Raw genomic sequence first — 72,089 nt, 5'->3', positions numbered from 1 at the left:
TATTAACCCAGCTACAGACCAATGACAACACATGGCCGGTACACTTCAACTCTACAGACCCAGCTACAGACCAATGACAACACATGGCCTGCAAAGAGAAACACAGTACAGACCAATGACAACACATGGCCTGTACACTTCAACTCTACAGACCCAGCTACAAACCAATGACAACACATGGCCTGTACACTTCAACTCTACAGACCCAGCTACAGACCAATGACAACACATGGCCTGTACACTTCAACTCTACAGACCCAGCTACAGACCAATGACAACACATGGCCTGCAAAGAGAAACACAGTACAGACCCAGCTACAGACCAATGACAACACATGGCCTGCAAAGATAAACACAGTACAGACCCAGCTACAGACCAATGACAACACATGGCCTGTACACTTCAACTCTACAGACCCAGCTACAGACCAATGACAACACATGGCCTGCAAAGAGAAACACAGTACAGACCCAGCTACAGACCAATGACAACACATGGCCTGTACACTTCAACTCTACAGACCCAGCACCAGACCAATGACAACACATGGCCTGCAAAGAAAAACACAGTACAGACCCAGCTACAGACCAATGACAACACATGGCCTGTACACTTCAACTCTACAGACCCAGCTACGGACCAATGACAACACATGGCCTACAAAGAGAAACACAGTACAGACCCAGCTACAGACCAATGACAACACATGGCCTGTACACTTCAACTCTACAGACCCAGCTACAGACCAATGACAACACATGGCCTGTACACGTCAACTCTACAGGCCCAGCTACAGACCAATGACAACACATGGCCTGTACACTTCAACTCTACAGACCCAGCTACAGACCAATGACAACACATGGCCTGCGAAGAGAAACACAGTACAGACCCAGCTACAGACCAATGACAACACATGGCCTGCAAAGAGAAACACAGTACAGACCCAGCTACAGACCAATGACAACACATGGCCTGCAAAGAGAAACACAGTACAGACCCAGCTACTGACCAATGACAACACATGGCCTGTACACTTCAACTCTACAGACCCAGATACAGACCAATGACAACACATGGCCTGTACACTTCAACTCTACAGACCCAGCTACAGACCAATGACAACACATGGCCTGTACACTTCAGCTCTACAGACCCAGCTACAGACCAATGACAACACATGGCCTGCAAAGAGAAACACAGTACAGACCCAGCTACAGACCAATGACAACACATGGCCTGTACACTTCAACTCTACAGACCCAGCTACAGACCAATGACAACACATGGCCTGTACACTTCAACTCTACAGACCCAGCTACAGACCAATGACAACACATGGCCTGCAAAGACAAACACAGTACAGACCCAGCTACAGACCAATGACAACACATGGCCTGTACACTTCAACTCTACAGACCCAGCTATGGACCCATGACAACACATGGCCTGCAAAGAGAAACACAGTACAGACCCAGATACAGACCAATGACAGCACATGGCCTGTACACTTCAACTCTACAGACCCAGCTACAGACCAATGACAACACATGGCCTGCAAAGAGAAACACAGTACAGACCCAGCTACAGACCAATGACAACACATGGCCTGCAAAGAGAAACACAGTACAGACACAGCTACAGACCAATGACAACACATGGCCTGCAAAGAGAAACACAGTACAGACCCAGCTACAGACCAATGACAACACATGGCCTGCAAAGAGAAACACAGTACAGACCCAGCTACAGACCAATGACAACACATGGCCTGTACACTTCAACTCTACAGACCCAGCTACAGACCAATGACAACACATGGCCTGCAAAGAGAAACACAGTACAGACCCAGCTACCGACCAATGACAACACATGGCCTGCAAAGAGAAACACAGTACAGACCCAGATACAGACCAATGACAACACATGGCTTGTACACTTCAACTCTACAGGCCCAGCTACAGACCAATGACAACACATGGCCTGCAAAGAGAAACACAGTACAGACCAAGCTACAGACCAATGACAACACATGGCCTGTACACTTCAACTTTACAGACCCAGCTACAGACCAATGACAACACATGGCCTGTACACTTCAACTCTACAGACCCAGCTACAGACCAATGACAGCACATGGCCTGTATACTTCAACTCTACAGACCCAGCTACAGACCAATGACAACACATGGCCTGCAAAGAGAAACACAGTACAGACCCAGCTACAGACCAATGACAACACATGGCCTGCAAAGAGAAACACAGTACAGACCCAGCTACAGACCAATGACAACACATGGCCTGCAAAGAGAGACACAGTACAGACCCAGCTACAGACCAATGACAACACATGGCCTGTATACTCCAACTCTACAGACCCAGCTACAGACCAATGACAATACATGGCCTGCAAAGAGAAACACAGTACAGACCCAGCTACAGACCAATGACAACACATGGCCTGCAAACAGAAACACAGTACAGACCCAGCTACAGACCAATGACAACACATGGCCTGTACACTTCAACTCTACAGACCCAGCTACAGACCAATGACAACACATGGCCTGCAAAGAGAAACACAGTACAGACCCAGCTACAGACCAATGCCAACACATGGCCTGTACACTTCAACTCTACAGACCCAGCTACAGACCAATGACAACACATGGCCTGCAAAGAGAAACACAGTACAGACCCAGCTACAGACCAATGACAACACATGGCCTGCAAACAGAAACACAGTACAGACCCAGCTACAGACCAATGACAACACATGGCCTGTACACTTCAACTCTACAGACCCAGCTACAGACCAATGACAACACCTGGCCTGTACACTTCAACTCTACAGACCCAGCTACAGACTAATGACAAGACATGGCCTCTACACTTCAACTCTATAGACCCGCCTACAGACCAATGACAACACCTGGCCTGTAAAGAGAAACACAGTACAGACCCAGCTACAGACCAATGACAACACATGGCCTGTACACTTCAACTCTACAGACCCAGCTACAGACCAATGACATGACATGGCCTGTACACTTCAACTCTACAGACCCAGATACAGACCAATGACAACACATGGCCTGCAAAGAGAAACACAGTACAGACCCAGCTACAGACCAATGACAACACATGGCCTGTACACTTCAACTCTACAGGCCCAGCTACAGACCAATGACAACACATGGCCTGCAAAGAGAAACACAGTACAGACCAAGATACAGACCAATGACAACACATGGCCTGTACACTTCAACTCTACAGACCCAGATACAGACCAATGACAACACATGGCCTGTACACTTCAAGTCTACAGACCCAGCTACAGACCAATGACAACACATGGCCTGCAAAGAGAAACACAGTACAGACCCAGCTACAGACCAATGACAACACATGGCCTGCAAAGAGAAACACAGTACAGACCCAGCTACAGACCAATGACAACACATTGCCTGTACACTTCAACTCTACAGACCCAGCTACAGACCAATGACAACACATGGCCTGCAAAGAGAAACACAGTACAGACCCAGCTACAGACCAATGACAACACATGGCCTGTACACTTCAACTCTACAGACTCAGCTACAGACCAATGACAACACATGGCCTGTACACTTCAACTCTACAGACCCAGCTACAGACCAATGACAACACATGGCCTGCACAGAGAAACACAGTACAGACCCAGCTACAGACCAATGACAACACATGGTATGTACACTTCAACTCTACAGACCCAGCTACAGACCAATGACAACACATGGCCTGCAAAGAGAAGCACAGTACAGACCCAGCTACAGACCAATGACAACACATGGCCTGTACACTTCAACTCTACAGACCCAGCTACAGACCAATGACAACACATGGCCTGCAAAGAGAAACACAGTACAGACCCAGCTACAGACCAATGACAACACATGGCCTGTACACTTCAACTCTACAGACCCAGCTACAGACCAATGACAACACATGGCCTGCAAAGAGAAACACAGTACAGACCCAGCTACATACCAATGACAACACATGGCCTGTACACTTCAACTCTACAGACCCAGCTATAGACCAATGACAACACATTGCCTGTACACTTCAACTCTACAGGCCCAGCTACAGACCAATGACAACACATGGCCTGTACACTTCAACTCTACAGACCCAGCTACAGACCAATGACAACACATGGCCTGCAAAGAGAAACACAGTACAGACCCAGCTACAGACCAATGACAACACATGGCCTGCAAAGAGAAACACAGTACAGACCTAGCTACAGACCAATGACAACACATGGCCTGTACACTTCAAAACTACAGACCCAGCTACAGACCAATGACAACACATGGCCTGCAAAGAGAAACACAGTACAGACCCAGCTAGAGACCAATGACAACACATGGCCTGTACACTTCAACTCTACAGACCCAGGTACAGACCAATGACAACACATGGCCTGCAAAGAGAAACACAGTATAGACCCAGCTACAGACCAATGACAACACATGGCCTGTACACTTCAACTCTACAGACCCAGCTACAGACCAATGACAACACTTGGCCTGCAAAGAGAAACACAGTACAGACCTAGCTACAGACCAATGAGAACACATGGCCTGTACACTTCAACTCTACAGACCCAGCTACAGACCAATGACAACACATGGCCTGCAAAGAGAAACACAGTACAGACCCAGCTACAGACCAATGACAACACATGGCCTGTACACTTCAACTCTACAGACCCAGCTACAGACCAATGACAACACATGGTCTGCAAAGAGAAACACAGTACAGACCCAGCTACAGACCAATGACAACACATGGTCTGCAAAGAGAAACACAGTACAGGCCCAGCTACAGACCAATGACAACACATGGCCTGCAAAGAGAAACACAGTACAGACCCAGCTACAGACCAATGACAACACATGGCCTGCAAAGAGAAACACAGTACAGACCCAGCTACAGACCAATGACAACACATGGCCTGCAAGGAGAAACACAGTACAGACCCAGCTACAGACCAATGACAACACATGGCCTGTACACTTCAACTCTACAGACCCAGCTACAGACCAATGACAACACATGGCCTGCAAAGAGAAACACAGTACAGACCCAGCTACAGACCAATGACAACACATGGCCTCTACACTTCAACTCTACAGACCCAGCTACAGACCAATGACAACACATGGCCTGTACACTTCAACTCTACAGACCCAGCTACAGACTAATGACAACACATGGCCTCTACACTTCAACTCTACAGACCCGCCTACAGACCAATGACAACACATGGCCTGCAAAGAGAAACACAGTACAGACCCAGCTACAGACCAATGACAACACATGGTCTGCAAAGAGAAACTCTGTACAGACCCAGCTACAGACCAATGACAACACATGGCCTGCAAAGAGAGACACAGTACAGACCAATGACAACACATGGCCTGTACACTTCAACTCTACAGACCCAGCTACAGACCAATGACATGACATGGCCTGTACACTTCAACTCTACAGACCCAGCTACAGACCAATGACAACACATGGCCTGCAAAGAGAAACACAGTACAGACCCAGCTACAGACCAATGACAACACATGGCCTGTACACTTCAACTCTACAGACCCAGCTACAGACCAATGACAACACATGGCCTGTACACTTCAACTCTACAGACCCAGCTACAGACTAATGACAACACATGGCCTCTACACTTCAACTCTACAGACCCAGCTACAGACCAATGACAACACATGGCCTGCAAAGAGAAACACAGTACAGACCCAGCTACAGACCAATGACAACACATGGCCTCTACACTTCAACTCTACAGACCCAGCTACAGACCAATGACAACACATGGCCTGTACATTTCAACTCTACAGACCCAGCTACAGACCAATGACAACACAAGGCCTGCAAAGAGAAACACAGTACAGACCCAGCTACAGACCAATGACAACACATGGCCTGTACACTTAAACTCTACAGACCCAGCTACAGACCAATGACAACACATGGCCTGCAAAGAGAAACACAGTACAGACCCAGCTACAGACCAATGACAACACATGGCCTGTACACTTCAACTCTACAGACCCAGCTACAGACCAATGACAACACAAGGCCTGCAAAGAGAAACAGAGTACAGACCCAGCTACTGACCAATGACAACACATGGCCTGCAAAGAGAAACACAGTACAGACCCAGCTACAGACCAATGACGACACATGGCCTGCAAAGAGAAACACAGTACAGACCCAGCTACAGACCAATGACAACACATGGCCTGTACACTTCAACTCTACAGACCCAGCTACAGACCAATGACAACGCATGGCCTGTACACTTCAACTCTACAGTCCCAGCTACAGACTAATGACAACACATGGCCTCTACACTTCAACTCTACAGACCCGCCTACAGACCAATGACAACACATGGCCTGCAAAGAGAAACACAGTACAGACCCAGCTACAGACCAATGACAACACATGGCCTGCAAAGAGAAACACAGTACAGACCAATGACAACACATGGCCTGTACACTTCAACTCTACAGACCCAGCTACAGACCAATGACATGACATGGCCTGTACACTTCAACTCTACAGACCCAGCTACAGACCAATGACAACACATGGCCTGCAAAGAGAAACACAGTACAGACCCAGCTACAGACAAATGACAACACATGGCCTGTACACTTCAACTCTACAGACCCAGCTACAGACTAATGACAACACAGGGCCTCTACACTTCAACTCTACAGACCCAGCTACAGACCAATGACAACACATGTCCTGCAAAGAGAAACACAGTACAGACCCAGCTACAGACCAATGACAACACATGGCCTGTACACTTCAACTCTACAGACCCAGCTACAGACCAATGACAACACATGGCCTGCAAAGAGAAACACATTACAGACCCAGCTACAGACCAATGACAACACATGGCCTGTACACTTCAACTCTACAGACCCAGCTACAGACCAATGACAACACAAGGCCTGCAAAGAGAAACAGAGTACAGACCCAGCTACTGACCAATGACAACACATGGCCTGCAAAGAGAAACACAGTACAGACCCAGCTACAGACCAATGACGACACATGGCCTGCAAAGAGAAACAGTACAGACCCCGCTACAGACCAATGACAACACATGGCCTGTACACTTCAACTCTACAGACCCAGCTACAGACCAATGACAACACATGGCCTGCAAAGTGAAACACAGTACAGACCCAGATACAGACCAATGACAACACATGGCCTGTACACTTCAACTCTACAGACCCAGCTACAGACCAATGACAACACATGGCCTGTAAACTTCAACTCTACAGACCCAGCTAATGACCAATGACATCACATGGCCTGTACACTTCAACTCTACAGACCCAGCTACAGACCAATGACAACACATGGCCTGCAAAGAGAAACACAGTACAGACCCAGCTACAGACCAATGACAACACATGGCCTGTACACTTCAACTCTACAGACCCAGCTACAGACCAATGACAACACATGGCCTGTACACTTCAACTCTACAGGCCCAGCTACAGACCAATGACAACACATGGCCTGTACACTTCAACTCTACAGACCCAGCTACAGACCAATGGCAACACATGGCCTGCAAAGAGAAACACAGTGCAGACCCAGCTACAGACCAATGACAACACATGGCCTGCTAAGAGAAACACAGTACAGACCCAGCTACAGACCAATGACAACACATGGCCTGTACACTTCAAAACTACAGACCCAGCTACAGACCAATGACAACACATGGCCTGCAAAGAGAAACACAGTACAGACCCAGCTAGAGACCAATGACAACACATGGCCTGTACACTTCAACTCTACAGACCCAGGTACAGACCAATTACAACACATGGCCTGCAAAGAGAAACACAGTATAGACCCAGCTACAGACCAATGACAACACATGGCCTGTACACTTCAACTCTACAGACCCAGCTACAGACCAATGACAACACATGGCCTGCAAAGAGAAACACAGTACAGACCCAGCTACAGACCAATGAGAACACATGGCCTGTACACTTCAACTCTACAGACCCAGCTACAGACCAATGACAACACATGGCCTGCAAAGAGAAACACAGTACAGACCCAGCTACAGACGAATGACAACACATGGCCTGTACACTTCAACTCTACAGACCCAGCTACAGACCAATGACAACACATGGTCTGCAAAGAGAAACACAGTACAGACCCAGCTACAGACCAATGACAACACATGGTCTGCAAAGAGAAACACAGTACAGACCCAGCTACAGACCAATGACAACACATTGCCTGCAAAGAGAAACACAGTACAGACCCAGCTACAGACCAATGACAACACATGGCCTGCAAAGAAAAACACAGTACAGACCCAGCTACAGACCAATGACAACACATGGCCTGCAAAGAGAAACACAGTACAGACCCAGCTACAGACCAATGACAAAACATGGCCTGTACACTTCAACTCTACAGACCCAGCTACAGACCAATGACAACACATGGCCTGCAAAGAGAAACACAGTACAGACCCAGCTAGAGACCAATGACAACACATGGCCTGTACACTTCAACTCTACAGACCCAGGTACAGACCAATGACAACACATGGCCTGCAAAGAGAAACACAGTATAGACCCAGCTACAGACCAATGACAACACATGGCCTGTACACTTCAACTCTACAGACCCAGCTACAGACCAATGACAACACATGGCCTGCAAAGAGAAACACAGTACAGACCCAGCTACAGACCAATGAGAACACATGGCCTGCAAAGAGAAACACAGTACAGACCCAGCTACAGACCAATGACAAAACATGGCCTGTACACTTCAACTCTACAGACCCAGCTACAGACCAATGACAACACATGGCCTGCAAAGAGAAACACAGTACAGACCCAGCTACAGACCAATGACAACACATGGCCTGTACACTTCAACTCTACAGACCCAGCTACAGACCAATGACAACACATGGTCTGCAAAGAGAAACACAGTACAGACCCAGCTACAGACCAATGACAACACATGGTCTGCAAAGAGAAACACAGTACAGGCCCAGCTACAGACCAATGACAACACATGGCCTGCAAAGAGAAACACAGTACAGACCCAGCTACAGACCAATGACAACACATGGCCTGCAAAGAGAAACACAGTACAGACCCAGCTACAGACCAATGACAACACATGGCCTGCAAAGAGAAACACAGTACAGACCCAGCTACAGACCAATGACAACACATGGCCTGTACACTTCAACTCTACAGACCCAGCTACAGAACAATGACAACACATGGCCTGCAAAGAGAAACACAGTACAGACCCAGCTACAGACCAATGACAACACATGGCCTGTACACTTCAACTCTACAGACCCAGCTACAGACCAATGACAACACATGGCCTGTACACTTCAACTCTACAGACCCAGCTACAGACTAATGACAACACATGGCCTCTACACTTCAACTCTACAGACCCGCCTACAGACCAATGACAACACATGGCCTGCAAAGAGAAACACAGTACAGACCCAGCTACAGACCAATGACAACACATGATCTGCAAAGAGAAACACAGTACAGACCCAGCTACAGACCAATGACAAAACATGGCCTGTACACTTCAACTCTACAGACCCAGCTACAGACCAATGACAACACATGGCCTGCAAAGAGAAACACAGTACAGACCCAGCTACAGACCAATGACAACACATGGCCTGTACACTTCAACTCTACAGACCCAGCTACAGACCAATGACAACACATGGTCTGCAAAGAGAAACACAGTACAGACCCAGCTACAGACCAATGACAACACATGGTCTGCAAAGAGAAACACAGTACAGGCCCAGCTACAGACCAATGACAACACATGGCCTGCAAAGAGAAACACAGTACAGACCCAGCTACAGACCAATGACAACACATGGCCTGCAAAGAGAAACACAGTACAGACCCAGCTACAGACCAATGACAACACATGGCCTGCAAAGAGAAACACAGTACAGACCCAGCTACAGACCAATGACAACACATGGCCTGTACACTTCAACTCTACAGACCCAGCTACAGAACAATGACAACACATGGCCTGCAAAGAGAAACACAGTACAGACCCAGCTACAGACCAATGACAACACATGGCCTGTACACTTCAACTCTACAGACCCAGCTACAGACCAATGACAACACATGGCCTGTACACTTCAACTCTACAGACCCAGCTACAGACTAATGACAACACATGGCCTCTACACGTCAACTCTACAGACCCGCCTACAGACCAATGACAACACATGGCCTGCAAAGAGAAACACAGTACAGACCCAGCTACAGACCAATGACAACACATGGTCTGCAAAGAGAAACACAGTACAGACCCAGCTACAGACCAATGACAACACATGGCCTGCAAAGAGAGACACAGTACAGACCAATGAGAACACATGGCCTGTACACTTCAACTCTACAGACCCAGCTACAGACCAATGACAACACATGGCCTGCAAAGAGAAACACAGTACAGACCCAGCTACAGACGAATGACAACACATGGCCTGTACACTTCAACTCTACAGACCCAGCTACAGACCAATGACAACACATGGTCTGCAAAGAGAAACACAGTACAGACCCAGCTACAGACCAATGACAACACATGGTCTGCAAAGAGAAACACAGTACAGACCCAGCTACAGACCAATGACAACACATTGCCTGCAAAGAGAAACACAGTACAGACCCAGCTACAGACCAATGACAACACATGGCCTGCAAAGAAAAACACAGTACAGACCCAGCTACAGACCAATGACAACACATGGCCTGCAAAGAGAAACACAGTACAGACCCAGCTACAGACCAATGACAAAACATGGCCTGTACACTTCAACTCTACAGACCCAGCTACAGACCAATGACAACACATGGCCTGCAAAGAGAAACACAGTACAGACCCAGCTAGAGACCAATGACAACACATGGCCTGTACACTTCAACTCTACAGACCCAGGTACAGACCAATGACAACACATGGCCTGCAAAGAGAAACACAGTATAGACCCAGCTACAGACCAATGACAACACATGGCCTGTACACTTCAACTCTACAGACCCAGCTACAGACCAATGACAACACATGGCCTGCAAAGAGAAACACAGTACAGACCCAGCTACAGACCAATGAGAACACATGGCCTGCAAAGAGAAACACAGTACAGACCCAGCTACAGACCAATGACAAAACATGGCCTGTACACTTCAACTCTACAGACCCAGCTACAGACCAATGACAACACATGGCCTGCAAAGAGAAACACAGTACAGACCCAGCTACAGACCAATGACAACACATGGCCTGTACACTTCAACTCTACAGACCCAGCTACAGACCAATGACAACACATGGTCTGCAAGGAGAAACACAGTACAGACCCAGCTACAGACCAATGACAACACATGGTCTGCAAAGAGAAACACAGTACAGGCCCAGCTACAGACCAATGACAACACATGGCCTGCAAAGAGAAACACAGTACAGACCCAGCTACAGACCAATGACAACACATGGCCTGCAAAGAGAAACACAGTACAGACCCAGCTACAGACCAATGACAACACATGGCCTGCAAAGAGAAACACAGTACAGACCCAGCTACAGACCAATGACAACACATGGCCTGTACACTTCAACTCTACAGACCCAGCTACAGAACAATGACAACACATGGCCTGCAAAGAGAAACACAGTACAGACCCAGCTACAGACCAATGACAACACATGGCCTGTACACTTCAACTCTACAGACCCAGCTACAGACCAATGACAACACATGGCCTGTACACTTCAACTCTACAGACCCAGCTACAGACTAATGACAACACATGGCCTCTACACTTCAACTCTACAGACCCGCCTACAGACCAATGACAACACATGGCCTGCAAAGAGAAACACAGTACAGACCCAGCTACAGACCAATGACAACACATGGTCTGCAAAGAGAAACACAGTACAGACCCAGCTACAGACCAATGACAAAACATGGCCTGTACACTTCAACTCTACAGACCCAGCTACAGACCAATGACAACACATGGCCTGCAAAGAGAAACACAGTACAGACCCAGCTACAGACCAATGACAACACATGGCCTGTACACTTCAACTCTACAGACCCAGCTACAGACCAATGACAACACATGGTCTGCAAAGAGAAACACAGTACAGACCCAGCTACAGACCAATGACAACACATGGTCTGCAAAGAGAAACACAGTACAGGCCCAGCTACAGACCAATGACAACACATGGCCTGCAAAGAGAAACACAGTACAGACCCAGCTACAGACCAATGACAACACATGGCCTGCAAAGAGAAACACAGTACAGACCCAGCTACAGACCAATGACAACACATGGCCTGCAAAGAGAAACACAGTACAGACCCAGCTACAGACCAATGACAACACATGGCCTGTACACTTCAACTCTACAGACCCAGCTACAGAACAATGACAACACATGGCCTGCAAAGAGAAACACAGTACAGACCCAGCTACAGACCAATGACAACACATGGCCTGTACACTTCAACTCTACAGACCCAGCTACAGACCAATGACAACACATGGCCTGTACACTTCAACTCTACAGACCCAGCTACAGACTAATGACAACACATGGCCTCTACACTTCAACTCTACAGACCCGCCTACAGACCAATGACAACACATGGCCTGCAAAGAGAAACACAGTACAGACCCAGCTACAGACCAATGACAACACATGGTCTGCAAAGAGAAACACAGTACAGACCCAGCTACAGACCAATGACAACACATGGCCTGCAAAGAGAGACACAGTACAGACCAATGACAACACATGGCCTGTACACTTCAACTCTACAGACCCAGCTACAGACCAATGACATGACATGGCCTGTACACTTCAACTCTACAGACCCAGCTACAGACCAATGACAACACATGGCCTGCAAAGAGAAACACAGTACAGACCCAGCTACAGACCAATGACAACACATGGCCTGTACACTTCAACTCTACAGACCCAGCTACAGACCAATGACAACACATGGCCTGTACACTTCAACTCTACAGACCCAGCTACAGACTAATGACAACACATGGCCTCTACACTTCAACTCTACAGACCCAGCTACAGACCAATGACAACACATGGCCTGCAAAGAGAAACACAGTACAGACCCAGCTACAGACCAATGACAACACATGGCCTGTACACTTCAACTCTACAGACCCAGCTACAGACCAATGACAACACATGGCCTGTACATTTCAACTCTACAGACCCAGCTACAGACCAATGACAACACAAGGCCTGCAAAGAGAAACACAGTACAGACCCAGCTACAGACCAATGACAACACATGGCCTGTACACTTAAACTCTACAGACCCAGCTACAGACCAATGACAACACATGGCCTGCAAAGAGAAACACAGTACAGACCCAGCTACAGACCAATGACAACACATGGCCTGTACACTTCAACTCTACAGACCCAGCTGCAGACCAATGACAACACAAGGCCTGCAAAGAGAAACAGAGTACAGACTCAGCTACTGACCAATGACAACACATGGCCTGCAAAGAGAAACACAGTACAGACCCAGCTACAGACCAATGACGACACATGGCCTGCAAAGAGAAACACAGTACAGACCCAGCTACAGACCAATGACAACACATGGCCTGTACACTTCAACTCTACAGACCCAGCTACAGACTAATGACAACACATGGCCTCTACACTTCAACTCTACAGACCCACCTACAGACCAATGACAACACATGGCCTGCAAAGAGAAACACAGTACAGACCCAGCTACAGACCAATGACAACACATGGCCTGGAAAGAGAAACACAGTACAGACCAATGACAACACATGGCCTGTACACTTCAACTCTACAGACCCAGCTACAGACCAATGACATGACATGGCCTGTACACTTCAACTCTACAGACCCAGCTACAGACCAATGACAACACATGGCCTGCAAAGAGAAACACAGTACAGACCCAGTTGCAGACAAATGACAACACATGGCCTCTACACTTCAACTCTACAGACCCAGCTACAGACCAATGACAACACATGGCCTGCAAAGAGAAACACAGTACAGACCCAGCTACAGACCAATGACAACACATGGCCTGTACACTTCAACTCTACAGACCCAGCTACAGACCAATGACAACACATGGCCTTCAAAGAGAAACACATTACAGACCCAGCTACAGACCAATGACAACACATGGCATCTACACTTCAACTCTACAGACCCAGCTACAGACCAATGACAACACAAGGCCTGCAAAGAGAAACAGAGTACAGACCCAGCTACTGACCAATGACAACACATGGCCTGCAAAGAGAAACACCGTACAGACCCAGCTACAGACCAATGACGACACATGGCCTGCAAAGAGAAACAGTACAGACCCCGCTACAGACCAATGACAACACATGGCCTGTACACTTCAACTCTACAGACCCAGCTACAGACCAATGACAACACATGGCCTGCAAAGTGAAACACAGTACAGACCCAGATACAGACCAATGACAACACATGGCCTGTACACTTCAACTCTACAGACCCAGCTACAGACCAATGACAACACATGTCCTGTAAACTTCAACTCTACAGACCCAGCTAATGACCAATGACATCACATGGCCTGTACACTTCAACTCTACAGACCCAGCTACAGACCAATGACAACACATGGCCTGCAAAGAGAAACACAGTACAGACCCAGCTACAGACCAATGACAACAAATGGCCTGTACACTTCAACTCTACAGACCCAGCTACAGACCAATGACAACACATGGCCTGTACACTTCAACTCTACAGACCCAGCTACAGACCAATGACAACACATGGCCTGTACACTTCAACTCTACAGGCCCAGCTACAGACCAATGACAACACATGGCCTGTACACTTCAACTCTACAGACCCAGCTACAGACCAATGACAACACATGGCCTGCAAAGAGAAACACAGTAAAGACCCAGCTACAGACTAATGACAACACATGGCCTGCAAAGAGAAACACAGTACAGACCCAGCTACAGACCAATGACAACACATGGCCTGTACACTTCAAAACTACAGACCCAGCTACAGACCAATGACAACACATGGCCTGCAAAGAGAAACACAGTACAGACCCAGCTAGAGACCAATGACAACACATGGCCTGTACACTTCAACTCTACAGACCCAGGTACAGACCAATGACAACACATGGCCTGCAAAGAGAAACACAGTATAGACCCAGCTACAGACCAATGACAACACATGGCCTGTACACTTCAACTCTACAGACCCAGCTACAGACCAATGACAACACATGGCCTGCAAAGAAAAACACAGTACAGACCCAGCTACAGACCAATGAGAACACATGGCCTGTACACTTCAACTCTACAGACCCAGCTACAGACCAATGACAACACATGGCCTGCAAAGAGAAACACAGTACAGACCCAGCTACAGACGAATGACAACACATGGCCTGTACACTTCAACTCTACAGACCCAGCTACAGACCAATGACAACACATGGTCTGCAAAGAGAAACACAGTACAGACCCAGCTACAGACCAATGACAACACATGGTCTGCAAAGAGAAACACAGTACAGACCCAGCTACAGACCAATGACAACACATGGCCTGCAAAGAGAAACACAGTACAGACCCAGCTACAGACCAATGACAACACATGGCCTGCAAAGAGAAACACAGTACAGACCCAGCTACAGACCAATGACAACACATGGCCTGCAAAGAGAAACACAGTACAGACCCAGCTACAGACCAATGACAACACATGGCCTGTACACTTCAACTCTACAGACCCAGCTACAGACCAATGACAACACATGGTCTGCAAAGAGAAACACAGTACAGACCCAGCTACAGACCAATGACAACACATGGTCTGCAAAGAGAAACACAGTACAGGCCCAGCTACAGACCAATGACAACACATGGCCTGCAAAGAGAAACACAGTACAGACCCAGCTACAGACCAATGACAACACATGGCCTGCAAAGAGAAACACAGTACAGACCCAGCTACAGACCAATGACAACACATGGCCTGCAAAGAGAAACACAGTACAGACCCAGCTACAGACCAATGACAACACATGGCCTGTACACTTCAACTCTACAGACCCAGCTACAGAACAATGACAACACATGGCCTGCAAAGAGAAACACAGTACAGACCCAGCTACAGACCAATGACAACACATGGCCTGTACACTTCAACTCTACAGACCCAGCTACAGACCAATGACAACACATGGCCTGTACACTTCAACTCTACAGACCCAGCTACAGACTAATGACAACACATGGCCTCTACACTTCAACTCTACAGACCCGCCTACAGACCAATGACAACACATGGCCTGCAAAGAGAAACACAGTACAGACCCAGCTACAGACCAATGACAACACATGGTCTGAAAAGAGAAACACAGTACAGACCCAGCTACAGACCAATGACAACACATGGCCTGCAAAGAGAGACACAGTACAGACCAATGACAACACATGGCCTGTACACTTCAACTCTACAGACCCAGCTACAGACCAATGACATGACATGGCCTGTACACTTCAACTCTACAGACCCAGCTACAGACCAATGACAACACATGGCCTGCAAAGAGAAATACAGTACAGACCCAGCTACAGACCAATGACAACACATGGCCTGTACACTTCAACTCTACAGACCCAGCTACAGACCAATGACAACACATGGCCTGTACACTTCAACTCTACAGACCCAGCTACAGACTAATGACAACACATGGCCTCTACACTTCAACTCTACAGACCCAGCTACAGACCAATGACAACACATGGCCTGCAAAGAGAAACACAGTACAGACCCAGCTACAGACCAATGACAACACATGGCCTGTACACTTCAACTCTACAGACCCAGCTACAGACCAATGACAACACATGGCCTGTACATTTCAACTCTACAGACCCAGCTACAGACCAATGACAACACAAGGCCTGCAAAGAGAAACACAGTACAGACCCAGCTACAGACCAATGACAACACATGGCCTGTACACTTAAACTCTACAGACCCAGCTACAGACCAATGACAACACATGGCCTGCAAAGAGAAACACAGTACAGACCCAGCTACAGACCAATGACAACACATGGCCTGTACACTTCAACTCTACAGACCCAGCTACAGACCAATGACAACACAAGGCCTGCAAAGAGAAACAGAGTACAGACCCAGCTACTGACCAATGACAACACATGGCCTGCAAAGAGAAACACCGTACAGACCCAGCTACAGGCCAATGACGACACATGGCCTGCAAAGAGAAACAGTACAGACCCCGCTACAGACCAATGACAACACATGGCCTGTACACTTCAACTCTACAGACCCAGCTACAGACCAATGACAACACATGGCCTGCAAAGTGAAACACAGTACAGACCCAGATACAGACCAATGACAACACATGGCCTGTACACTTCAACTCTACAGACCCAGCTACAGACCAATGACAACACATGTCCTGTAAACTTCAACTCTACAGACCCAGCTAATGACCAATGACATCACATGGCCTGTACACTTCAACTCTACAGACCCAGCTACAGACCAATGACAACACATGGCCTGCAAAGAGAAACACAGTACAGACCCAGCTACAGACCAATGACAACACATGGCCTGTACACTTCAACTCTACAGACCCAGCTACAGACCAATGACAACACATGGCCTGTACACTTCAACTCTACAGACCCAGCTACAGACCAATGACAACACATGGCCTGTACACTTCAACTCTACAGGCCCAGCTACAGACCAATGACAACACATGGCCTGTACACTTCAACTCTACAGACCCAGCTACAGACCAATGACAACACATGGCCTGCAAAGAGAAACACAGTAAAGACCCAGCTACAGACTAATGACAACACATGGCCTGCAAAGAGAAACACAGTACAGACCCAGCTACAGACCAATGACAACACATGGCCTGTACACTTCAAAACTACAGACCCAGCTACAGACCAATGACAACACATGGCCTGCAAAGAGAAACACAGTACAGACCCAGCTAGAGACCAATGACAACACATGGCCTGTACACTTCAACTCTACAGACCCAGGTACAGATCAATGACAACACATGGCCTGCAAAGAGAAACACAGTATAGACCCAGCTACAGACCAATGACAACACATGGCCTGTACACTTCAACTCTACAGACCCAGCTACAGACCAATGACAACACATGGCCTGCAAAGAAAAACACAGTACAGACCCAGCTACAGACCAATGAGAACACATGGCCTGTACACTTCAACTCTACAGACCCAGCTACAGACCAATGACAACACATGGCCTGCAAAGAGAAACACAGTACAGACCCAGCTACAGACGAATGACAACACATGGCCTGTACAGTTCAACTCTACAGACCCAGCTACAGACTAATGACAACACATGGCCTCTACACTTCAACTCTACAGACCCGCCTACAGACCAATGACAACACATGGCCTGCAAAGAGAAACACAGTACAGACCCAGCTACAGACCAATGACAACACATGGTCTGCAAAGAGAAACACAGTACAGACCCAGCTACAGACCAATGACAAAACATGGCCTGTACACTTCAACTCTACAGACCCAGCTACAGACCAATGACAACACATGGCCTGCAAAGAGAAACACAGTACAGACCCAGCTACAGACCAATGACAACACATGGCCTGTACACTTCAACTCTACAGACCCAGCTACAGACCAATGACAACACATGGTCTGCAAAGAGAAACACAGTACAGACCCAGCTACAGACCAATGACAACACATGGTCTGCAAAGAGAAACACAGTACAGGCCCAGCTACAGACCAATGACAACACATGGCCTGCAAAGAGAAACACAGTACAGACCCAGCTACAGACCAATGACAACACATGGCCTGCAAAGAGAAACACAGTACAGACCCAGCTACAGACCAATGACAACACATGGCCTGCAAAGAGAAACACAGTACAGACCCAGCTACAGACCAATGACAACACATGGCCTGTACACTTCAACTCTACAGACCCAGCTACAGAACAATGACAACACATGGCCTGCAAAGAGAAACACAGTACAGACCCAGCTACAGACCAATGACAACACATGGCCTGTACACTTCAACTCTACAGACCCAGCTACAGACCAATGACAACACATGGCCTGTACACTTCAACTCTACAGACCCAGCTACAGACTAATGACAACACATGGCCTCTACACGTCAACTCTACAGACCCGCCTACAGACCAATGACAACACATGGCCTGCAAAGAGAAACACAGTACAGACCCAGCTACAGACCAATGACAACACATGGTCTGCAAAGAGAAACACAGTACAGACCCAGCTACAGACCAATGACAACACATGGCCTGCAAAGAGAGACACAGTACAGACCAATGAGAACACATGGCCTGTACACTTCAACTCTACAGACCCAGCTACAGACCAATGACAACACATGGCCTGCAAAGAGAAACACAGTACAGACCCAGCTACAGACGAATGACAACACATGGCCTGTACACTTCAACTCTACAGACCCAGCTACAGACCAATGACAACACATGGTCTGCAAAGAGAAACACAGTACAGACCCAGCTACAGACCAATGACAACACATGGTCTGCAAAGAGAAACACAGTACAGACCCAGCTACAGACCAATGACAACACATTGCCTGCAAAGAGAAACACAGTACAGACCCAGCTACAGACCAATGACAACACATGGCCTGCAAAGAAAAACACAGTACAGACCCAGCTACAGACCAATGACAACACATGGCCTGCAAAGAGAAACACAGTACAGACCCAGCTACAGACCAATGACAAAACATGGCCTGTACACTTCAACTCTACAGACCCAGCTACAGACCAATGACAACACATGGCCTGCAAAGAGAAACACAGTACAGACCCAGCTAGAGACCAATGACAACACATGGCCTGTACACTTCAACTCTACAGACCCAGGTACAGACCAATGACAACACATGGCCTGCAAAGAGAAACACAGTATAGACCCAGCTACAGACCAATGACAACACATGGCCTGTACACTTCAACTCTACAGACCCAGCTACAGACCAATGACAACACATGGCCTGCAAAGAGAAACACAGTACAGACCCAGCTACAGACCAATGAGAACACATGGCCTGCAAAGAGAAACACAGTACAGACCCAGCTACAGACCAATGACAAAACATGGCCTGTACACTTCAACTCTACAGACCCAGCTACAGACCAATGACAACACATGGCCTGCAAAGAGAAACACAGTACAGACCCAGCTACAGACCAATGACAACACATGGCCTGTACACTTCAACTCTACAGACCCAGCTACAGACCAATGACAACACATGGTCTGCAAAGAGAAACACAGTACAGACCCAGCTACAGACCAATGACAACACATGGTCTGCAAAGAGAAACACAGTACAGGCCCAGCTACAGACCAATGACAACACATGGCCTGCAAAGAGAAACACAGTACAGACCCAGCTACAGACCAATGACAACACATGGCCTGCAAAGAGAAACACAGTACAGACCCAGCTACAGACCAATGACAACACATGGCCTGCAAAGAGAAACACAGTACAGACCCAGCTACAGACCAATGACAACACATGGCCTGTACACTTCAACTCTACAGACCCAGCTACAGAACAATGACAACACATGGCCTGCAAAGAGAAACACAGTACAGACCCAGCTACAGACCAATGACAACACATGGCCTGTACACTTCAACTCTACAGACCCAGCTACAGACCAATGACAACACATGGCCTGTACACTTCAACTCTACAGACCCAGCTACAGACTAATGACAACACATGGCCTCTACACTTCAACTCTACAGACCCGCCTACAGACCAATGACAACACATGGCCTGCAAAGAGAAACACAGTACAGACCCAGCTACAGACCAATGACAACACATGGTCTGCAAAGAGAAACACAGTACAGACCCAGCTACAGACCAATGACAAAACATGGCCTGTACACTTCAACTCTACAGACCCAGCTACAGACCAATGACAACACATGGCCTGCAAAGAGAAACACAGTACAGACCCAGCTACAGACCAATGACAACACATGGCCTGTACACTTCAACTCTACAGACCCAGCTACAGACCAATGACAACACATGGTCTGCAAAGAGAAACACAGTACAGACCCAGCTACAGACCAATGACAACACATGGTCTGCAAAGAGAAACACAGTACAGGCCCAGCTACAGACCAATGACAACACATGGCCTGCAAAGAGAAACACAGTACAGACCCAGCTACAGACCAATGACAACACATGGCCTGCAAAGAGAAACACAGTACAGACCCAGCTACAGACCAATGACAACACATGGCCTGCAAAGAGAAACACAGTACAGACCCAGCTACAGACCAATGACAACACATGGCCTGTACACTTCAACTCTACAGACCCAGCTACAGAACAATGACAACACATGGCCTGCAAAGAGAAACACAGTACAGACCCAGCTACAGACCAATGACAACACATGGCCTGTACACTTCAACTCTACAGACCCAGCTACAGACCAATGACAACACATGGCCTGTACACTTCAACTCTACAGACCCAGCTACAGACTAATGACAACACATGGCCTCTACACTTCAACTCTACAGACCCGCCTACAGACCAATGACAACACATGGCCTGCAAAGAGAAACACAGTACAGACCCAGCTACAGACCAATGACAACACATGGTCTGCAAAGAGAAACACAGTACAGACCCAGCTACAGACCAATGACAACACATGGCCTGCAAAGAGAGACACAGTACAGACCAATGACAACACATGGCCTGTACACTTCAACTCTACAGACCCAGCTACAGACCAATGACATGACATGGCCTGTACACTTCAACTCTACAGACCCAGCTACAGACCAATGACAACACATGGCCTGCAAAGAGAAACACAGTACAGACCCAGCTACAGACCAATGACAACACATGGCCTGTACACTTCAACTCTACAGACCCAGCTACAGACCAATGACAACACATGGCCTGTACACTTCAACTCTACAGACCCAGCTACAGACTAATGACAACACATGGCCTCTACACTTCAACTCTACAGACCCAGCTACAGACCAATGACAACACATGGCCTGCAAAGAGAAACACAGTACAGACCCAGCTACAGACCAATGACAACACATGGCCTGTACACTTCAACTCTACAGACCCAGCTACAGACCAATGACAACACATGGCCTGTACATTTCAACTCTACAGACCCAGCTACAGACCAATGACAACACAAGGCCTGCAAAGAGAAACACAGTACAGACCCAGCTACAGACCAATGACAACACATGGCCTGTACACTTAAACTCTACAGACCCAGCTACAGACCAATGACAACACATGGCCTGCAAAGAGAAACACAGTACAGACCCAGCTACAGACCAATGACAACACATGGCCTGTACACTTCAACTCTACAGACCCAGCTGCAGACCAATGACAACACAAGGCCTGCAAAGAGAAACAGAGTACAGACTCAGCTACTGACCAATGACAACACATGGCCTGCAAAGAGAAACACAGTACAGACCCAGCTACAGACCAATGACGACACATGGCCTGCAAAGAGAAACACAGTACAGACCCAGCTACAGACCAATGACAACACATGGCCTGTACACTTCAACTCTACAGACCCAGCTACAGACCAATGACAACACATGGCCTGCAAAGAAAAACACAGTACAGACCCAGCTACAGACCAATGACAACACATGGCCTGCAAAGAGAAACACAGTACAGACCCAGCTACAGACCAATGACAAAACATGGCCTGTACACTTCAACTCTACAGACCCAGCTACAGACCAATGACAACACATGGCCTGCAAAGAGAAACACAGTACAGACCCAGCTAGAGACCAATGACAACACATGGCCTGTACACTTCAACTCTACAGACCCAGGTACAGACCAATGACAACACATGGCCTGCAAAGAGAAACACAGTATAGACCCAGCTACAGACCAATGACAACACATGGCCTGTACACTTCAACTCTACAGACCCAGCTACAGACCAATGACAACACATGGCCTGCAAAGAGAAACACAGTACAGACCCAGCTACAGACCAATGAGAACACATGGCCTGCAAAGAGAAACACAGTACAGACCCAGCTACAGACCAATGACAAAACATGGCCTGTACACTTCAACTCTACAGACCCAGCTACAGACCAATGACAACACATGGCCTGCAAAGAGAAACACAGTACAGACCCAGCTACAGACCAATGACAACACATGGCCTGTACACTTCAACTCTACAGACCCAGCTACAGACCAATGACAACACATGGTCTGCAAAGAGAAACACAGTACAGACCCAGCTACAGACCAATGACAACACATGGTCTGCAAAGAGAAACACAGTACAGGCCCAGCTACAGACCAATGACAACACATGGCCTGCAAAGAGAAACACAGTACAGACCCAGCTACAGACCAATGACAACACATGGCCTGCAAAGAGAAACACAGTACAGACCCAGCTACAGACCAATGACAACACATGGCCTGCAAAGAGAAACACAGTACAGACCCAGCTACAGACCAATGACAACACATGGCCTGTACACTTCAACTCTACAGACCCAGCTACAGAACAATGACAACACATGGCCTGCAAAGAGAAACACAGTACAGACCCAGCTACAGACCAATGACAACACATGGCCTGTACACTTCAACTCTACAGACCCAGCTACAGACCAATGACAACACATGGCCTGTACACTTCAACTCTACAGACCCAGCTACAGACTAATGACAACACATGGCCTCTACACTTCAACTCTACAGACCCGCCTACAGACCAATGACAACACATGGCCTGCAAAGAGAAACACAGTACAGACCCAGCTACAGACCAATGACAACACATGGTCTGCAAAGAGAAACACAGTACAGACCCAGCTACAGACCAATGACAAAACATGGCCTGTACACTTCAACTCTACAGACCCAGCTACAGACCAATGACAACACATGGCCTGCAAAGAGAAACACAGTACAGACCCAGCTACAGACCAATGACAACACATGGCCTGTACACTTCAACTCTACAGACCCAGCTACAGACCAATGACAACACATGGTCTGCAAAGAGAAACACAGTACAGACCCAGCTACAGACCAATGACAACACATGGTCTGCAAAGAGAAACACAGTACAGGCCCAGCTACAGACCAATGACAACACATGGCCTGCAAAGAGAAACACAGTACAGACCCAGCTACAGACCAATGACAACACATGGCCTGCAAAGAGAAACACAGTACAGACCCAGCTACAGACCAATGACAACACATGGCCTGCAAAGAGAAACACAGTACAGACCCAGCTACAGACCAATGACAACACATGGCCTGTACACTTCAACTCTACAGACCCAGCTACAGAACAATGACAACACATGGCCTGCAAAGAGAAACACAGTACAGACCCAGCTACAGACCAATGACAACACATGGCCTGTACACTTCAACTCTACAGACCCAGCTACAGACCAATGACAACACATGGCCTGTACACTTCAACTCTACAGACCCAGCTACAGACTAATGACAACACATGGCCTCTACACTTCAACTCTACAGACCCGCCTACAGACCAATGACAACACATGGCCTGCAAAGAGAAACACAGTACAGACCCAGCTACAGACCAATGACAACACATGGTCTGCAAAGAGAAACACAGTACAGACCCAGCTACAGACCAATGACAACACATGGCCTGCAAAGAGAGACACAGTACAGACCAATGACAACACATGGCCTGTACACTTCAACTCTACAGACCCAGCTACAGACCAATGACATGACATGGCCTGTACACTTCAACTCTACAGACCCAGCTACAGACCAATGACAACACATGGCCTGCAAAGAGAAACACAGTACAGACCCAGCTACAGACCAATGACAACACATGGCCTGTACACTTCAACTCTACAGACCCAGCTACAGACCAATGACAACACATGGCCTGTACACTTCAACTCTACAGACCCAGCTACAGACTAATGACAACACATGGCCTCTACACTTCAACTCTACAGACCCAGCTACAGACCAATGACAACACATGGCCTGCAAAGAGAAACACAGTACAGACCCAGCTACAGACCAATGACAACACATGGCCTGTACACTTCAACTCTACAGACCCAGCTACAGACCAATGACAACACATGGCCTGTACATTTCAACTCTACAGACCCAGCTACAGACCAATGACAACACAAGGCCTGCAAAGAGAAACACAGTACAGACCCAGCTACAGACCAATGACAACACATGGCCTGTACACTTAAACTCTACAGACCCAGCTACAGACCAATGACAACACATGGCCTGCAAAGAGAAACACAGTACAGACCCAGCTACAGACCAATGACAACACATGGCCTGTACACTTCAACTCTACAGACCCAGCTGCAGACCAATGACAACACAAGGCCTGCAAAGAGAAACAGAGTACAGACTCAGCTACTGACCAATGACAACACATGGCCTGCAAAGAGAAACACAGTACAGACCCAGCTACAGACCAATGACGACACATGGCCTGCAAAGAGAAACACAGTACAGACCCAGCTACAGACCAATGACAACACATGGCCTGTACACTTCAACTCTACAGACCCAGCTACAGACTAATGACAACACATGGCCTCTACACTTCAACTCTACAGACCCGCCTACAGACCAATGACAACACATGGCCTGCAAAGAGAAACACAGTACAGACCCAGCTACAGACCAATGACAACACATGGCCTGGAAAGAGAAACACAGTACAGACCAATGACAACACATGGCCTGTACACTTCAACTCTACAGACCCAGCTACAGACCAATGACATGACATGGCCTGTACACTTCAACTCTACAGACCCAGCTACAGACCAATGACAACACATGGCCTGCAAAGAGAAACACAGTACAGACCCAGCTGCAGACAAATGACAACACATGGCCTCTACACTTCAACTCTACAGACCCAGCTACAGACCAATGACAACACATGGCCTGCAAAGAGAAACACAGTACAGACCCAGCTACAGACCAATGACAACACATGGCCTGTACACTTCAACTCTACAGACCCAGCTACAGACCAATGACAACACATGGCCTTCAAAGAGAAACACATTACAGACCCAGCTACAGACCAATGACAACACATGGCCTGTACACTTCAACTCTACAGACCCAGCTACAGACCAATGACAACACAAGGCCTGCAAAGAGAAACAGAGTACAGACCCAGCTACTGACCAATGACAACACATGGCCTGCAAAGAGAAACACCGTACAGACCCAGCTACAGACCAATGACGACACATGGCCTGCAAAGAGAAACAGTACAGACCCCGCTACAGACCAATGACAACACATGGCCTGTACACTTCAACTCTACAGACCCAGCTACAGACCAATGACAACACATGGCCTGCAAAGTGAAACACAGTACAGACCCAGATACAGACCAATGACGACACATGGCCTGTACACTTCAACTCTACAGACCCAGCTACAGACCAATGACAACACATGTCCTGTAAACTTCAACTCTACAGACCCAGCTAATGACCAATGACATCACATGGCCTGTACACTTCAACTCTACAGACCCAGCTACAGACCAATGACAACACATGGCCTGCAAAGAGAAACACAGTACAGACCCAGCTACAGACCAATGACAACACATGGCCTGTACACTTCAACTCTACAGACCCAGCTACAGACCAATGACAACACATGGCCTGTACACTTCAACTCTACAGACCCAGCTACAGACCAATGACAACACATGGCCTGTACACTTCAACTCTACAGGCCCAGCTACAGACCAATGACAACACATGGCCTGTACACTTCAACTCTACAGACCCAGCTACAGACCAATGACAACACATGGCCTGCAAAGAGAAACACAGTAAAGACCCAGCTACAGACTAATGACAACACATGGCCTGCAAAGAGAAACACAGTACAGACCCAGCTACAGACCAATGACAACACATGGCCTGTACACTTCAAAACTACAGACCCAGCTACAGACCAATGACAACACATGGCCTGCAAAGAGAAACACAGTACAGACCCAGCTAGAGACCAATGACAACACATGGCCTGTACACTTCAACTCTACAGACCCAGGTACAGACCAATGACAACACATGGCCTGCAAAGAGAAACACAGTATAGACCCAGCTACAGACCAATGACAACACATGGCCTGTACACTTCAACTCTACAGACCCAGCTACAGACCAATGACAACACATGGCCTGCAAAGAAAAACACAGTACAGACCCAGCTACAGACCAATGAGAACACATGGCCTGTACACTTCAACTCTACAGACCCAGCTACAGACCAATGACAACACATGGCCTGCAAAGAGAAACACAGTACAGACCCAGCTACAGACGAATGACAACACATGGCCTGTACACTTCAACTCTACAGACCCAGCTACAGACCAATGACAACACATGGTCTGCAAAGAGAAACACAGTACAGACCCAGCTACAGACCAATGACAACACATGGTCTGCAAAGAGAAACACAGTACAGACCCAGCTACAGACCAATGACAACACATGGCCTGCAAAGAGAAACACAGTACAGACCCAGCTACAGACCAATGACAACACATGGCCTGCAAAGAGAAACACAGTACAGACCCAGCTACAGACCAATGACAACACATGGCCTGCAAAGAGAAACACAGTACAGACCCAGCTACAGACCAATGACAACACATGGCCTGTACACTTCAACTCTACAGACCCAGCTACAGACCAATGACAACACATGGTCTGCAAAGAGAAACACAGTACAGACCCAGCTACAGACCAATGACAACACATGGTCTGCAAAGAGAAACACAGTACAGGCCCAGCTACAGACCAATGACAACACATGGCCTGCAAAGAGAAACACAGTACAGACCCAGCTACAGACCAATGACAACACATGGCCTGCAAAGAGAAACACAGTACAGACCCAGCTACAGACCAATGACAACACATGGCCTGCAAAGAGAAACACAGTACAGACCCAGCTACAGACCAATGACAACACATGGCCTGTACACTTCAACTCTACAGACCCAGCTACAGAACAATGACAACACATGGCCTGCAAAGAGAAACACAGTACAGACCCAGCTACAGACCAATGACAACACATGGCCTGTACACTTCAACTCTACAGACCCAGCTACAGACCAATGACAACACATGGCCTGTACACTTCAACTCTACAGACCCAGCTACAGACTAATGACAACACATGGCCTCTACACTTCAACTCTACAGACCCGCCTACAGACCAATGACAACACATGGCCTGCAAAGAGAAACACAGTACAGACCCAGCTACAGACCAATGACAACACATGGTCTGCAAAGAGAAACACAGTACAGACCCAGCTACAGACCAATGACAACACATGGCCTGCAAAGAGAGACACAGTACAGACCAATGACAACACATGGCCTGTACACTTCAACTCTACAGACCCAGCTACAGACCAATGACATGACATGGCCTGTACACTTCAACTCTACAGACCCAGCTACAGACCAATGACAACACATGGCCTGCAAAGAGAAACACAGTACAGACCCAGCTACAGACCAATGACAACACATGGCCTGTACACTTCAACTCTACAGACCCAGCTACAGACCAATGACAACACATGGCCTGTACACTTCAACTCTACAGACCCAGCTACAGACTAATGACAACACATGGCCTCTACACTTCAACTCTACAGACCCAGCTACAGACCAATGACAACACATGGCCTGCAAAGAGAAACACAGTACAGACCCAGCTACAGACCAATGACAACACATGGCCTGTACACTTCAACTCTACAGACCCAGCTACAGACCAATGACAACACATGGCCTGTACATTTCAACTCTACAGACCCAGCTACAGACCAATGACAACACAAGGCCTGCAAAGAGAAACACAGTACAGACCCAGCTACAGACCAATGACAACACATGGCCTGTACACTTAAACTCTACAGACCCAGCTACAGACCAATGACAACACATGGCCTGCAAAGAGAAACACAGTACAGACCCAGCTACAGACCAATGACAACACATGGCCTGTACACTTCAACTCTACAGACCCAGCTACAGACCAATGACAACACAAGGCCTGCAAAGAGAAACAGAGTACAGACCCAGCTACTGACCAATGACAACACATGGCCTGCAAAGAGAAACACCGTACAGACCCAGCTACAGGCCAATGACGACACATGGCCTGCAAAGAGAAACAGTACAGACCCCGCTACAGACCAATGACAACACATGGCCTGTACACTTCAACTCTACAGACCCAGCTACAGACCAATGACAACACATGGCCTGCAAAGTGAAACACAGTACAGACCCAGATACAGACCAATGACAACACATGGCCTGTACACTTCAACTCTACAGACCCAGCTACAGACCAATGACAACACATGTCCTGTAAACTTCAACTCTACAGACCCAGCTAATGACCAATGACATCACATGGCCTGTACACTTCAACTCTACAGACCCAGCTACAGACCAATGACAACACATGGCCTGCAAAGAGAAACACAGTACAGACCCAGCTACAGACCAATGACAACACATGGCCTGTACACTTCAACTCTACAGACCCAGCTACAGACCAATGACAACACATGGCCTGTACACTTCAACTCTACAGACCCAGCTACAGACCAATGACAACACATGGCCTGTACACTTCAACTCTACAGGCCCAGCTACAGACCAATGACAACACATGGCCTGTACACTTCAACTCTACAGACCCAGCTACAGACCAATGACAACACATGGCCTGCAAAGAGAAACACAGTAAAGACCCAGCTACAGACTAATGACAACACATGGCCTGCAAAGAGAAACACAGTACAGACCCAGCTACAGACCAATGACAACACATGGCCTGTACACTTCAAAACTACAGACCCAGCTACAGACCAATGACAACACATGGCCTGCAAAGAGAAACACAGTACAGACCCAGCTAGAGACCAATGACAACACATGGCCTGTACACTTCAACTCTACAGACCCAGGTACAGACCAATGACAACACATGGCCTGCAAAGAGAAACACAGTATAGACCCAGCTACAGACCAATGACAACACATGGCCTGTACACTTCAACTCTACAGACCCAGCTACAGACCAATGACAACACATGGCCTGCAAAGAAAAACACAGTACAGACCCAGCTACAGACCAATGAGAACACATGGCCTGTACACTTCAACTCTACAGACCCAGCTACAGACCAATGACAACACATGGCCTGCAAAGAGAAACACAGTACAGACCCAGCTACAGACGAATGACAACACATGGCCTGTACACTTCAACTCTACAGACCCAGCTACAGACCAATGACAACACATGGTCTGCAAAGAGAAACACAGTACAGACCCAGCTACAGACCAATGACAACACATGGTCTGCAAAGAGAAACACAGTACAGACCCAGCTACAGACCAATGACAACACATGGCCTGCAAAGAGAAACACAGTACAGACCCAGCTACAGACCAATGACAACACATGGCCTGCAAAGAGAAACACAGTACAGACCCAGCTACAGACCAATGACAACACATGGCCTGCAAAGAGAAACACAGTACAGACCCAGCTACAGACCAATGACAACACATGGCCTGTACACTTCAACTCTACAGACCCAGCTACAGACCAATGACAACACATGGTCTGCAAAGAGAAACACAGTACAGACCCAGCTACAGACCAATGACAACACATGGTCTGCAAAGAGAAACACAGTACAGGCCCAGCTACAGACCAATGACAACACATGGCCTCCAAAGAGAAACACAGTACAGACCCAGCTACAGACCAATGACAACACATGGCCTGCAAAGAGAAACACAGTACAGACCCAGCTACAGACCAATGACAACACATGGCCTGCAAAGAGAAACACAGTACAGACCCAGCTACAGACCAATGACAACACATGGCCTGTACACTTCAACTCTACAGACCCAGCTACAGAACAATGACAACACATGGCCTGCAAAGAGAAACACAGTACAGACCCAGCTACAGACCAATGACAACACATGGCCTGTACACTTCACCTCTACAGACCCAGCTACAGACCAATGACAACACATGGCCTGTACACTTCAACTCTACAGACCCAGCTACAGACTAATGACAACACATGGCCTCTACACTTCAACTCTACAGACCCGCCTACAGACCAATGACAACACATGGCCTGCAAAGAGAAACACAGTACAGACCCAGCTACAGACCAATGACAACACATGGTCTGCAAAGAGAAACACAGTACAGACCCAGCTACAGACCAATGACAACACATGGCCTGCAAAGAGAGACACAGTACAGACCAATGACAACACATGGCCTGTACACTTCAACTCTACAGACCCAGCTACAGACCAATGACATGACATGGCCTGTACACTTCAACTCTACAGACCCAGCTACAGACCAATGACAACACATGGCCTGCAAAGAGAAACACAGTACAGACCCAGCTACAGACCAATGACAACACATGGCCTGTACACTTCAACTCTACAGACCCAGCTACAGACCAATGACAACACATGGCCTGTACACTTCAACTCTACAGACCCAGCTACAGACTAATGACAACACATGGCCTCTACACTTCAACTCTACAGACCCAGCTACAGACCAATGACAACACATGGCCTGCAAAGAGAAACACAGTACAGACCCAGCTACAGACCAATGACAACACATGGCCTGTACACTTCAACTCTACAGACCCAGCTACAGACCAATGACAACACATGGCCTGTACATTTCAACTCTACAGACCCAGCTACAGACCAATGACAACACAAGGCCTGCAAAGAGAAACACAGTACAGACCCAGCTACAGACCAATGACAACACATGGCCTGTACACTTAAACTCTACAGACCCAGCTACAGACCAATGACAACACATGGCCTGCAAAGAGAAACACAGTACAGACCCAGCTACAGACCAATGACAACACATGGCCTGTACACTTCAACTCTACAGACCCAGCTACAGACCAATGACAACACAAGGCCTGCAAAGAGAAACAGAGTACAGACTCAGCTACTGACCAATGACAACACATGGCCTGCAAAGAGAAACACAGTACAGACCCAGCTACAGACCAATGACGACACATGGCCTGCAAAGAGAAACACAGTACAGACCCAGCTACAGACCAATGACAACACATGGCCTGTACACTTCAACTCTACAGACCCAGCTACAGACCAATGACAACGCATGGCCTGTACACTTCAACTCTACAGACCCAGCTACAGACTAATGACAACACATGGCCTCTACACTTCAACTCTACAGACCCGCCTACAGACCAATGACAACACATGGCCTGCAAAGAGAAACACAGTACAGACCCAGCTACAGACCAATGACAACACATGGCCTGGAAAGAGAAACACAGTACAGACCAATGACAACACATGGCCTGTACACTTCAACTCTACAGACCCAGCTACAGACCAATGACATGACATGGCCTGTACACTTCAACTCTACAGACCCAGCTACAGACCAATGACAACACATGGCCTGCAAAGAGAAACACAGTACAGACCCAGCTGCAGACAAATGACAACACATGGCCTCTACACTTCAACTCTACAGACCCAGCTACAGACCAATGACAACACATGGCCTGCAAAGAGAAACACAGTACAGACCCAGCTACAGACCAATGACAACACATGGCCTGTACACTTCAACTCTACAGACCCAGCTACAGACCAATGACAACACATGGCCTTCAAAGAGAAACACATTACAGACCCAGCTACAGACCAATGACAACACATGGCCTGTACACTTCAACTCTACAGACCCAGCTACAGACCAATGACAACACAAGGCCTGCAAAGAGAAACAGAGTACAGACCCAGCTACTGACCAATGACAACACATGGCCTGCAAAGAGAAACACCGTACAGACCCAGCTACAGACCAATGACGACACATGGCCTGCAAAGAGAAACAGTACAGACCCCGCTACAGACCAATGACAACACATGGCCTGTACACTTCAACTCTACAGACCCAGCTACAGACCAATGACAACACATGGCCTGCAAAGTGAAACACAGTACAGACCCAGATACAGACCAATGACAACACATGGCCTGTACACTTCAACTCTACAGACCCAGCTACAGACCAATGACAACACATGTCCTGTAAACTTCAACTCTACAGACCCAGCTAATGACCAATGACATCACATGGCCTGTACACTTCAACTCTACAGACCCAGCTACAGACCAATGACAACACATGGCCTGCAAAGAGAAACACAGTACAGACCCAGCTACAGACCAATGACAACACATGGCCTGTACACTTCAACTCTACAGACCCAGCTACAGACCAATGACAACACATGGCCTGTACACTTCAACTCTACAGACCCAGCTACAGACCAATGACAACACATGGCCTGTACACTTCAACTCTACAGGCCCAGCTACAGACCAATGACAACACATGGCCTGTACACTTCAACTCTACAGACCCAGCTACAGACCAATGACAACACATGGCCTGCAAAGAGAAACACAGTAAAGACCCAGCTACAGACTAATGACAACACATGGCCTGCAAAGAGAAACACAGTACAGACCCAGCTACAGACCAATGACAACACATGGCCTGTACACTTCAAAACTACAGACCCAGCTACAGACCAATGACAACACATGGCCTGCAAAGAGAAACACAGTACAGACCCAGCTAGAGACCAATGACAACACATGGCCTGTACACTTCAACTCTACAGACCCAGGTACAGACCAATGACAACACATGGCCTGCAAAGAGAAACACAGTATAGACCCAGCTACAGACCAATGACAACACATGGCCTGTACACTTCAACTCTACAGACCCAGCTACAGACCAATGACAACACATGGCCTGCAAAGAAAAACACAGTACAGACCCAGCTACAGACCAATGAGAACACATGGCCTGTACACTTCAACTCTACAGACCCAGCTACAGACCAATGACAACACATGGCCTGCAAAGAGAAACACAGTACAGACCCAGCTACAGACGAATGACAACACATGGCCTGTACACTTCAACTCTACAGACCCAGCTACAGACCAATGACAACACATGGTCTGCAAAGAGAAACACAGTACAGACCCAGCTACAGACCAATGACAACACATGGTCTGCAAAGAGAAACACAGTACAGACCCAGCTACAGACCAATGACAACACATGGCCTGCAAAGAGAAACACAGTACAGACCCAGCTACAGACCAATGACAACACATGGCCTGCAAAGAGAAACACAGTACAGACCCAGCTACAGACCAATGACAACACATGGCCTGCAAAGAGAAACACAGTACAGACCCAGCTACAGACCAATGACAACACATGGCCTGTACACTTCAACTCTACAGACCCAGCTACAGACCAATGACAACACATGGCCTGCAAAGAGAAACACAGTACAGACCCAGCTACAGACCAATGACAACACATGGCCTGTACACTTCAACTCTACAGACCCAGCTACAGACCAATGACAACACATGGCCTGTACACTTCAACTCTACAGACTCAGCTACAGACTAATGACAACACATGGCCTCTACACTTCAACTCTACAGACCCGCCTACAGACCAATGACAACACATGGCCTGCAAAGAGAAACACAGTACAGACCCAGCTACAGACCAATGACAACACATGGTCTGCAAAGAGAAACACAGTACAGACCCAGCTACAGACCAATGACAACACATGGCCTGCAAAGAGAAACACAGTACAGACCAATGACAACACATGGCCTGTACACTTCAACTCTACAGACCCAGCTACAGACCAATGACATGACATGGCCTGTACACTTCAACTCTACAGACCCAGCTACAGACCAATGACAACACATGGCCTGCAAAGAGAAACACAGTACAGACCCAGCTACAGACCAATGACAACACATGGCCTGTACACTTCAACTCTACAGACCCAGCTACAGACCAATGACAACACATGGCCTGTACACTTCAACTCTACAGACCCAGCTACAGACCAATGACAACACAAGGCCTGCAAAGAGAAACACAGTACAGACCCAGCTACAGACCAATGACAACACATGGCCTGTACACTTAAACTCTACAGACCCAGCTACAGACCAATGACAACACATGGCCTGCAAAGAGAAACACAGTACAGACCCAGCTACAGACCAATGACAACACATGGCCTGTACACTTCAACTCTACAGACCCAGCTACAGACCAATGACAACACAAGGCCTGCAAAGAGAAACAGAGTACAGACCCAGCTACTGACCAATGACAACACATGGCCTGCAACGAGAAACACAGTACAGACCCAGCTACAGACCAATGACGACACATGGCCTGCAAAGAGAAACACAGTACAGACCCAGCTACAGACCAATGACAACACATGGCCTGTACACTTCAACTCTACAGACCCAGCTACAGACCAATGACAACACATGGCCTGTACACTTCAACTCTACAGACCCAGCTACAGACCAATGACAACACAAGGCCTGCAAAGAGAAACACAGTACAGACCCAGCTACAGACCAATGACAACACATGGCCTGTACACTTAAACTCTACAGACCCAGCTACAGACCAATGACAACACATGGCCTGCAAAGAGAAACACAGTACAGACCCAGCTACAGACCAATGACAACACATGGCCTGTACACTTCAACTCTACAGACCCAGCTACAGACCAATGACAACACAAGGCCTGCAAAGAGAAACACAGTACAGACCCAGCTACAGACCAATGACAACACATGGCCTGCAAAGAGAAACACAGTACAGACCCAGCTACTGACCAATGACAACACATGGCCTGCAACGAGAAACACAGTACAGACCCAGCTACAGACCAATGACGACACATGGCCTGCAAAGAGAAACACAGTACAGACCCAGCTACAGACCAATGACAACACATGGCCTGTACACTTCAACTCTACAGACCCAGCTACAGACCAATGACAACACATGGCCTGTACACTTCAACTCTACAGACCCAGCTACAGACTAATGACAACACATGGCCTCTACACTTCAACTCTACAGACCCGCCTACAGACCAATGACAACACATGGCCTGCAAAGAGAAACACAGTACAGACCCAGCTACAGACCAATGACAACACATGGCCTGCAAAGAGAAACACAGTACAGACCAATGACAACACATGGCCTGTACACTTCAACTCTACAGACCCAGCTACAGACCAATGACATGACATGGCCTGTACACTTCAACTCTACAGACCCAGCTACAGACCAATGACAACACATGGCCTGCAAAGAGAAACACAGTACAGACCCAGCTACAGACCAATGACAACACATGGCCTGTACACTTCAACTCTACAGACCCAGCTACAGACTAATGACAACACATGGCCTCTACACTTCAACTCTACAGACCCAGCTACAGACCAATGACAACACATGGCCTGCAAAGAGAAACACAGTACAGACCCAGCTACAGACCAATGACAACACATGGCCTGTACACTTCAACTCTACAGACCCAGCTACAGACCAATGACAACACATGGCCTGCAAAGAGAAACACATTACAGACCCAGCTACAGACCAATGACAACACATGGCCTGTACACTTCAACTCTACAGACCCAGCTACAGACCAATGACAACACAAGGCCTGCAAAGAGAAACAGAGTACAGACCCAGCTACTGACCAATGACAACACATGGCCTGCAAAGAGAAACACAGTACAGACCCAGCTACAGACCAATGACGACACATGGCCTGCAAAGAGAAACACAGTACAGACCCCGCTACAGACCAATGACAACACATGGCCTGTACACTTCAACTCTACAGACCCAGCTACAGACCAATGACAACACATGGCCTGCAAAGTGAAACACAGTACAGACCCAGATACAGACCAATGACAACACATGGCCTGTACACTTCAACTCTACAGACCCAGCTACAGACCAATGACAACACATGGCCTGTAAACTTCAACTCTACAGACCCAGCTAATGACCAATGACATCACATGGCCTGTACACTTCAACTCTACAGACCCAGCTACAGACCAATGACAACACATGGCCTGCAAAGAGAAACACAGTACAGACCCAGCTACAGACCAATGACAACACATGGCCTGCAAAGAGAAACACAGTACAGACCCAGCTACAGACCAATGACAACACATGGCCTGTACACTTCAACTCTACAGACCCAGCTACAGACCAATGACAACACATGGCCTGTACACTTCAACTCTACAGACCCAGCTACAGACCAATGACAACACATGGCCTGCAAAGAGAAATGCAGTACAGACCCAGCTACAGACCAATGACAACACATGGCCTGTACACTTCAACTCTACAGACACAGCTACAGACCAATGGCAACACATGGCCTGTACACTTCAATTTTACAGACCCAGCTACAGACCAATGACAACACATGGCCTGTACACTTCAGCTCTACAGACCCAGCTACAGACCAATGACAACACATGGCCTGCAAAGAGAAACACAGTACAGACCCAGCTACAGACCCATGACAACACATGGCCTATACACTTCAACTCTACAGACCCAGCTACAGATCAATGACAACACATGGCCTGTACACTTCAACTCTACCTACCCAGCTACAGACCAATGACAACACATGGCCTGTACACTTCAACTCTACAGACCCAGATACAGACCAATGACAATGACATGGCCTGCAAAGAGAAATGCAGTACAGACCCAGCTACAGACCAATGACAACACATGGCCTGTACACTTCAACTCTACAGACACAGCTACAGACCAATGGCAACACATGGCCTGTACACTTCAACTCTACAGACCCAGCTACAGACCAATGACAACACATGGCCTGTACACTTCAGCTCTACAGACCCAGCTACAGACCAATGACAACACATGGCCTGCAAAGAGAAACACAGTACAGACCCAGCTACAGACCAATGACAACACATGGCCTGTACACTTCAACTCTACAGACCCAGCTACAGACCAATGACAACACATGGCCTGTACACTTCAACTCTACAGACCCAGCTACAGACCAATGACAACACATGGCCTGCAAAGACAAACACAGTACAGACCCAGCTACAGACCAATGACAACACATGGCCTGTACACTTCAACTCTACAGACCCAGCTACAGACCAATGACAACACATGCCTGTACACTTCAACTCAACAGACCCAGCTATGGACCCAGGACAACACATGGCCTGCAAAGAGAAACACAGTACAGACCCAGATACAGACCAATGACAGCACATGGCCTGTACACTTCAACTCTACAGACCCAGCTACAGACCAATGACAACACATGGCCTACAAAGAGAAACACAGTACAGACCCAGCTACAGACCAATGACAACACATGGCCTGCAAAGAGAAACACAGTACAGACCCAGCTACAGACCAATGACAACACATGGCCTGCAAAGAGAAACACAGTACAGACCCAGCTACAGACCAATGACAACACATGGCCTGCAAAGAGAAACACAGTACAGACCAATGACAACACATGGCCTGTACACTTCAACTCTACAGACCCAGCTACAAACCAATGACAACACATGGCCTGTACACTTCAACTCTACAGACCCAGCTACAGACCAATGACATGACATGGCCTGTACACTTCAACTCTACAGACCCAGCTACAGACCAATGACAACACATGGCCTGCAAAGAGAAACACAGTACAGACCCAGCTACAGACCAATGACAACACATGGCCTGCAAAGAGAAACACAGTACAGACCCAGCTACAGACCAATGACAACACATGGCCTGCAAAGAGAAACACAGTACAGACCCAGCTACAGACCAATGACAACACATGGCCTGTACACTTCAACTCTAAAGACCCAGCTACAGACCAATGACAACACATGGCCTGCAAAGAGAAACACAGTACAGCCCCAGCTACAGACCAATGACAACACATGGCCTGCAAAGAGAAACACAGTACAGACCCAGCTACAGACCAATGACAACGCATGGCCTGTACACTTCAACTCAACAGACCCAGCTACAGACCAATGACAACACATGGCCTGCAAAGAGAAACACAGTACAGACCCAGCTACAGACCAATGACAACACATGGCCTGTAAACTTCAACTCTACAGACTCAGGTACAGACCAATGACAACACATGGCCTGTACACTTCAACTCTACAGACCCAGCTACAGACCAATGACAACACATGGCCTGTACACTTCAACTCTACAGACCCAGCTACAGACCAATGACAACACATGGCCTGCAAAGAGAAACACAGTACAGACCCAGCTACAGACCAATGACAACACATGGCCTGCAAAGAGAAACACAGTACACACCCAGCTACAGACCAATGACAACACATGGCCTGCAAAGAGAAACACAGTACAGACCCAGCTACAGACCAATGACAACACATGGCCTATACACTTCAACTCTACAGACCCAGCTACAGATCAATGACAACACATGGCCTGTACACTTCAACTCTACAGACCCAGCTACAGACCAATGACAACACATGGCCTGCAAAGAGAAACACAGTACAGACCCAGCTACACACCAATGACAGCACATGGCCTGTACACTTCAACTCTACAGACCCAGCTACAGACCAATGACAACACATGGCCTGTATACTCCAACTCTACAGACCCAGCTACAGACCAATGACAACACATGGCCTGCAAAGAGAAACACAGTACAGACCCAGCTACAGACCAATGACAACACATGGCCTGTACACTTCAACTCTACAGACCCAGCTACAGACCAATGACAACACATGGCCTGTACACTTCACCTCTACAGACCCAGCTACAGACCAATGACAACACATGGCCTGCAAAGAGAAACACAGTACAGACCCAGCTACAGACCAATGACAACACATGGCCTGCAAAGAGAAACACAGTACAGACCCAGCTACATACCAATGACAACACATGGCCTGCAAACAGAAACACAGTACAGACCCAGCTACAGACCAATGACGACACATGGCCTGTACACTTCAACTCTACAGACCCAGCTACAGACCAATGACAACACATGGCCTGTACACTTCAACTCTACAGACCCAGCTACAGACCGAAGACAACACATGGCCTGCAAAGAGAAACACAGTACAGACCCAGCTACAGACCAATGACAACACATGGCCTGTACACTTCAACTCTACAGACCCAGCTACAGACCAATGACAACACATGGCCTGCAAAGAGAAACACAGTACAGACCCAGCTACAGACCAATGACAACACATGGCCTGTACACTTCAACTCTACAGACCCAGCTACAGACCGATGACAACACAAGGCCTGCAAAGAGAAACACAGTACAGACCCAGCTACAGACCAATGACAACACATGGCCTGCATAGAGAAACACAGTACAGACCCAGCTACAGACCAATGACGACACATGGCCTGCAAAGAGAAACACTGTACAGACCCAGCTACAGACCAATGACAACACATGGACTGTACACTTCAACTCTACAGACCCAGCTACAGGCCAATGACAACACATGGCCTGTACACTTCAACTCTACAGGCCCAGCTACAGACCAATGACAACACATGGCCTGTACACTTCAACTCTACAGACCCAGCTACAGACCAATGACAACACATGGCCTCTACACTTCAACTCTACAGACCCGCCTACAGACCAATGACAACACATGGCCTGCAAAGAGAAACACATTACAGACCCAGCTACAGACCAATGACAGCACATGGCCTGTACACTTCAACTCTACAGACCCAGCTACAGACCAAGGACAACACAAGGCCTGCAAAGAGAAACAGAGTACAGACCCAGCTACTGACCAATGACAACACATGGCCTGCAAAGAGAAACACAGTACAGACCCAGCTACAGACCAATGACGACACATGGCCTGCAAAGAGAAACACAGTACAGACCCCGCTACAGACCAATGACAACACATGGCCTGTACACTTCAACTCTACAGACCCAGCTACAGACCAATGACAACACAAGGCCTGCAAAGAGAAACAGAGTACAGACCCAGCTACTGACCAATGACAACACATGGCCTGCAAAGAGAAACACAGTACAGACCCAGCTACAGACCAATGACGACACATGGCCTGCAAAGAGAAACACAGTACAGACCCCGCTACAGACCAATGACAACACATGGCCTGTACACTTCAACTCTACAGACCCAGCTACAGACCAATGACAACACATGGCCTGCAAAGTGAAACACAGTACAGACCCAGATACAGACCAATGACAACACATGGCCTGTACACTTCAACTCTACAGACCCAGCTACAGACCAATGACAACACATGGCCTGTAAACTTCAACTCTACAGACCCAGCTAATGACCAATGACATCACATGGCCTGTACACTTCAACTCTACAGACCCAGCTACAGACCAATGACAACACATGGCCTGCAAAGAGAAACACAGTACAGACCCAGCTACAGACCAATGACAACACATGGCCTGCAAAGAGAAACACAGTACAGACCCAGCTACAGACCAATGACAACACATGGCCTGTACACTTCAACTCTACAGACCCAGCTACAGACCAATGACAACACATGGCCTGTACACTTCAACTCTACAGACCCAGCTACAGACCAATGACAACACATGGCCTGCAAAGAGAAATGCAGTACAGACCCAGCTACAGACCAATGACAACACATGGCCTGTACACTTCAACTCTACAGACACAGCTACAGACCAATGGCAACACATGGCCTGTACACTTCAACTCTACAGACCCAGCTACAGACCAATGACAACACATGGCCTGTACACTTCAGCTCTACAGACCCAGCTACAGACCAATGACAACACATGGCCTGCAAAGAGAAACACAGTACAGACCCAGCTACAGACCAATGACAACACATGGCCTATACACTTCAACTCTACAGACCCAGCTACAGATCAATGACAACACATGGCCTGTACACTTCAACTCTACAGACCCAGCTACAGACCAATGACAACACATGGCCTGTACACTTCAACTCTACAGACCCAGATACAGACCAATGACAACACATGGCCTGCAAAGAGAAATGCAGTACAGACCCAGCTACAGACCAATGACAACACATGGCCTGTACACTTCAACTCTACAGACACAGCTACAGACCAATGGCAACACATGGCCTGTACACTTCAACTCTACAGACCCAGCTACAGACCAATGACAACACATGGCCTGTACACTTCAGCTCTACAGACCCAGCTACAGACCAATGACAACACATGGCCTGCAAAGAGAAACACAGTACAGACCCAGCTACAGACCAATGACAACACATGGCCTGTACACTTCAACTCTACAGACCCAGCTACAGACCAATAACAACACATGGCCTGTACACTTCAACTCTACAGACCCAGCTACAGACCAATGACAACACATGGCCTGCAAAGACAAACACAGTACAGACCCAGCTACAGACCAATGACAACACATGGCCTGTACACTTCAACTCTACAGACCCAGCTACAGACCAATGACAACACATGCCTGTACACTTCAACTCAACAGACCCAGCTATGGACCCAGGACAACACATGGCCTGCAAAGAGAAACACAGTACAGACCCAGATACAGACCAATGACAGCACATGGCCTGTACACTTCAACTCTACAGACCCAGCTACAGACCAATGACAACACATGGCCTGCAAAGAGAAACACAGTACAGACCCAGCTACAGACCAATGACAACACATGGCCTGCAAAGAGAAACACAGTACAGACCCAGCTACAGACCAATGACAACACATGGCCTGCAAAGAGAAACACAGTACAGACCCAGCTACAGACCAATGACAACACATGGCCTGCAAAGAGAAACACAGTACAGACCAATGACAACACATGGCCTGTACACTTCAACTCTACAGACCCAGCTACAAACCAATGACAACACATGGCCTGTACACTTCAACTCTACAGACCCAGCTACAGACCAATGACATGACATGGCCTGTACACTTCAACTCTACAGACCCAGCTACAGACCAATGACAACACATGGCCTGCAAAGAGAAACACAGTACAGACCCAGCTACAGACCAATGACAACACATGGCCTGCAAAGAGAAACACAGTACAGACCCAGCTACAGACCAATAACAACACATGGCCTGCAAAGAGAAACACAGTACAGACCCAGCTACAGACCAATGACAACACATGGCCAGTACACTTCAACTCTAAAGACCCAGCTACAGACCAATGACAACACATGGCCTGCAAAGAGAAACACAGTACAGCCCCAGCTACAGACCAATGACAACACATGGCCTGCAAAGAGAAACACAGTACAGACCCAGCTACAGACCAATGACAACGCATGGCCTGTACACTTCAACTCAACAGACCCAGCTACAGACCAATGACAACACATGGCCTGCAAAGAGAAACACAGTACAGACCCAGCTACAGACCAATGACAACACATGGCCTGTACACTTCAACTCTACAGACTCAGGTACAGACCAATGACAACACATGGCCTGTACACTTCAACTCTACAGACCCAGCTACAGACCAATGACAACACATGGCCTGTACACTTCAACTCTACAGACCCAGCTACAGACCAATGACAACACATGGCCTGCAAAGAGAAACACAGTACAGACCCAGCTACAGACCAATGACAACACATGGCCTGCAAAGAGAAACACAGTACACACCCAGCCTCAGACCAATGACAACACATGGCCTGCAAAGAGAAACACAGTACAGACCCAGCTACAGACCAATGACAACACATGGCCTATACACTTCAACTCTACAGACCCAGCTACAGATCAATGACAACACATGGCCTGTACACTTCAACTCTACAGACCCAGCTACAGACCAATGACAACACATGGCCTGTACACTTCAACTCTACAGACCCAGCTACAGACCAATGACAACACATGGCCTGCAAACAGAAACACAGTACAGACCCAGCTACAGACCAATGACAACACATGGCCTGCAAACAGAAACACAGTACAGACCCAGCTACAGACCAATGACAACACATGGCCTGTACACTTTAACTCTACAGACCCAGCTACAGACGAATGACAACACATGGCCTGCAAAGAGAAACACAGTACAGACCCAGCTACAGACCAATGACAACACATGGCCTGTACACTTCAACTCTACAGACCCAGCTACAGACCAATGACAACACATGGCCTGTACACTTCAACTCTACAGACTCAGGTACAGACCAATGACAACACATGGCCTGTACACTTCAACTCTACAGACCCAGCTACAGACTAATGACAACACATGGCCTGTACACTTCAACTCCACAGACCCAGCTACAGACCAATGACAACACATGGCCTGCAAAGAGAAACACAGTACAGACCCAGCTACAGACCAATGACAACACATGGCCTGCAAAGAGAAACACAGTACAGAACCAGCTACAGACCAATGACAACACATGGCCTGCAAAGAGAAACACAGTACAGACCCAGCTACAGACCAATGACAACACATGGCCTGTACACTTCAACTCTACAGACCCAGCTACAGACCAATGACAACACATGGCCTGCAAATAGAAACACAGTACAGACCCAGCTACAGACCAATGACAACACATGGCCTGTACACTTCAACTCTACAGACTCAGGTACAGACCAATGACAACACATGGCCTGTACACTTCAACTCTACAGACCCAGCTACAGACCAATGACAACACATAGCCTGCAAAGAGAAACACAGTACAGACCCAGCTACAGACCAATGACAACACATGGCCTGCAAAGAGAAACACAGTACAGACCCAGCTACAGACCAATGACAACACATGGCCTGTACACTTCAACTCTAGAGACCCAGCTACAGACCAATGACGACACATGGCCTGTACACTTCAACTCTACAGACCCAGCTACAGACTAATGACAACACATGGCCTCTACACTTCAACCTCACAGACCCGCCTACAGACCAATGACAACGCATGGCCTGTAAAGAGAAACACAGTACAGACCCAGCTACAGATCAATGACAACACATGGCCTGTACACTTCAACTCTACAGACCCAGCTACAGACCAATGACAACACATGGCCTGTACACTTCAACTCTACAGACCCAGCTACAGACCAATGACAACACATGGCCTGCAAAGAGAAACACAGTACAGACCCAGCTACAGACCAATGACAACACATGGCCTGTACACTTCAATTCTACAGACCCAGCTACAGACCAATGACAACACATGGCCTGCAAAGAGAAACACAGTACAGACCCAGCTACAGACCAATGACAACACATGGCCTGTACACTTCAACTCTACAGACCCAGCTACAGACCAATGACAACACAAGGCCTGCAAAGAGAAACACAGTACAGACCCAGCTACAGACCAATGACAACACATGGCCTGCATAGAGAAACACAGTACAGACCCAGCTACAGACCAATGACAACACATGGCCTGCAAAGAGAAACACAGTACAGACCCAGCTACAGACCAATGACAACACATGGCCTGTACACTTCAACTCTACAGACCCAGCTACAGACCAATGACAACACATGGCCTGTACACTTCAACTCTACAGACCCAGCTACAGACCAATGACAACACATGGCCTGCAAAGAGAAACACAGTACACACCCAGCTACAGACCAATGACAACACATGGCCTGTACACTTCAATTCTACAGACCCAGCTACAGACCAATGACAACACATGGCCTGCAAAGAGAAACACAGTACAGACCCAGCTACAGACCAATGACAACACATGGCCTGTACACTTCAACTCTACAGACCCAGCTACAGACCAATGACAACACAAGGCCTGCAAAGAGAAACACAGTACAGACCCAGCTACAGACCAATGACAACACATGGCCTGCATAGAGAAACACAGTACAGACCCAGCTACAGAACAATGACAACACATGGCCTGCAAAGAGAAACACAGTACAGACCCAGCTACAGACCAATGACAACACATGGCCTGTACACTTCAACTCTACAGACCCAGCTACAGACCAATGACAATACATGGCCTGCAAAGTGAAACACAGTACAGACCCAGATACAGACCAATGACAACACATGGCCTGTACACTTCAACTCTACAGACCCAGCTACAGACCAATGACAACACATGGCCTGTACACTTCAACTTTACAGACCCAGCTACAGACCAATGACATGACATGGCCTGTACACTTCAACTCTACAGACCCAGCTACAGACCAATGACAACACATGGCCTGCAAAGAGAAACACAGTACAGACCCAGCTACAGACCAATGACAACACATGGCCTGTACACTTCAACTCTACAGACCCAGCTACAGACCAATGACAACACATGGCCTGCAATGAGAAACACAGTACAGACCCAGCTACAGACCAATGAAAACACATGGCCTGTACACTTCAACTTTACAGACCCAGCTACAGACCAATGACAACATATGGCCTGCAAAGAGAAACACAGTACAGACCCAGCTACATACCAATGACAACACATGGCCTGCAAAGAGAAACACAGTACACACCCAGCTACAGACCAATGACGACACATGGCCTGCAAAGAGAAACACAGTACAGACCCAGCTGCAGACCAATGACAACACATGGCCTGCAAAGAGAAACACAGTACAGACCCAGCTACAGACCAATGACAACACATGGCCTGCAAAGAGAAACACAGTACAGACCCAGCTACAGACCAATGACAACACATGGCCTGTACACTTCAACTCTACAGACCCAGCTACAGACCAATGACAACACATGGCCTGCACACTTCAACTCTACAGACCCAGCTACAGACCAATGACAACACATGGCCTGTTCACTTCAACTCTACAGACACAGCTACAGACCAATGACAACACATGGCCTGTACACTTCAACTCTACAGACCCAGCTACAGACCAATGACAACTCATGGCCTGCAAAGAGAAACACAGTATAGACCCAGCTACAGACCAATGACAACACATGGCCTGTACACCTCAACTCTACAGACCCAGCTACAGACCAATGACAACACATGGCCTGTACACTTCAACTCTACAGACCCAGCTACAGACCAATGACAACACATGGCCTGTACACTTCAACTCTACAGACCCAGCTACAGACCAATGACAACACATGGCCTGCAAAGAGAAACACAGTACAGACCCAGCTACAGACCAATGACAACACATGGCCTGCAAAGAGAAACACAGTACACACCCAGCTACAGACCAATGACAACACATGGCCTGCAAAGAGAAACACAGTACAGACCCAGCTACAGACAAATGACACCACATGGCCTGCAAAGAGAAACACAGTACAGACCCAGCTACAGACCAATGACAACACATGACCTGTACACTTCAACTCTACAGACCCAGCTACAGACCAATTGCAACACATGGCCTGTACTCTTCAAATCTACAGACCCAGCTACAGACCAATTACAACACATGGCCTGCAAAGAGAAACACAGTACAGACCCAGCTACAGACCAATGACAACACATGGCCTGCAAAGAGAAACACAGTACAGACCCAGCTACAGACCAATGACAACACATGGCCTGTACACTTCAACTCTACAGACTCAGGTACAGACCAATGACAACACATGGCCTGTACACTTCAACTCTACAGACCCAGCTACAGACCAATGACATGACATGGCCTGTACACTTCAACTCTACAGACTCAGGTACAGACCAATGACAACACATGGCCTGTACACTTCCACTCTACAGACCCAGCTACAGACCAATGACAACACATGGCCTGCAAAGAGAAACACAGTACAGACCCAGCTACAGACCAATGACAACACATGGCCTGTACACTTCAACTCTACAGACCCAGCTACAGACCAATGACAACACATGGCCTGCAAAGAGAAACACAGTACAGACCCAGCTACAGACCAATGACAACACATGGCCTGTACACTTCAACACTACAGACCCAGCTACAGACCAATGACAACACATGGCCTGCAAAGAGAAACACAGTACAGACCCAGCTACAGACCAATGACAACACATGGCCTGTACACTTCAACTCTACAGACCCAGCTACAGACCAATGACAACACATGGCCTGCAAACAGAAACACAGTACAGACCCAGCTACAGACCAATGACAACACATGGCCTGCAAACAGAAACACAGTACAGACCCAGCTACAGACCAATGACAACACATGGCCTATACACTTCAACTCTACAGACCCAGCTACAGATCAATGACAACACATGGCCTGTACACTTCAACTCTACAGACCCAGCTACAGACCAATGACAACACATGGCTTGTACACTTCAACTCTACAGACCCAGCTACAGACCAATGACAACACATGGCCTGCAAACAGAAACACAGTACAGACCCAGCTACAGACCAATGACAACACATGGACTGCAAACAGAAACACAGTACAGACACAGCTACAGACCAATGACAACACATCGCCTGCATAGAGAAACACAGTACAGACCCAGCTACAGACCAATGACAACACATGGCCTGTACACTTCAACTCTACAGACCCAGCTACAGACCAATGACATGACATGGCCTGTACACTTCAACTCTACAGACCCAGCTACAGACCAATGACAACACATGGCCTGTACACTTCAACTCTACGGACCCAGCTACAGACTAATGACAACACATGGCCTGTACACTTCAACTCTACAGACCCGCCTACAGACCAATGACAACACATGGCCTGTAAAGAGAAACACAGTACAGACCCAGCTACAGACCAATGACAACACATGGCCTGTACACTTCAACTCTACAGACCCAGCTACAGACCAATGACAACACATGGCCTGTACACTTCAACTCTACAGACCCAGCTACAGACCAATGACAACACATGGCCTGCAAAGAGAAACACAGTACAGACCCAGCTACAGACCAATGACAACACATGGCCTGTACACTTCAACTCTACAGACCCAGCTACAGACCAATGACAACACATGGCCTGCAAAGAGAAACACAGTACAGACCCAGCTACAGACCAATGACAACACATGGCCTGTACACTTCAACTCTACAGACCCAGCTACAGACCGATGACAACACAAGGCCTGCAAAGAGAAACACAGTACAGACCCAGCTACAGACCAATGACAACACATGGCCTGCATAGAGAAACACAGTACAGACCCAGCTACAGACCAATGACGACACATGGCCTGCAAAGAGAAACACTGTACAGACCCAGCTACAGACCAATGACAACACATGGACTGTACACTTCAACTCTACAGACCCAGCTACAGGCCAATGACAACACATGGCCTGTACACTTCAACTCTACAGGCCCAGCTACAGACCAATGACAACACATGGCCTGTACACTTCAACTCTACAGACCCAGCTACAGACCAATGACAACACATGGCCTCTACACTTCAACTCTACAGACCCGCCTACAGACCAATGACAACACATGGCCTGCAAAGAGAAACACATTACAGACCCAGCTACAGACCAATGACAGCACATGGCCTGTACACTTCAACTCTACAGACCCAGCTACAGACCAAGGACAACACAAGGCCTGCAAAGAGAAACAGAGTACAGACCCAGCTACTGACCAATGACAACACATGGCCTGCAAAGAGAAACACAGTACAGACCCAGCTACAGACCAATGACGACACATGGCCTGCAAAGAGAAACACAGTACAGACCCCGCTACAGACCAATGACAACACATGGCCTGTACACTTCAACTCTACAGACCCAGCTACAGACCAATGACAACACATGGCCTGCAAAGAGAAACACAGTACAGACCCAGCTACAGACCAATGACAACACATGGCCTGTACACTTCAACTCTACAGACCCAGCTACAGACCAATGACAACACATGGCCTGCAAAGAGAAACACAGTACAGACCCAGCTACAGACCAATGACAACACATGGCCTGTACACTTCAACTCTACAGACCCAGCTACAGACCAATGACAATACATGGCCTGCAAAGTGAAACACAGTACAGACCCAGATACAGACCAATGACAACACATGGCCTGTACACTTCAACTCTACAGACCCAGCTACAGACCAATGACAACACATGGCCTGTAAACTTCAACTCTACAGACCCAGCTAATGACCAATGACATCACATGGCCTGTACACTTCAACTCTACAGACCCAGCTACAGACCAATGACAACACATGGCCTGCAAAGAGAAACACAGTACAGACCCAGCTACAGACCAATGACAACACATGGCCTGCAAAGAGAAACACAGTACAGACCCAGCTACAGACCAATGACAACACATGGCCTGTACACTTCAAAACTACAGACCCAGCTACAGACCAATGACAACACATGGCCTGCAAAGAGAAACACAGTACAGACCCAGCTACAGACCAATGACAACACATGGCCTGCATAGAGAAACACAGTACAGACCCAGCTACAGACCAATGACGACACATGGCCTGCAAAGAGAAACACATTACAGACCCAGCTACAGACCAATGACAACACATGGCCTGTACACTTCAACTCTACAGACCCATCTACAGACCAATGACAACACATGGCCTGCAAAGAGAAACACTGTACAGACCCAGCTACAGACCAATGACAACACATGGCCTGTACACTTCAACTCTACAGACCCAGCTACAGGCCAATGACAACACATGGCCTGTACACTTCAACTCTACAGGCCCAGCTACAGACCAATGACAACACATGGCCTGTACACTTCAACTCTACAGACCCGCCTACAGACCAATGACAACACATGGCCTGCAAAGAGAAACACATTACAGACCCAGCTACAGACCAATGACAACACATGGCCTGTACACTTCAACTCTACAGACCCAGCTACAGACCAAGGACAACACAAGGCCTGCAAAGAGAAACAGAGTACAGACCCAGCTACTGACCAATGACAACACATGGCCTGCAAAGAGAAACACAGTACAGACCCAGCTACAGACCAATGACGACACATGGCCTGCAAAGAGAAACACAGTACAGACCCCGCTACAGACCAATGACAACACATGGCCTGTACACTTCAACTCTACAGACCCAGCTACAGACCAATGACAACACATGGCCTGCAAAGTGAAACACAGTACAGACCCAGATACAGACAAATGACAACACATGGCCTGTACACTTCAACTCTACAGACCCAGCTACAGACCAATGACAACATATGGCCTGTAAACTTCAACTCTACAGACCCAGCTAATGACCAATGACATCACATGGCCTGTACACTTCAACTCTACAGACCCAGCTACAGACCAATGACAACACATGGCCTGCAAAGAGAAACACAGTACAGACCCAGCTACAGACCAATGACAACACATGGCCTGCAAAGAGAAACACAGTACAGACCCAGCTACAGACCGATGACAACACATGGCCTGTACACTTCAAAACTACAGACCCAGCTACAGACCAATGACAACACATGGCCTGCAAAGAGAAACACAGTACAGACCCAGCTAGAGACCAATGACAACACATGGCCTGTACACTTCAACTCTACAGACCCAGGTACAGACCAATGACAACACATGGCCTGCAAAGAGAAACACAGTATAGACCCAGCTACAGACCAATGACAACACATGGCCTGTACACTTCAACTCTACAGACCCAGCTACAGACAAATGACAACACATTGCCTACAAAGAGAATCACAGTACAGACCAAGCTACAGACCAATGACAACACATGGCCTGTACACTTCAACTCTACAGACCCAGCTACAGACCAATGACAACACATGGCCTGTACACTTCAACTCTACAGGCCCAGCTACAGACCAATGACAACACATGGCCTGTACACTTCAACTCTACAGACCCAGCTACAGACCAATGACAACACATAGCCTGCAAAGAGAAACACAGTCCAGACCCAGCTTCAGACCAATGACAACACATGGCCTGCAAAGAGAAACACAGTACAGACCCAGCTACAGACCAATGACAACACATGGCCTGTACACTTCAACTCTACAGACCCAGCTACAGACCAATGACAACACATGGCCTGCAAAGAGAAACACAGTACAGACCCAGCTACAGACCAATGACAACACATGGCCTGCAAAGAGAAACACAGTACAGACCCAGCTACAGACCAATGACAAAACATGGCCTGCAAAGAGAAACACAGTACAGACCCAGCTACAGACCAATGACAACACATGGCCTGCAAAGAGAAACACAGTATTAACCCAGCTACAGACCAATGACAACACATGGCCTGTACACTTCAACTCTACAGACCCAGCTACAGACCAATGACAACACATGGCCTGCAAAGAGAAACACAGTACAGACCAATGACAACACATGGCCTGTACACTTCAACTCTACAGACCCAGCTACAAACCAATGACAACACATGGCCTGTACACTTCAACTCTACAGACCCAGCTACAGACCAATGACAACACATGGCCTGTACACTTCAACTCTACAGACCCAGCACCAGACCAATGACAACACATGCCTGCAAAGAAAAACACAGTACAGACCCAGCTACAGACCAATGACAACACATGGCCTGTACACTTCAACTCTACAGACCCAGCTACGGACCAATGACAACACATGGCCTACAAAGAGAAACACAGTACAGACCCAGCTACAGACCAATGACAACACATGGCCTGTACACTTCAACTCTACAGACCCAGCTACAGACCAATGACAACACATGGCCTGTACACGTCAACTCAACAGGCCTAGCTACAGACCAATGACAACACATGGCCTGTACACTTCAACTCTACAGACCAAGCTACAGACCAATGACAACACATGGCCTGCGAAGAGAAACACAGTACAGACCCAGCTACAAACCAATGACAACACAACACATGGCCTGCAAAGAGAAACACAGTACAGACCCAGCTACAGACCAATGACAACACATGGCCTGCAAAGAGAAACACAGTACAGACCCAGCTACTGACCAATGACAACACATGGCCTGTACACTTCAACTCTACAGACCCAGATACAGACCAATGACAACACATGGCCTGCAAAGAGAAACACAGTACAGACCCAGCTACAGACCAATGACAACACATGGCCTGTACACTTCAACTCTACAGACACAGCTACAGACCAATGACAACACATGGCCTGTACACTTCAACTCTACAGACCCAGCTACAGACCAATGACAACACATGGCCTGCAAAGACAAACACAGTACAGACCCAGCTACAGACCAATGACAACACATGGCCTGTACACTTCAACTCTACAGACCCAGCTACAGACCAATGACAACACATGGCCTGCAAAGAGAAACACAGTACAGACCCAGCTACAGACCAATGACAACACATGGCCTGTACACTTCAACTCTACAGACCCAGCTACAGACCAATGACAACACATGGCCTGCAAAGAGAAACACAGTACAGACCCAGCTACAGACCAATGACAACACATGGCCTGCAAAGAGAAACACAGTACAGACCCAGCTACAGACCAATGACAACACATGGCCTGTACACTTCAACTCTAAAGACCCAGCTACAGACCAATGACAACACATGGCCTCCAAAGAGAAACACAGTACAGACCCAGCTACAGACCAATGACAACACATGGCCTGCAAAGAGAAACACAGTACAGACCCAGCTACAGACCAATGACAACACATGGCCTGTACACTTCAACTCAACAGACCCAGCTACAGACCAATGACAACACATGGCCTGCAAAGAGAAACACAGTACAGACCCAGCTACAGACCAATGACAACACATGGCCTGTACACTTCAACTCTACAGACTCAGGTACAGACCAATGACAACACATGGCCTGTACACTTCAACTCTACAGGCCCAGCTACAGACCAATGACAACACATTGCCTGTACACTTCAACTCTACAGACCCAGCTACAGACCAATGACAACACATGGCCTGCAAAGAGAAACACAGTACAGACCCAGCTACAGACCAATGACAACACATGGCCTGCAAAGAGAAACACAGTACAGACCCAGCTACAGACCAATGACAACACATGGCCTGCAAAGAGAAACACAGTACAGACCCAGCTACAGACCAATGACAACACATGGCCTATACACTTCAACTCTACAGACCCAGCTACAGATCAATGACAACACATGGCCTGTACACTTCAACTCTACAGACCCAGCTACAGACCAATGACAACACATGGCCTGTACACTTCAACTCTACAGACCCAGCTACAGACCAATGACAACACATGGCCTGCAAACTGAAACACAGTACAGACCCAGCTACAGACCAATGACAACACATGGCCTGTACACTTCAACTCTACAGACCCAGCTACAGACCAATGACAACACATGGCCTGCAAAGAGAAACACAGTACAGACCCAGCTACAGACCAATGACAACACATGGCCTGCAAAGAGAAACACAGTACAGACCCAGCTACAGACCAATGACAACACATGGCCTGCAAAGAGAAACACAGTACAGACCCAGCTACAGACCAATGACAACACATGGCCTATACACTTCAACTCTACAGACCCAGCTACAGATCAATGACAACACATGGCCTGTACACTTCAACTCTACAGACCCAGCTACAGACCAATGACAACACATGGCCTGTACACTTCAACTCTACAGACCCAGCTACAGACCAATGACAACACATGGCCTGCAAACTGAAACACAGTACAGACCCAGCTACAGACCAATGACAACACATGGCCTGTACACTTCAACTCTACAGACCCAGCTACAGACCAATGACAACACATGGCCTGCAAAGAGAAACACAGTACAGACCCAGCTACAGACCAATGACAACACATGGCCTGTACACTTCAACTCTACAGACCCAGCTACAGACCAATGACAACACATGGCCTGTACACTTCAACTCTACAGACCCAGCTACAGACTAATGACAACACATGGCCTGTACACTTCAACTCTACAGACCCAGCTACAGACCAATGACAACACATGGCCTGCAAAGAGAAACACAGTACAGACCCAGCTACAGACCAATGACAACACATGGCCTGTACACTTCAACTCTACAGACCCAGCTACAGACCAATGACAACACATGGCCTGCAAAGAGAAACACAGTACAGACCCAGCTACAGACCAATGACAACACATGGCCTGTACACTTCAACTCTACAGACCCAGCTACAGACCAATGACAACACATGGCCTGTACACTTCAACTCTACAGACCCAGCTACAGACTAATGACAACACATGGCCTCTACACTTCAACTTCACAGACCCGCCTACAGACCAATGACAACACATGGCCTGTAAAGAGAAACACAGTACAGACCCAGCTACAGACCAATGACAACACATGGCCTGTACACTTCAACTCTACAGACCCAGCTACAGACCAATGACAACACATGGCCTGTACACTTCAACTCTACAGACCCAGCTACAGACCAATGACAACACATGGCCTGCAAAGAGAAACACAGTACAGACCCAGCTACAGACCAATGACAACACATGGCCTGTACACTTCAATTCTACAGACCCAGCTACAGACCAATGACAACACATGGCCTGCAAAGAGAAACACAGTACAGACCCAGCTACAGACCAATGACAACACATGGCCTGTACACTTCAACTCTACAGACCCAGCTACAGACCAATGACAACACAAGGCCTGCAAAGAGAAACACAGTACAGACCCAGCTACAGACCAATGACAACACATGGCCTGCATAGAGAAACACAGTACAGACCCAGCTACAGACCAATGACAACACATGGCCTGCAAAGAGAAACACAGTACAGACCCAGCTACAGACCAATGACAACACATGGCCTGTACACTTCAACTCTACAGACCCAGCTACAGACCAATGACAACACATGGCCTGCAAAGTGAAACACAGTACAGACCCAGCTACAGACCAATGACAACACATGGCCTGTACACTTCAACTCTACAGACCCAGCTACAGACCAATGACAACACATGGCCTGCAAAGAGAAACACAGTACAGACCCAGCTACAGACCAATGACAACACATGGCCTGTACACTTCAACTCTACAAACCCAGCTACAGACCAATGACAACACATGGCCTGTACACTTCAACTCTACAGACCCAGCTACAGACCAATGACAACACATGGCCTGCAAACAGAAACACAGTACAGACCCAGCTACAGACCAATGACAACACATGGCCTGTACACTTCAACTCTACAGACCCACCTACAGACCAATGACAACACATGGCCTGTAAAGAGAAACACAGTACAGACCCAGCTACAGACCAATGACAACACATGGCCTGTACACTTCAACTCTACAGACCCAGCTACAGACCAATGACATGACATGGCCTGTACACTTCAACTCCACAGACCCAGCTACAGACCAATGACAACACATGGCCTGCAAAGAGAAACACAGTACAGACCCAGCTACAGACCAATGACAACACATGGCCTGTACACTTCAACTCTACAGACCCAGCTACAGACCAATGACAACACATGGCCTGCAAAGAGAAACACAGTACAGACCCAGCTACAGACCAATGACAACACATGGCCTGTACACTTCAACTTTACAGACCCAGCTACAGACCAATGACAACACATGGCCTGCAAAGAGAAACACAGTACAGACCCAGCTACATACCAATGACAACACATGGCCTGCAAAGAGAAACACAGTACACACCCAGCTACAGACCAATGACGACACATGGCCTGCAAAGAGAAACACAGTACAGACCCAGCTACAGACCAATGACAACACATGGCCTGCAAAGAGAAACACACTATTAACCCAGCTACAGACCAATGACAACACATGGCCTGTACACTTCAACTCTACAGACCCAGCTACAGACCAATGACAACACATGGCCTGCAAAGAGAAACACAGTACAGACCCAGCTACAGACCAATGACAACACATGGCCTGCGAAGAGAAACACAGTACAGACCCAGCTACAGACCAATGACAACACATGGCCTGTACACTTCAACTCTACAGACCCAGCTACAGACCAATGACAACACATGGCCTGCACACTTCAACTCTACAGACCCAGCTACAGACCAATGACAACACATGGCCTGTTCACTTCAACTCTACAGACACAGCTACAGACCAATGACAACACATGGCCTGTACACTTCAACTCTACAGACCCAGCTACAGACCAATGACGACTCATGGCCTGCAAAGAGAAACACAGTACAGACCCAGCAACAGACCAATGACAACACATGGCCTGCAAAGAGAAACACAGTACACACCCAGCTACAGACCAATGACAACACATGGCCTGCAAAGAGAAACACAGTACAGACCCAGCTACAGACAAATGACACCACATGGCCTGCAAAGAGAAACACAGTACAGACCCAGCTACAGACCAATGACAACACATGACCTGTACACTTCAACTCTACAGACCCAGCTACAGACCAATGACAACACATGGCCTGTACACTTCAAATCTAAAGACCCAGCTACAGACCAATTACAACACATGGCCTGCAAAGAGAAACACAGTACAGACCCAGCTACAGACCAATGACAACACATGGCCTGCAAAGAGAAACACAGTACAGACCCAGCTACAGACAAATGACAACACATGGCCTGTACACTTCAACTCTACAGACCCAGCTACAGACCAATGACAACACATGGCCTGTACACTTCAACTCTACAGACCCAGCTACAGACCAATGACAACACATGGCCTGCAAAGAGAAACACAGTACAGACCCAGCTACAGACCAATGACAACACATGGCCTGTACACTTCAATTCTACAGACCTAGCTACAGACCAATGACAACACATGGCCTGCAAAGAGAAACACAGTACAGACCCAGCTACAGACCAATGACAACACATGGCCTGTACACTTCAACTCTACAGACCCAGCTACAGACCAATGACAACACAAGGCCTGCAAAGAGAAACACAGTACAGACCCAGCTACAGACCAATGACAACACATGGCCTGCATAGAGAAACACAGTACAGACCCAGCTACAGACCAATGACAACACATGGCCTGCAAAGAGAAACACAGTACAGACCCAGCTACAGACCAATGACAACACATGGCCTGTACACTTCAACTCTACAGACCCAGCTACAGACCAATGACAACACATGGCCTGCAAAGTGAAACACAGTACAGACCCAGCTACAGACCAATGACAACACATGGCCTGTACACTTCAACTCTACAGACCCAGCTACAGACCAATGACAACACATGGCCTGCAAAGAGAAACACAGTACAGACCCAGCTACAGACCAATGACAACACATGGCCTGTACACTTCAACTCTACAAACCCAGCTACAGACCAATGACAACACATGGCCTGTACACTTCAACTCTACAGACCCAGCTACAGACCAATGACAACACATGGCCTGCAAACAGAAACACAGTACAGACCCAGCTACAGACCAATGACAACACATGGCCTGTACACTTCAACTCTACAGACCCACCTACAGACCAATGACAACACATGGCCTGTAAAGAGAAACACAGTACAGACCCAGCTACAGACCGATGACAACACATGGCCTGTACACTTCAACTTTACAGACCCAGCTACAGACCAATGACAACACATGGCCTGCAAAGAGAAACACAGTACAAACCCAGCTACATACCAATGACAACACATGGCCTGCAAAGAGAAACACAGTACACACCCAGCTACAGACCAATGACGACACATGGCCTGCAAAGAGAAACACAGTACAGACCCAGCTACAGACCAATGACAACACATGGCCTGCAAAGAGAAACACAGTATTAACCCAGCTACAGACCAATGACAACACATGGCCTGTACACTTCAACTCTACAGACCCAGCTACAGACCAATGACAACACATGGCCTGCAAAGAGAAACACAGTACAGACCCAGCTACAGACCAATGACAACACATGGCCTGCGAAGAGAAACACAGTACAGACCCAGCTACAGACCAATGACAACACATGGCCTGTACACTTCAACTCTACAGACCCAGCTACAGACCAATGACAACACATGGCCTGCACACTTCAACTCTACAGACCCAGCTACAGACCAATGACAACACATGGCCTGTTCACTTCAACTCTACAGACACAGCTACAGACCAATGACAACACATGGCCTGTACACTTCAACTCTACAGACCCAGCTACAGACCAATGACGACTCATGGCCTGCAAAGAGAAACACAGTACAGACCCAGCTACAGACCAATGACAACACATGGCCTGCAAAGAGAAACACAGTACACACCCAGCTACAGACCAATGACAACACATGGCCTGCAAAGAGAAACACAGTACAGACCCAGCTACAGACAAATGACACCACATGGCCTGCAAAGAGAAACACAGTACAGACCCAGCTACAGACCAATGACAACACATGACCTGTACACTTCAACTCTACAGACCCAGCTACAGACCAATGACAACACATGGCCTGTACACTTCAAATCTAAAGACCCAGCTACAGACCAATTACAACACATGGCCTGCAAAGAGAAACACAGTACAGACCCAGCTACAGACCAATGACAACACATGGCCTGCAAAGAGAAACACAGTACAGACCCAGCTACAGACAAATGACAACACATGGCCTGTACACTTCAACTTCACAGACCCGCCTACAGACCAATGACAACACATGGCCTGTACACTTCAACTCAACAGACCCAGCTACAGACCAATGACAACACATGGCCTGCAAAGAGAAACACAGTACAGACCCAGCTACAGACCAATGACAACACATGGCCTGTACATTTCAACTCTACAGACTCAGGTACAGACCAATGACAACACATGGCCTGTACACTTCAACTCTACAGACCCAGCTGCAGACCAATGACAACACATGGCCTGCAAAGAGAAACACAGTACAGACCCAGCTACAGACCAATGACAACACATGGCCTGTACACTTCAACTCTACAGACCCAGCTACAGACCAATGACAACACATGGCCTGTACACTTCAACTCTACAGACCCAGCTACAGACCAATGACAACACATGGCCTGCAAAGAGAAACACAGTACAGACCCAGCTACAGACCAATGACAACACATGGCCTGTACACTTCAACTCTACAGACCCAGCTACAGACCAATGACAACACATGGCCTGCAAAGAGAAGCACAGTACAGACCCAGCTACAGACCAATGACAACACATGGCCTGTACACTTCAACTCTACAGACCCAGCTACAGACCAATGACAACACATGGCCTGCAAACAGAATCACAGTACAGACCCAGCTACAGACCAATGACAACACATGGCCTGCAAACAGAAACACAGTACAGACCCAGCTACAGACCAATGACAACACATGGCCTATACACTTCAACTCTACAGACCCAGCTACAGATCAATTTCAACACATGTCCTGTACACTTCAACTCTACAGACCCAGCTACAGACCAATGACAACACATGGCCTGCAAAGAGTAACACAGTACAGAGTCAGCTACAGACCAATGACAACACATGGCCTGTACACTTCAACTCTACAGACCCAGCTACAGACCAATGACAACACAAGGCCTGCAAAGAGAAACACAGTACAGACCCAGCTACAGACCAATGACAACACATGGCCTGCATAGAGAAACACAGTACAGACCCAGCTACAGACCAATGACGACACATGGCCTGCAAAGAGAAACACATTACAGACCCAGCTACAGACCAATGACAACACATTGCCTGTACACTTCAACTCTACAGACCCAGCTACAGACCAATGACAACAAATGGCCTGCAAAGTGAAACACAGTACAGACCCAGATACAGACCAATGACAACACATGGCCTGTACACTTCAACTCTACAGACACAGCTACAGACCAATGACAACACATGGCCTGTACACTTCAACTCTACAGACCCAGCTACAGACCAATGACATGACATGGCCTGTACACTTCAACTCTACAGACCCAGCTACAGACCAATGACAACACATGGCCTGCAAAGAGAAACACAGTACAGACCCAGCTACAGACCAATGACAACACATGGCCTGCAAAGAGAAACACAGTACAGACCCAGCTACAGACCAATGACAACACATGGCCTATACACTTCACCTCTACAGACCCAGCTACAGATCAATTTCAACACATGTCCTGTACACTTCAACTCTACAGACCCAGCTAAAGACCAATGACAACACATGGCCTGTACACTTCAACTCTACAGACCCAGCTACAGACCAATGACAACACATGGCCTGCAAACAGAAACACAGTACAGACCCAGCTACAGACCAATGACAACACAGGGCCTGCAAACAGAAACACAGTACAGACCCAGCTACAGACCAATGACAACACATGGCCTGCATAGAGAAACACAGTACAGACCCAGCTACAGACCAATGACAACACATGGCCTGTACACTTCAACTCTACAGACCCATCTACAGACCAATGACAACACATGGCCTGCAAAGAGAAACACAGTACAGACCCAGCTACAGACCAATGACAACACATGGCCTGTACACTTCAACTCTACAGACCCAGCTACAGACCAATGACAACACATGGCCTGTACACTTCAACTCTACAGACCCAGCTACAGACTATTGACAACACATGGCCTCTACACTTCAACTCTACAGACCCACCTACAGACCAATGACAACACATGGCCTGTACACTTCAACTCTACAGACCCAGCTACAGACCAATGACAACACATGGCCTGCAAAGAGAAACACAGTACAGAGTCAGCTACAGACCAATGACAACATATGGCCTGTACACTTCAACTCTACAGACCCAGCTACAGACCAATGACAACACAAGGCCTGCAAAGAGAAACACAGTACAGACCCAGCTACAGACCAATGACAACACATGGCCTGCATAGAGAAACACAGTACAGACCCAGCTACAGACCAATGACGACACATGGCCTGCAAAGAGAAACACATTACAGACCCAGCTACAGACCAATGACAACACATGGCCTGTACACTTCAACTCTACAGACCCAGCTACAGACCAATGACAACACATGGCCTGCAAAGTGAAACACAGTACAGACCCAGATACAGACCAATGACAACACATGGCCTGTACACTTCAACTCTACAGACACAGCTACAGACCAATGACAACACATGGCCTGTACACTTCAACTCTACAGACCCAGCTACAGACCAATGACATGACATGGCCTGTACACTTCAACTCTACAGACCCAGCTACAGACCAATGACAACACATGGCCTGCAAAGAGAAACACAGTACAGACCCAGCTACAGACCAATAACAACACATGGCCTGCAAAGAGAAACACAGTACAGACCCAGCTACAGACCAATGACAACACATGGCCTATACACTTCAACTCTACAGACCCAGCTACAGATCAATGACAACACATGGCCTGTACACTTCAACTCTACAGACCCAGCTACAGACCAATGACAACACATGGCCTGTACACTTCAACTCGACAGACCCAGCTACAGACCAATGACAACACATGGCCTGCAAACAGAAACACAGTACAGACCCAGCTACAGACCAATGACAACACATGGCCTGCAAACAGAAACACAGTACAGACCCAGCTACAGACCAATGACAACACATGGCCTGCATAGAGAAACACAGTACAGACCCAGCTACAGACCAATGACAACACATGGCCTGTACACTTCAACTCTACAGACCCAGCTACAGACCAATGACAACACATGGCCTGTACACTTCAACTCTACAGACCCAGCTACAGACCAATGACATGACATGGCCTGTACACTTCAACTCTACAGACCCAGCTACAGACCAATGACAACACATGGCCTGCAAAGAGAAACACAGTACAGACCCAGCTACAGACCACTGACAACACATGGCCTGTACACTTCAACTCTACAGACCCAGCTACAGACCAATGACAACACATGGCCTGCAAAGAGAAACACAGTACAGACCCAGCGACAGACCAATGACAACACATGGCCTGTACACTTCAACTCTACAGACCCAGCTACAGACCAATGACAACACATGGCCTGCAAAGAGAAACAAAGTACAGACCCAGCTACAGACCAATGACAACACATGGCCTGTACACATCAACTCTACAGACCCAGCTACAGACCAATGACAACACATGGCCTGCAAAGAGAAACACAGTACAGACCCAGCTACAGACCAATGACAACACATGGCCTGTACACTTCAACTCTACAGACCCAGCTACAGAGCAATTTTAACACGTGTCCTGTACACCTCAACTCTACAGACCCAGCTACAGACCAATGACAACACATGGCCTGCAAACAGAAACACAGTACAGACCCAGCTACAGACCAATGACAACACATGGACTGCAAACAGAAACACAGTACAGAGTCAGCTACAGACCAATGACAACACATGGCCTGTACACTTCAACTCTACAGACCCAGCTACAGACCAATGACAACACAAGGCCTGCAAAGAGAAACACAGTACAGACCCAGCTACAGACCAATGACAACACATGGCCTGCATAGAGAAACACAGTACAGACCCAGCTACAGACCAATGACGACACATGGCCTGCAAAGAGAAACACATTACAGACCCAGCTACAGACCAATGACAACACATGGCCTGTACACTTCAACTCTACAGACCCAGCTACAGACCAATGACAACAAATGGCCTGCAAAGTGAAACACAGTACAGACCCAGATACAGACCAATGACAACACATGGCCTGTACACTTCAACTCTACAGACACAGCTACAGACCAATGACAACACATGGCCTGTACACTTCAACTCTACAGACCCAGCTACAGACCAATGACATGACATGGCCTGTACACTTCAACTCTACAGACCCAGCTACAGACCAATGACAACACATGGCCTGCAAAGAGAAACACAGTACAGACCCAGCTACAGACCAATGACAACACATGGCCTGCAAAGAGAAACACAGTACAGACCCAGCTACAGACCAATGACAACACATGGCCTATACACTTCAACTCTACAGACCCAGCTACAGATCAATTTCAACACATGTCCTGTACACTTCAACTCTACAGACCCAGCTACAGACCAATGACAACACATGGCCTGTACACTTCCACTCTACAGACCCAGCTACAGACTATTGACAACACATGGCCTCTACACTTCAACTCTACAGACCCACCTACAGACCAATGACAACACATGGCCTGTACACTTCAACTCTACGGACCCAGCTACAGACCAATGACAACACATGGCCTGCAAAGAGAAACACAGTACAGAGTCAGCTACAGACCAATGACAACATATGGCCTGTACACTTCAACTCTACAGACCCAGCTACAGACCAATGACAACACAAGGCCTGCAAAGAGAAACACAGTACAGACCCAGCTACAGACCAATGACAACACATGGCCTGCATAGAGAAACACAGTACAGACCCAGCTACAGACCAATGACGACACATGGCCTGCAAAGAGAAACACATTACAGACCCAGCTACAGACCAATGACAACACATGGCCTGTACACTTCAACTCTACAGACCCAGCTACAGACCAATGACAACACATGGCCTGCAAAGTGAAACACAGTACAGACCCAGATACAGACCAATGACAACACATGGCCTGTACACTTCAACTCTACAGACACAGCTACAGACCAATGACAACACATGGCCTGTACACTTCAACTCTACAGACCCAGCTACAGACCAATGACATGACATGGCCTGTACACTTCAACTCTACAGACCCAGCTACAGACCAATGACAACACATGGCCTGCAAAGAGAAACACAGTACAGACCCAGCTACAGACCAATAACAACACATGGCCTGCAAAGAGAAACACAGTACAGACCCAGCTACAGACCAATGACAACACATGGCCTATACACTTCAACTCTACAGACCCAGCTACAGATCAATGACAACACATGGCCTGTACACTTCAACTCTACAGACCCAGCTACAGACCAATGACAACACATGGCCTGTACACTTCAACTCTACAGACCCAGCTACAGACCAATGACAACACATGGCCTGCAAACAGAAACACAGTACAGACCCAGCTACAGACCAATGACAACACATGGCCTGCAAACAGAAACACAGTACAGACCCAGCTACAGACCAATGACAACACATGGCCTGCATAGAGAAACACAGTACAGACCCAGCTACAGACCAATGACAACACATGGCCTGTACACTTCAACTCTACAGACCCAGCTACAGACCAATGACAACACATGGCCTGTACACTTCAACTCTACAGACCCAGCTACAGACCAATGACATGACATGGCCTGTACACTTCAACTCTACAGACCCAGCTACAGACCAATGACAACACATGGCCTGCAAAGAGAAACACAGTACAGACCCAGCTACAGACCACTGACAACACATGGCCTGTACACTTCAACTCTACAGACCCAGCTACAGACCAATGACAACACATGGCCTGCAAAGAGAAACACAGTACAGACCCAGCGACAGACCAATGACAACACATGGCCTGTACACTTCAACTCTACAGACCCAGCTACAGACCAATGACAACACATGGCCTGCAAAGAGAAACACAGTACAGACCCAGCTACAGACCAATGACAACACATGGCCTGTACACTTCAACTCTACAGACCCAGCTACAGACCAATGACAACACATGGCCTGCAAAGAGAAACACAGTACAGACCCAGCTACAGACCAATGACAACACATGGCCTGTACACTTCAACTCTACAGACCCAGCTACAGATCAATTTTAACACGTGTCCTGTACACCTCAACTCTACAGACCCAGCTACAGACCAATGACAACACATGGCCTGCAAACAGAAACACAGTACAGACCCAGCTACAGACCAATGACAACACATGGACTGCAAACAGAAACACAGTACAGACACAGCTACGGACCAATGACAACACATGGCCTGCATAGAGAAACACAGTACAGACCCAGCTACAGACCAATGACAACACATGGCCAGTACACTTCAACTCTACAGACCCAGCTACAGACCAATGACAACACATGGCCTGCAAAGAGAAACACAGTACAGACCCAGCTACAGACCAATGACAACACATGGCCTGTACACTTCAACTCTACAGACCCAGCTACAGACCAATGACAACACATGGCCTGTACACTTCAACTCTACAGACCCAGCTACAGACTAATGACAACACATGGCCTCTACACTTCAACTCTACAGACCCGCCTACAGACCAATGACAACACATGGCCTGTAAAGAGAAACACAGTACAGACCCAGCTACAGACCAATGACAACACATGGCCTGTACACTTCAACTCTACAGACCCAGCTACAGACCAATGACAACACATGGCCTGTACACTCCAACTCTACAGACCCAGCTACAGACCAATGACAACACATGGCCTGTAAAGAGAAACACAGTACAGACCCAGCTACAGACCAATGACAACACATGGCCTGTACACTTCAACTCTACAGACCCACCTACAGACCAATGACAACACATGGCCTGTAAAGAGAAACACAGTACAGACCCAGCTACAGACCAATGACAACACATGGCCTGTACACTTCAACTCTACAGACCCAGCTACAGACCAATGACAACACATGGCCTGTACACTTCAACTCTACAGACCCAGCTACAGACCAATGACAACACATGGCCTGCAAAGAGAAACACAGTACAGACCCAGCTACAGACCAATGACAACACATGGCCTGTACACTTCAACTCTACAGACCCAGCTACAGACCAATGACAACACATGGCCTGCAAAGAGAAACACAGTACAGAGTCAGCTACAGACCAATGACAACACATGGCCTGTACACTTCAACTCTACAGACCCAGCTACAGACCAATGACAACACAAGGCCTGCAAAGAGAAACACAGTACAGACCCAGCTACAGACCAATGACAACACATGGTCTGCATAGAGAAACACAGTACAGACCCAGCTACAGACCAATGACGACACATGGCCTGCAAAGAGAAACACATTACAGACCCAGCTACAGACCAATGACAACACATGGCCTGTACACTTCAACTCTACAGACCCAGCTACAGACCAATGACAACACATGGCCTGTACACTTCAACTCTACAGACCCAGCTACAGACCAATGACATGGCATGGCCTGTACACTTCAAATCTACAGACCCAGCTACAGACCAATGACAACACATGGCCTGCAAAGAGAAACACAGTACAGACCCAGCTACAGACCAATGACAACACATGGCCTGCAAAGAGAAACACAGTACAGACCCAGCTACAGACCAATGACAACACATGGCCTATACACTTCAACTCTACAGACCCAGCTACAGATCAATGACAACACATGGCCTGTACACTTCAACTCTACAGACCCAGCTACAGACCAATGACAACACATGGCCTGTACACTTCAACTCTACAGACCCAGCTACAGACCAATGACAACACATGGCCTGTACACTTCAACTCTACAGACCCAGCTACAGACCAATGACAACACTTGGCCTGCAAACAGAAACACAGCACAGACCCAGCTTCAGACCAATGACAACACATGGCCTGCAAACAGAAACACAGTACAGACCCAGCTACAGACCAATGACAACACATGGCCTGCATAGAGAAACACAGTACAGACCCAGCTACAGACCAATGACAACACATGGCCTGTACACTTCAACTCTACAGACCCAGCTACAGACCAATGACAACACATGGCCTGTACACTTCAACTCTAGAGACCCAGCTACAGACCAATGACATGACATGGCCTGTACACTTCAACTCTACAGACCCAGCTACAGACCAATGACAACACATGGCCTGCAAAGAGAAACACAGTACAGACCCAGCTACAGACCACTGACAACACATGGCCTGTACACTTCAACTCTACAGACCCAGCTACAGACCAATGACAACACATGGCCTGCAAAGAGAAACACAGTACAGACCCAGCTACAGACCAATGACAACACATGGCCTGTACACTTCAACTCTACAGACCCAGCTACAGACCAATGACAACACATGGCCTGCAAAGAGAAACACAGTACAGACCCAGCTACAGACCAATGACAACACATGGCCTGTACACTTCAACTCTACAGACCCAGCTACAGACCAATGACAACACATGGCCTGCAAAGAGAAACACAGTACAGACCCAGCTACAGACCAATGACAACACATGGCCTGTACACTTCAACTCTACAGACCCAGCTACAGACCAATGACAAAACATGGCCTGCAAACAGAAACACAGTACAGACCCAGCTACAGACCAATGACAACACATGGCCTGCAAACAGAAACACAGTACAGACCCAGCTACAGACCAATGACAACACATGGCCTATACACTTCAACTCTACAGACCCAGCTACAGATCAATGACAACACATGGCCTGTACACTTCAACTCTACAGACCCAGCTACAGACCAATGACAACACATGGCCTGTACACTTCAACTCTACAGACCCAGCTACAGACCAATGACAACACATGGCCTGCAAACAGAAACACAGTACAGACCCAGCTACAGACCAATGACAACACATGGACTGCAAACAGAAACACAGTACAGACACAGCTACAGACCAATGACAACACATGGCCTGCATAGAGAAACACAGTACAGACCCAGCTACAGACCAATGACAACACATGGCCAGTACACTTCAACTCTACAGACCGAGCTACAGACCAATGACAACACATGGCCTGCAAAGAGAAACACAGTACAGACCCAGCTACAGACCAATGACAACACATGGCCTGTACACTTCAACTCTACAGACCCAGCTACAGACCAATGACAACACATGGCCTGTACACTTCAACTCTACAGACCCAGCTACAGACTAATGACAACACATGGCCTCTACACTTCAACTCTACAGACCCGCCTACAGACCAATGACAACACATGGCCTGTAAAGAGAAACACAGTACAGACCCAGCTACAGACCAATGACAACACATGGCCTGTACACTTCAACTCTACAGACCCAGCTACAGACCAATGACAACACATGGCCTGTACACTTCAACTCTACAGACCCAGCTACAGACCAATGACAACACATGGCCTGCAAAGAGAAACACAATACAGACCCAGCTACAGACCAATGACAACACATGGCCTGTACACTTCAACTCTACAGACCCAGCTACAGACCAATGACAACACAAGGCCTGCAAAGAGAAACACAGTACAGACCCAGCTACAGACCAATGACAACACATGGCCTGCATAGAGAAACACAGTACAGACCCAGCTACAGACCAATGACGACACATGGCCTGCAAAGAGAAACACTGTACAGACCGAGCTACAGACCAATGACAACACATGGCCTGTACACTTCAACTCTACAGACCCAGCTACAGACCAATGACAACACATGGCCTGTACACTTCAACTCTACAGGCCCAGCTACAGACCAATGACAACACATGGCCTATACACTTCAACTCTACAGACCCAGCTACAGACCAATGACAACACATGGCCTGCAAAGAGAAACACAGTACAGACCCAGCTACAGACCAATGACAACACATGGCCTGCAAAGAGAAACACAGTACAGACCCAGCTACAGACCAATGACAACACATGGCCTGCAAAGAGAAACACAGTACAGACCCAGCTACAGACCAATGACAACACATGGCCTGTACACTTCAACTCTACAGTCCCAGCTACAGACCAATGACAACACATGGCCTGCAAAGAGAAACACAGTACAGACCCAGCTACAGACCAATGACAACTCATGGTCTGTACACTTCAACTCTACAGACCCAGCTACAGACCAATGACAACACATGGCCTGTACACTTCAACTCTACAGACCCAGCTACAGACCAATGACAACACAGGGCCTGCAAAGAGAAACACAGTACAGACCCAGCTACAGACCAATGACAACACATGGCCTGTACACTTCAACTCTACAGACCCAGTTACAGACCAATGACAACACATGAACTGCAAAGAGTAACACAGTACAGACCCAGCTACAGACCAATGACAACACATGGCCTGTACACTTCAACTCTACAGACCCAGCTACAGACCAATGACAACACATGGCCTGCAAAGAGAAACACAGTACAGACCCAGCTACAGACCAATGACAACACATGGCTTGTACACTTCAACTCTACAGACCCAGCTACAGACCAATGACAACACATGGCCTGCAAAGAGAAACACAGTACAGACCCAGCTACAGACCAATGACAACACATGGCCTGTACACTTCAACTCTACAGACCCAGCTACAGACCAATGACAACACATGGCCTGCAAAGAGAAACACAGTACAGACCCAGCTACAGACCAATGACAACACATGGCCTGCAAAGAGAAACACAGTACAGACCCAGCTACAGACCAATGACAACACATGGCCTGTACACTTCAACTCTACAGACCCAGCAACAGACCAATGACAACACATGGCCTGCAAAGAGAAACACAGTACAGACCAAGCTATAGACCAATGACAACACATGGCCTGTACACTTCAACTCTACAGACCCAGCTACAGACCAATGACAACACATGGCCTGTACACTTCAACTCTACAGACCCAGCTACAGACCAATGACAACACATGGCCTGCAAAGAGAAACACAGTACAGACCCAGCTACAGACCAATGACAACACATGGCCTGTACACTTCAACTCTACAGACCCAGCTACAGATCAATTTTAACACGTGTCCTGTACACCTCAACTCTACAGACCCAGCTACAGACCAATGACAACACATGGCCTGCAAACAGAAACACAGTACAGACCCAGCTACAGACCAATGACAACACATGGACTGCAAACAGAAACACAGTACAGACACAGCTACGGACCAATGACAACACATGGCCTGCATAGAGAAACACAGTACAGACCCAGCTACAGACCAATGACAACACATGGCCAGTACACTTCAACTCTACAGACCCAGCTACAGACCAATGACAACACATGGCCTGCAAAGAGAAACACAGTACAGACCCAGCTACAGACCAATGACAACACATGGCCTGTACACTTCAACTCTACAGACCCAGCTACAGACCAATGACAACACATGGCCTGTACACTTCAACTCTACAGACCCAGCTACAGACTAATGACAACACATGGCCTCTACACTTCAACTCTACAGACCCGCCTACAGACCAATGACAACACATGGCCTGTAAAGAGAAACACAGTACAGACCCAGATACAGACCAATGACAACACATGGCCTGTACACTTCAACTCTACAGACCCAGCTACAGACCAATGACAACACATGGCCTGTACACTTCAACTCTACAGACCCAGCTACAGACCAATGAC

Source organism: Lissotriton vulgaris, chromosome 11, assembly GCF_964263255.1.
Source record: "Lissotriton vulgaris chromosome 11, aLisVul1.2, whole genome shotgun sequence".
Classification (NCBI taxonomy): domain Eukaryota; kingdom Metazoa; phylum Chordata; class Amphibia; order Caudata; family Salamandridae; genus Lissotriton; species Lissotriton vulgaris.
Note: the sequence above shows the minus strand (reverse complement) of the source record.